Source organism: Ochotona curzoniae, unplaced genomic scaffold, assembly GCF_017591425.1.
Source record: "Ochotona curzoniae isolate NIBS_2020 unplaced genomic scaffold, NIBS_Ocur_1.0 scaffold_2476, whole genome shotgun sequence".
In the NCBI taxonomy this organism is placed as follows: domain Eukaryota; kingdom Metazoa; phylum Chordata; class Mammalia; order Lagomorpha; family Ochotonidae; genus Ochotona; species Ochotona curzoniae.
In genome coordinates, this window is record NW_024467095.1 from 3,558,275 (window position 1) to 3,630,363 (window position 72,089).

Consider the following 72,089-nt stretch of genomic DNA (forward strand, 5'->3'; position numbering starts at 1 on the left):
CAGTGAGCATATAATACACTGTGTGTGAGCAGTGAACATACAATACACTGTGTGTGAGCAGTGAGCATATAATACACTGTGTGTGAGCAGTGAACATACAATACACTGTGTGTGAGCAGTGAGCATACAATACACTGTGTGTGAGCAGTGAACATATAATACACTGTGTGTGAGCAGTGAGCATATAATACACTGTGTGTGAGCAGTGAGCACCAACGCTGTGTGTGAGCAGTGAGCATATAATACACTGTGTGTGAGCAGTGAGCATATAATACACTGTGTGTGAGCAGTGAACATACAATACACTGTGTGTGAGCAGTGAGCATATAATACACTGTGTGTGAGCAGTGAACATATAATACACTGTGTGTGAGCAGTGAACATACAATACACTGTGTGTGAGCAGTGAACATACAATACACTGTGTGTGAGCAGTGAGCATATAATACACTGTGTGTGAGCAGTGAGCATACAATACACTGTGAGCAGTGAGCATATAATACACTGTGTGTGAGCAGTGAGCATATAATACACTGTGTGTGAGCAGTGAACATACAATACACTGTGTGTGAGCAGTGAGCATATAATACACTGTGTGTGAGCAGTGAGCATACAATACACTGTGTGAGCAGTGAGCATATAATACACTGTGTGTGAGCAGTGAACATACAATACACTGTGTGTGAGCAGTGAACATACAATACACTGTGTGTGAGCAGTGAGCATATAATACACTGTGTGTGAGCAGTGAGCATACAATACACTGTGTGTGAGCAGTGAACATACAATACACTGTGTGTGTGAGCAGTGAGCATATATAATACACTGTGTGTGAGCAGTGAACACCAACGCTGTGTGTGAGTGCCATTGCGGCCATGTGGAGCATGAACAAGCAGATGGAAGATTTCAGATAAAAGTGTGTGTGTGTGTGTGTGTGTGTGTGTGTATTTTAAAATGTTGGCCCGAGTCAGACCTCTTGGATTTCTTCCCAGATCCCCTACTAGACCTCTGTGTGTTCTAGTTTCCTCCTTAGAAAAACGAAGCTAATAGTTGCTCTGCAAAAAAATCGTGATGATTAAATTAGACATTGTTAAGTGTTTACTAACAGTGGTGGTTGAGAAAGCCAAAGGAAGCTTGTTGTATTTGCAGAGGAATTTACTCTCTTCCCTCAATACGATTGTGCTTCTGTCCTTAAAAAATGCCATTTATATTTAATGATTAACAAAAGTTGACTTATGCGGGAATTATTTAGGATCTCCAAATTTAACACAAGTAGGCACCTGTTACTGTACACCTGTGTTTTTCATTGTGGATTTTTGTTTTCCTTTCGATAATTCTTTTCAGATTTTGATTTTGTTCATATCTGTGAGGCTTACATTGTTACGAGTGTGTCATGGGTCTTGGAGGGAGGCAGGCTAACAGCGCGCGAAGGCGCTGGCCGTGGCGGTCCTCTCGCTCCCCGGGAGCCTGGAGGGCTTCCAGGCTTCCCCGCCGGAACCGCCGCCTCTCGCGGGGTTGCTAGGATACGACCCGTAACAGAATCCCGGAGTACCAGCGCTGCGCCTCAGGAGTCGGGGCACCCCGGGAGCCCAGCAGCCGCCCTTCTCCGCGAGGTAGGACCTGGCTCCGGTCGGGGCTGGCTGGGCTCCGTCGGGGCTGGCTGGGCTCCGTCGGGGCTCGGCTCCGGTCGGGGCTGGCTGACTGAGCTCCGTCGGGCCTCGGCTCGTCCCGCCTGTGCTGCCGCGGCCTCCCAGCGCTGTCCCTGGAAGCCGTGCGAGGACTGGCCGGGCTTTCGGGGCTGCTGCTCCAGCCGGCCCGTCTGGCGGGAGGCGGCAGCGCCAGGCAGAGCCCTCGCCTCCCACGGGCGCTCCTGGCGGGAACAGCACGGGACGAGGACGAGGCTGACCCCGCGAGGGCCGCGCCTTCCCGCAGACGTAAACCGTGCGTCTCCCGCAGGCTCCCGCCGCCCAAAAGCCCAACATGCCCGTGTTTGGTTGGTCGCAGGCTGGACTGGCACCCTGCCTTCACTAACATCCTAGCTTTCTCATAAATTATGCCAGACATCGTAGGGGAAGGGGGGACCCTTGTATGCACACCTAGGAGAGTTATTAAACGTTTCAACAAGGTTGAGATGTCTGATAAGACGCATACAGTCGGAGGGGTTATCATTGGAACATTGCGTTTTACCTACCCACCCACTGCCTCCAGTCCAGTTCTTCTGGAAGCATCGTGTGCGGATACGGTATGTGATTGTCGGTGAAATACGGTACCGACTGTTCTGGGCTTTGCCTTTGCACTTAGCGCTGTGTAGGTTGGAGCTGTATTCTGCACCGTGCATGGATGAGAAGTGCTGCGGAACAAAGTTTGGAAACCGTCGTAAGCAAACTATCCACACGTGTCACTAGCTGTTACTCTAAAACTTATATGTGGTCAGCGCCATATTTGCTAATATTATTAAAAGATTTATTTATTCTTAAAGGAAAGTCGCATTTACAGAGAAGGCGAGACAGACAGTTCTTCATCTGCAAGTTCACTCCCCAAGTGGCTGCAATGGCCGGAGCTGAGCCAGTCCCAAGCCAGGAGCCAGGAGCTTCTTTCGGGTCTTCCATGTGGGTGCAGGGGCCCAAGGCTTTGAGCTGTCCTCGACTGCTTTCCCAGACCACAAGCAGGGAGCTGGATGGGAAGTGGAGCAGCCAGGACAGTAACTGGTGCCTGTATGGGATCCTGGTGCATGCAAGGCAAGAACTTCAGTCACAAGACTACTGCACCAGACTCTATATTTGCAAAGATTATGATTCATTTTGCAAACATTTTCCCCTATTGACTAAAACGAATATGTGATACATCTGAGATATTTTTAATGTATACTTATCATTAGTCTTTTGGAAAATTTAAGAAATAATGTATTAGTAATAAGTAATATATATTTGGCCAGGAAAGAGAGAGAGAGATCTTCCATCCATCAGTTTGCTGCCTGTCAGTGGACTGAAGTCAGGAGCCTGGAACTCTAGTTGAGTCTTTCTCGTGGGTGACAGGGAGGACTCAGAGACGTGGACTGTCCTGCTGCTCTTGCACGCATATTGGCAGACAGATCAGAAGCTGGACAGCAGAACCCGATCTGGCACCCCGATACGGGATGCCGGAGTCATAAATGGTCAGTTAGCCCATTGGGCACCAACACTGGCTCCAACTGGCATTTATTAATGCTTGCTATGTGCCAGACAGTGTTTGCTGAGTACTTTTATGCAGTATTTAATTCTGTGGTGTTAAAACTATTGCCATGCGATGGTACTATTGGGAAAAACATTCCGGAGGTTAAGAACTCTCTATCTTAAAGTGACAGCACATACTAAGTATCAAAAACTTGGAGTATCTGGCGTTTTCATCCCAGCAGCACAGCCCCGTCTTGCAGGGTTTCATGGCTGACGGCACCAGTTCAGCAAGAGCACGCGTTGGAGGAGTAGCATTCCCAGACAGGTGGCCGGAGCGGGGGCTCTCGTGTGATAGCTTGCTCTCAGGAGAGGTTACCTAGAGGTGTTGGAGTATTGCCTTAATCCATTCTGAGGGCAGCCCTCCCAATGACCTCTTACTGGGCTCCAACTCGTCAGCATCACCCCGTGGTGCTGCCGCACCGAGGACCAGGCTCCTGACACCTGGGGACACCTTGACCGTATCCAGACCATCCCAGTGTGCCTACATCAATGCTTACACATGAGGAAACCAAACAAAGTGGGCTTCGTGACTGGATGGAGATGGCGCCTCATTTGTCAGGATTTGATACAATTGCTGCTACTGTCTCCCCACCTCCCACCCCTGCCCGGCTACTAGAGTCTTGAGAAATGGTCTGGGTAAACATTTTTTTTTTTTTAAATCTGATCTTGTATATATTTTACTAATTGGGTTGTTTCCTGCTTTCCTCGCTGCAGTGTAAATTTCGTTGCTGTGGGTATACTACTTCCCCTGTGTTGTGCAAGGACTTGGTGATAGGGTATTTTCAAGTTTGTTTTTTGTTTTCAAGAATATTTTTCTTAATTTTATTGTTTCAAGATTGTCCTTTTGTTACTCATTTCTAGTTTCTGTGGTGTTTCATTGAAATTTTATCAACCCTTTTTGCCTGATTTTTTTTTCTAGGCTAATCAGCATTTTAGAAAATTAGGAAGCTACATTGTAGTAGATCATGGGCATATACCAGTGTTGGATTTGCTATTTTGTGTAGACGCTTTTTCATACGTAGTAAGCATGTTTATCTTTCTCCCATTTAGAAAAATGTCGGATCAAGAGGAGAAAGAGTTTGACTCAGTTGACCCGGAAACAGAAAGTGAGGATGCATACGCTACAGAGAACATTCCAGCTCCCTCAGGAGAGCCTGAAAGAGCAGAACAAACTGCAAAGCAGGAGGCTGAAGCAGATGGGCCTGGCGAGGGCAGGGACGTCCCCGAGGAGCGGCCGAGTGACCGCAGCTTTTCAAGCCTCGAGTCAAGCGAGGAAGGGCAGCCGGAAGAGGGTCGCTCGCCCAGTCAGGCTCCGCCCACTGCAAGGCAGAAGCGGAAGCAGAGTCCAGGGGACAGTCTGGAACTTCTGGATAGAATAAAGGCCGCGAAGGAGGCTTTGCAAACGTCCCTGGTCGACTCTTCAGCGACAGGTATCGGTGCCCGGGAGGAATAGTACATTCCATTTCCTCACTGTACAGAACCATTCATTTTTCTTGCTTGTTTATTTTTGTTTGAAGACTTGCTTTACATTTACAATATCACTTGCCCTTTTCCTCAACCAATAAACAGCTGTGTGTATTATCTGTTCTTCCTTAACAGATGAAGAACATTAACTTTTAAATACAGGCCAGATGGGAACAGCTTCTGCTCCAGGATTCCTAGTTCTGTGCCTGCCAGGTGCTCATTCTAGACTTCATGCTGCTTTTACATACTTGTAAAGTCTGCTCAGTGTTTGTTTTTGATAGCTTCAGAAAGATTATTGTCTTTCCTTGTAGGCCTATTTTAAGTTGATACGCAAAGCAATGTTGCCACAATGTGGGGCAGAGCACAGGTGAGCAGCCGTAAGGGCGCTCCTGAGATCTGTTCTATTTGCATGTGTAACAGCTGCTTTTCCTCCATATCTTGAGCCCCGAGAGAGCTTCCATCCTTAGGGTAGAGCACAAGGGCCATCACTGAACAACACTGACAACTGCTGAGTGTGGCCGCTGAAATGCAGGCTTCGAATCCAGTGGGAGCGTTTGCCATGGTGAGGAGTGTCCACACAGCGGCCAAGGGGAGGAGGGCAGAGAAGTGACAGCAGCGGCCGCACCCGACCAGCCGAAGCAGTCTGCGCTCAGTATCGTTGTTCATTGGACATTGAGCTTCCATTTTTGGATGTTTCTGTCTTTGCCTGTTCATGTGATTTATAAGAAATGTGCTTTTCCATTCTTTTGATTTTTCAAAAATTGCTTTGAGCTTCACAAATTCTCTGAATATAGTTCCCTGTCCTGAAGCTACTACTGTGAAAGTTTTAAAATATTTTAAAAATAGGTTTTGGCACCCTTAAAATGATTAAAATAGCTGCTTGGTGGTATAACATCTCTTTAACACCTGAAAGTATTCTCTTTGTTGGTAGAGAACTGGAAAAGTAAACTTTAACAAACTCAAAGAATCTCAGAGATGCGATTGCCTAGTTACATCTTCTTAGGGCATTTTTGGTGAGTGTCTCATTCAGTTTTAAAAAACATCATCTCAAAATATATATCTCGAAATATATAAGAGTTTTTGGTCTACCATATGTAATCTCCACTTCATCTTACTTCATGTGCCCCATCAAAATATAAAGATTTAGATAGAAAAGATTTGCATTGGTATTTTTTTAAAAGATTTATTTATTTTTATTGGAAAGGTGGATATTCAGAGGGGAGGAGCGACAGAGAGGAAGATCTTTCATCCGATGGTTCACTCCCCAAGTGACCACAATGGCTGGAGCTGAGCCAGTCCTAAGCCAGGAGCCAGGAGCTCTTCTGGGTCTCCCATGTGGGTGCAGGGTCCCAAGGCTTTGGACCATCCTCGACTGCTTTCCCAGACCACAAGCAAGAAGCTGGATAGGAAGTGGAACTGCCGGGATTAGAACCGGCGCCCACATGGGATCCAGGCACATGCATGGCGAAGATTTTTACCACTATGCTATCGCACTGGGCACTGCATTCGTGTTTAAAGGCTGTATTTCCTTCTTGTAATCTATGACTGTGTACAGATTTTGTGATAACGGTTTTTTCATCATGGAAGCATGTTGCATTTCCTGTTTTGTAGAGTGGGGTATGGATTATACAATGAACTTTATAATGCCCATTTTTAAAGTTTTGGGACATCATTTCTTTCTCAAGATCTCCCTTTCCTGTTCTTACTACAGAATAGTGCTTGATTTTCTGAAACATTTACTGTGTTTATAACTGAATAATGTAAACCAGTTATTGACAACGGATGGTAATTCTTGAGATCTTGAATGAATTTCCGCAGCAGAAGCCTACAACAGGATGTTAGTCACTCACTCCGAGTAGTGAGGAGACCCGGTGTAGTCGGGCTGCCTTCTATGTGATTAAAATATTGGTTGATAATTTTGTATCTGTTTGCAGGTAATAGGTTGCTGTTCCTCTATGCTTGACTTCAATTCTTTTTTTTTTTTTCTTTTAATCTACAGTAAAAGTTATACTTATCCCTGTGGGCCAGGAGATTGTAATTTCTTACAAAGTTGACAGCATTTTTAAAAATCTCAAGGATTATTTTTCACAATTCTTAAGTGTCCCCGCTTATTTACTGCAGATAAAGTATGCAGGTAAGTTTGGAGACTTACTAAGTTAGTCGTAGCTTGGTTAGTTTTAACATGCAGCGAATCGAAACCTTTGGTTTCATATAAATATTTTGATGCTTTCTTTTTGGATACCATAGTTGTACAATTATGTTCTGAACATATTTTTCTCGAGGACATATTTTTCCAACACACTGTGCCAACTACTCAAAGAGGAGATGCATAGCGTAGTTTCCACAAGGCGTAGTGGAAACAGGTGTGAGACGCTATGGGAGCGGGGGGAAGGAATCTCGGATATTGTAATCCACCTAAATAAATGAAGAATGGTATGGTACTAGGTCAAATCCCAAAAAGACAAGAAGGTTTGAATGATTGGAGGTAGATTAAGCACGGGAGAGGCGAGCAGAAGGCAAGGACAAGGGGAACGAGCGATGCTGCCCAGGACAGGGAGGGTCCAGCAGTGCAGCGCGGCGTGAGGGCATTCCCGTGGCGTCTGGTCTCCATGGTGTATGCGCAGCGGTGAGCAGCCGGCTGACGCTGCATAGGCCTTGTGTCTAGTAGGAAGTCTTTGGAGTTAACTAGACCAATATTTTCACAGAATGTATAGAGGCAAATGCCAATATTTTACCTTAAACGTTTGGGGACTTGAGGGGCAGTTGGTGTTGTGGTTAAATGCTTCTCGGGATTTTCAGTGCAAAACTAAACTTCATATACATACCTTGAAATGCGTTCATTTATGTCAGCTTTGTATTTTGAAGAAAGGAAAAGGAGGAATTCTTTGGAGTGTACCAGGGGAGTGGGTATTGAACTAATCATGTTTTTGCTGATCTGGCTTGGGGTAATGAGTAACAGGTTGCAGTGTTTACTAGAGCCAATGTTTAGAATATTATTCTGCTCCTGCTATAGAATGCTTGTGTTTTTAGATATTAAGAATTTCTGTGTTTATTATGCATTTGCTTGCAGTGCGTTGAGACTTGGAGCTCTGTGTACAAGGCTGAATTCCTGCTCAGGAAAGCCACGCTCAGTCTTCCTGATTTGCAGTACAGCACATATGTATATATTTGGTTTGGGGGATTTTATACAAACATGTGAGCAAGAGGTGGAGCCATTAATCCTGCATGACAAAGCTAAACATGTTTAATGTTTTGCATCTTCTTAAAATGAACACACATGATTAAGCATTTCCAGAAATCTCTTGCAGATCATGGTAACTATAGTTAATGAGAAAGCTGTATACCTGAGAGGTCCTGGGAGAGTAAATTTTAAGTATTTTTTTTTCTCACAAAAACAAAACTATGTAAAGCAGTAGATATACATAGTTAGCTTGACAGGCATTCTACAATGTTCAGATATATCAAAAGATGAGATTGTGCATCATTAAAAAAGAAGAAAGCCATATTACTGTCATGAAATTTCTTAAAATTTTTATTTTTTTAGGAAAAATTGTTAAAAATAACGAGTCTCTAATTCAATATGGAGTCAAGCCACAGGATATTATACAAGTGGAAATCTTTTCTGCAAATCAAGAACTGTATCCAATCACAAATGTGGCTGTACTGAAAAAGCTCTCTCACATCATAACTGTCACCGTAGAAACTGGTTAGTTACTTGACGCTTTTTGGACAAAGTATTTTACACTTTCTTTGTACTGGAAGTTTCTTTCAATTTTGTATTTTATCTCTTCAGGCATTGATCAGTCCCAGGAGGTAGTTGTTGAGGTTATCAAATCTGACTTTCATAAACCATTTCTTGGTGGATTCAGACATAAAATAACAGGCATAGAATATCATAATGCTGGAACGCAGACTATACCTAAAAAGATTTCTGGAAGACCTGATGTATTTTGTAGGGATACACAGGTAATATTTTAAATTTGTCATGTAAGTTTCTGAAGTTATAGCATCAGCAATCACTGTAACATATGAATCTAAAAATCTTCTAAATGTATAGAAATTAAAGTAATAGAAATTGAAAATGTAGAAAAATAATTCTCCTTCTGTATTTACATAGTGGGCACTTACATTTCCCATGTTTTTATTTCAGACAGTTTCTCTGAGAAAAAAGTTCCAGCAGACTGCAAATACAACATCCACACAAATGACCAAAATTGGTGTGTATGTTTCAAATATAACTGACAAATTGGTAACACCAGGAAAATACTTCTCCTCTGAAGACCAAGGTGACCGAAGATTACAGGCGGTAAGAGAACTTGATAGATGAATATGAAAAATGTGATTTGAGTATTGAATCAGTGAATTGTTCCTGGTTGGCTCTGTGTTTGACTAAGCCACACAGGCTTGCGAAGGAATTCCTGTGTGTGTGTGCCTCGTTTGATGGGTAATAAAAGGAATCTTTATCTCTAATATGAGGAACCAGAATATTAAATATTTCTAGTCTGTCTCAGTTCCATAGTGAGACCCAGGTGCTCTTTGTGCTGTGTTTGGTCACCATCAGCCTTCTGAACAGTTCTGTGCCATGATGCTAACTCCTGTCGCAGCAGAACTGCGCGGGGAGACAGACTAGATGGGACATTGAAGTCTGCTTTCCCTGAAGATTGGACAGCTGCTCTGCTGTGTCATTTACTGTCTGCTGGTCTGTCTTCATTCTTTGCTTTCAACATATGAGCACATAGTTGGATCCACTTCCTTGCAAATGACTAAGAAATGATGATTATAATGCAGATTTTGTTTTGTTATTGGAAAGAATTCGAAAGTTAGGCTGTTTTTCTAATTCAGTTGACACAAAGTCTTGAAAGAGAAACTTGTAGTACCAAAAAAAAAAAAAAAAAACCAAACCAACAAGTCTACTGACTCACTGCCCGAAAGGGCTCACTGTGTCGCTGGGAGCCAGTTAGGACACCAATCTGATAAATTTTTACTTCATCAGTTCACACTAGTTTTTTTTTTTTTTTTAACCAAGCAAAAGAAAAGAGGGAGTTATTGAATTTTGGGAAGAGGAGAGAGTTAAACCTGATTGTACCAGGGAGGATGGCGTCAGCCATCAAATAATTCACCCCGTGGAAGTTTGGAAAGTGAACTGAAGGCTTTCGGATGGGAAATGGGGAGTAGAAAGCAGGTTGGTACCTAAATCAAAAGGATTAGTTAAGAGTGGAAGGAATACATTTATAACGAGTTCTTCCTTTATCTCCACTGTGCCTTTCTGCCAGGTCATACCTATTTTGCCTTGGAAGTTAACTGGTTAGTGTTTATTTTGAATCTTTTGCATTAAGCAAGATTATATTGTGTGACTATGGATAGTGTGTGACTGTAGATATTTTTATCCTCATTCCTGCCATCTCATTTTTATTACTAGTCACTTATTGCTTGTTTATTCTTTCATTAATCTTTTCCTCAGTTTGCTGATTTGTTCAATCTGTTGCTGTAAAGTGCAGAAGCAGATACTTAATTTCTATTTTCCTAATAGTTACTTGTAACTTTTTTTGTTTTTATTTGAAAGGCAGAGTTACACAGAAAGAAGGAGGGACAGAGAGAGGGAGAGATCTCCCATCTGTTGGTTCACTTCCCAAATGGCTGCAACAGCCAGAGCTGGGCTAGGCTGAAGCCAGGAGCCAGCAGCATCTTCCAGGTCTCCCAAATGGATGCAGGGGCTCGATGATGCTACTGTCCCGGTCCCATTAACCTCTTTTTTTTTTTTTTTAAACATTCCTAAAGCTTTTATGCAAGTAAATCTGTAATCAAGCTATCTGACTTCTGAAAAAACTTTAATAATTCCTTCTTTTTTTCATGTCTTCAATCCTCTTTTTCATCTTTACATAAGGTGAGGATTTGATCAGTAATTACAATTAAAAAATTATGCACAGTTTCTTATATATCTTATATTTTTATGTATGTATATTATATTCTCTAGTCAAATGTTTCTAAATGCACATTCTTTTTTATACGTAAGATCCTGTTGGCTTACACTTTTGGAAAGTTTTTTAACTCACCTTTGAATGTTCCTTTTGAACGTGTTTTATGCCTGCTGGCATTCAGTCTGCTGATTCTCTTAGAAGTTATGCGAGGGGCATAAATCGTCTAATTTTGTACTGAACTACATATTTGAGTTGCAGTTTGAGTGTAGAAGATTACATATCCACTTTTTTTCAGCCTTGTGATGGCCCTTTTCTACCTGAGGGCTCATATCTCACTTTGGGAAATGTACTTCCATTGTATTTTCAGTAATTTCTGTGACTGACTTTCTCCATTCTGCCTGGAACTTACACAGACATAGTTTGTTTGGCATGTGTGGATTTATCTTTTATGTCGTTTACTTTTTCTTCATTTCTTCCAATTTTTAGAACTTCTTGGTCTCCCTTCCCACCTGCAAACTCATACTCTAAAAGATTGTCTCCCTTCATTCTTAGTTTATTCATAATTCCTTCTTAGGCCGTGCACACTCTGCACATGAGCTTGATAAAGCACCACATCTCTGCCAGTGGTCATCTTCCCTTCTTCCGTTACGGCAAAGCTTTATCCAGGCACACGGCTGCCTCCCTGCAACCTTCCTCCCCCATCAGCGAGACTTTATGATCAAGATCTGGCTATTGATATATGACAGGAAATGGCAGAAGTCACTTGCAAAGTTTGCTGTTTGTTATTCGCTGGAAGACAGCAAGAAGCATAGCAGCCAGTGGGGCCGTACACATTGGAAGCTGTTTGTGAAACCCAGACGGACTTTCCAACCAGTGGTTAAGTGCTTGCCAACCTTAGGTAACCATCGGAGAGGACAGAAACTGTGTTGTTCGCACAACTGCGTTTAACAAGTTCAGTAGCACCTAAGCTAATACACATTCTATTGGTGTGAATTTGAAGATAAACATTTCGCCTTATTTTTTTGTTGGGTCTTTTATATTGATTGATTTATACTGCAGACTTTATTTTCTCACTGAAAATGTAAACAGTGTCTGATCTGTTTTTCTCTAGTAAAATGGCTCTTAAAACGTTAGAATTGACATCCCTGCAACAGTTTTGTGTTTTTAAATAAGTAAGAATGTTATGCTCTATGCCAGATTTCTGGTTCAGTCGGTACCTCCAGAGCGAATGAAGTCTGGAATCTGTGCAGTCTGTTGCGGGTCAAGCCAGAGCCATCGGTCTTCAGGGGCGTGGCCTATGGGCGATGCTCCGGGCAGGTGCTCTCTGTTAAGTTAGGGTCTTTGACTTTTTGGCTCTTCAATGTTGGGCTAGGTTTGGACCTGCGCTCATGGGGTGTTTGAGGTTCTCAGGGTGCCGTACGCCAGCAGCACATGTATTTACAGTAATCTCACCCTAGTGCCCTGAAAGGCATCCCGGAGGCCTGGTTTTAGGAGAGAGCAGCTTTCTGTTCAGGGTACTTCTGTTTGTCATGCGGAAGACTCCCGCCTCGGTGCGAGCATGCGTGCAGCTCGGGTTGAGAGTGTGCTGTCCTACCTAGTAAGGTATATTGGAGTCCAAGCTGATTTTTTCTTGTCTGCACTAAGCTTTCCTTATTGGTCTCTGTCTATCTGGGCTAATTTTGGGGGGTTCTGGAGCAACCCTGATGGTCATTGTGAGAGAGGATGGGGAGCCAAAGTTGGAGCTAAGTAAGGACCAGAGAAAGCTCCTCTTCTCCCGAGTCCCGAAGGAAGTTGACTGTTCTGTTTCTGAGGAACATATTCGTATGTTTAGAGACTACAATTTTACTCAAGTCTGATCCTAAAGTAATGAAAATTAACATAACCTAGAGACGATTCAGGTTGACCACAATAGTAGTATTATTTATTGAGGATGTGATGCACAGGGTTGGCTAGGCAATACTATGTCACCATTTTACACACGAGGGCCTTAAGTAGAGGTGGCAAATAGCTTACCCCAAATCAGTGAGTGAGTGGCAATGGAAGATTCAGGCTGATCCGTGCTCCTCAGCATCGTGCTCACAGCCAACGATCAAAGTGTAGTAACTGGACTAGGGAGCCAACAGCAGCCACAAGCCATGTCTGTGATTTTACGTTCATTTTTTGAGAAGATCTTGCAGGGAACGAGCCACAACTAGATTCCAAGGTTTTGTTGTTGCTGCTGGATTGGAAATTATCTTTGTTCCCTTTTTTATTATTTGATGAAAAAGTTACCAATAGGTTTTTAAAAAATTGCCTTTAATGTGACCGTAGGTGATAAAGATTCAGACGTACTACAGGCGATGGCATGCTAGAATCTTTGTAGAGAATTTAAAAATACAGAAGAAGCGGAGGCTGGAATGGGAAGCAGAGGAAGAATTAAGGAAGCAAAGAGAAAAGGAAGAATGGATGCAATTGGACTATCACCGGAGGCATAATCCTAAGACAAATGATGACTTTGAGCTTCTTTATAATGCATTGGAACGTAAGTCTGACACCGACTTTGCATAAAATATTACCTTTTAATTTTGCTCCCATAGAAAAAAATTTTAGGGACACAAAGGAAGACTGTTACTTTTATGTCGATTTGCTGGGAACGAGGACTAGAGAATTCAGAAAGACAAACAATATCTTACATTTGGGACAGGAATTAAAGCTGGGATAAAATTTGATATGCTTTCCTATTAGTTGTTAGTTGGCACAGTATGTACGCTGCCCTGTGAATTTAAAGTTTTGCTATGTGATTCAATGAGATATTCTCGCATGTGACAATGAGGTTTTCTGACGGTTTGGGCAACTGGTGTACTCAGAACTGAGCTGTCTTTCATCCATCAGTCTGGCCTCTGGGGCGATTTTGCTGAGAAAGGGTTTTCAACAACCTCCTAATCCCAACCTATTTATAATAATATGTAAATGTTATTATGAACAATATGTTGTCTGAACGATACCTGTACTTTCCCTCTCACCCCCCAGAACTTGTGTCAAATCACCAATAAATTAAAACTTGAAAAGCCAGGCACGTCCTCTGCTCCGTTGCCTTTCTTAGGGTCCTTTCCCTGTTGCCCACTTTTCAATCTCAAGTTACACATCACCTAGTTGAAGTCTTATGGGACTGGCAGAGTTATAGCAGGAGAGGAGGGCTTGCGGCAGAGAAATAAGGAAGAGACAGGAGAGAGAGAGAGAAAGCATGCCATTCACTTTCCAGATGGCCACAGTGTTTGGGGCAGCTGCATCTGGGTCTCCCACTGTGTAACGGTAATCTCTAAGTTTTATTTTGTTGTAGTTAATATTCTAATTTCATAGACTTAGTAATTTATACTGCTCTTTCATGTGCGTTTCGCTCATGCCGTATTTGGAACTCCAGGCTTTGGAAGTGCTGCCCTCTTGTGGCTGACGTTGACAATTGTACTTGAGCTCTGATTCATAGCAGTTAGATGGAACCTTCCAAAGTACTCTCATTCAGTAGTAACAGTAAAAAGATGTCTGGTTAAGACAAATAATTTCACTATGTGGGATAATTTATTTAGATGCACACGAATACACATACAGGAAATATTTTTTTTCTTGTGGCAATATGTTGGCGGTGACTCATTGAATTGATAGTAGGACTGAAAACTGAAAAAACAAAAACAAAAACAAAACAACAAACCATGCTACAAGTGCTACGTGTTCCTTGTTCTAAAGAAAACCTGGCATCACTGAGTTTATTTGTCAGATTTTAACATTTTGTATAAATGGACCTATGCAGAATGGTTTTTTAGAGCTAGCTTTTAGAATTTGATCCCTGCTAGCCACACGCTGTGATGCTCTTTCTCCCTGTTGGACGCGCCATTGCCCAAGTGTACCACAATCTGTACATTCATTTCCCTGTCCACTTGTTTTTCTTTCAGTTATTGTTAAATATAACTGCTACAACTATGTCTTTTTTGTTTTTTGTTTGTGTTTGTTTTACTAAATACAGACACACACGCACCTCTCTCTGTATGTATATATATCTTGAGTAGAAACATCTTCTGGGTCTCCCGTGTGGGTGCAGGGTCTCAAGGCTTTGGGCTACCCTCTACTGCTTTCCCAGGCCACAAGCAGGGAGCTGGATTAGAAGTGGATCAGCCAGAACTTGAACCTGCACCCTTGTGGGATGTTAGCACTTGCAGGTGGAAGATTGGTCTGTTGAGCCATGGTGGTGGCCCTGACTTCTTCATCTTCGGCTTGAATCCCACCAGCTCCTTCTTTCCATCTCTTTATAGAGTTTGTAATTGTGAAATACAGTTGCCCCAGCCTGCTGAGGACAATCAGAAAGTGTAACTCTGTGTTTCAGTGTTCTGGTCCACCCTCTTTCTGTCCGCTCTCCGCCTGCTTTTCCCAGCCTCTAGTAATTAGTATTTGAAGTTCAAATCAGTTTTCTGAACTACTGCATATGAGAGAGAACCCGTGATATTCATTTTTCATGTGTTTGACTTATTTCACTTAATGTAGTCATCTCTAGCCACATCCATTTGGTTGTGAATGTTGGGATTTCATTTATTTTTTAATGGCTCAGTAATGGAATATTGTGTATCTAGACCACATTTTCTTTCTCTTTCATCTGTCAAGATCACCTAGGTTGATTCCACGTCTTGCGAATAATGCTGCAATGAATGGAGTTATTAATACAGACTCTCTGATAGGCTGCTTTCATTCTCTTAAAATACATTCCTGGAACTGGGGTTGCTGGTCGTTGCGTAGAACTGTCTAAGCTTCTGAGGCGCACTGTTCGTCATCGCGGCTGTCTTTATTTGCATTCCCACCATGAGTACATGGATAATGACTCCTTTTTCTGTGTGCTCAGCAACAGTTTTTGTTTTATGACTTTTGGCTGTCATTCTAACTGGGATAAGGTTGTTCCTCATTGTGATTCTGATCTTGATTTCTCTGATGCGTAACAAATACTGGAATACCGAAAATTTCTTCATTCATTCATTCATTTTGCTTTGAATTTCATTCATTCTTTTTGCTTTGAAATGCCATTCCTTTGCCCTTTTCTTGCCTGGATCGTTGGCTTTGTTGTTGTTGCTGTTTAGTTCCTGATTTGTGAATAAATCAGATGAATAGTTTGAACATGTTTCCTCCGAATCTGTATGTTCTCTTGTCAGTCTGGTGATTCTGTGCGAACTTCTTAGTTTGGCATAGTCCCAGTGATGTAGTGTGGCTTTTGTTGTCTTACAGAAGTTGCTTGTATTAATAACTTCAAGTGTTTTCCTTATAATTTTTCTGGTAAATTTACAGTTTCAGATCTTATATTTAGATTTTTTTTGGACAATTTTGGGTAAATTTTTATACAGGGTGAAAGGTGGGGACACAATTCAATCTGCATATTTATATTCAGTTTTCTCAGAACCATCCATTAAAGAGGCTATCCTTCCATGCTGGTTTCCTTAAATAAGAGAGAACATATGATATTTGTTCTTTTCCAGTATGGAAAGTGTAACCTCAGTAATCCGATCCATACTGTTTTTTGTTTGTTTGTTTGCCTTTTTGGCTGTATCCCATGTGTTTTGATGTTTTTTTATTTCAGTTTTGTTTATTCCAAATAATTTCTTTTCTCTTGTTGAATTCATCACTGGCTCATGGATTACACGGTGGCACCATTTTTCCCAAGAGACTTTTGTGTTTCTTTTTTGTCACTCGTGTGTTGGTTACTCAGTGGTGCATTTTCTCATGGTGCTGTAATTTGTCATGTTTCTTAAAGTTCTTTTGGCTGGGAAAGCTATTCTTAAATAATAAATTCATCAATTACAGTTTTCCTCCCACATTCACCATATAATTTACCTTTCAAATTTACAATCCTTTTGCTGGACATGATTCAGTTTTTTAGATTTACAAATCCTCTCGCCTGACAGACCAAGCTGTGCAGTGTTCGAATAATGTGTTCTTGCTGAAGGCCAGGATGGAGTCCAACTGAACGTGACTGGCAAGTGCTTAACCTGATCTAGATGATTTGCAGTTGATTTTGGAGAGGAGAAGTTCTCTGATAATTCTGTGAAATAAGAGATCATGAAAGTCAGTGGTTATCAGGAGAGAAGCAGAATACACATGGCTTCAGATAATTCTGATTCAGAGACTAACGTTAAAGTAAACCAGAAGTTTAAATAGAAGGCAAATACTGTTTCTAATAATATGAATTACATATAGATGTAAAGCATTGTGAGGTATTCCTGCAACTTTACAAAGAAGTAAACATGCCTGGAATATAATAATGTGTTGTCCATTTCACTTGATTGAATCACATCTAATTGAATTAAAGGGAAAACAATCTTCTATCAAGCAGATGTATATTCACAGGGAATATTGGACTCTAGGATGAAGACAGCTAGAAAGCAAAGCAGTTCATTCAAGAGACTAAGTCTTTCTCACTTTAGTGTACATCCTGGAGCTAACTAGGATTCCTTTCAAGAAATGCAGCAACAATAAACAATCCAGTTGAGAAACGAGCTAAGGATCTTCCTTCCTTCCTTCCTTCCTTCCTTCCTTCCTTCCTTCCTTCCTTCCTTCCTTCCTTCCTTCCTTCCTTCCTTCCATTCCTGTACCCTCCTTCCTTCCTCTCTTCCTTTCTTTTTCTTTTACAAAGCATTTACTTATTTGAAAGGCAGATTGACAGAAAGGTAGAAGATCTTCCCATTTACTACTTTACTTACCAAATGGTCACAGTGGTCAGGGTTGTGCCGAGCTGAAGCCAGGAGCCCAGAACTCCATCTTGGTCTTCCACATGCATGTTAGAGGCCTGAGTATTTAGGATACCTGCTGCTTTTCCTGCATTAGTATAGAGCTGGATACGAAGGGGAGCATCTGGTATCATGAATGGCGTCTGTAGGTTTGTGGGTAACAACACCTACTTTACTAATTTCTCAGAGAATTAAATGAGTTCATAAGCACCAAGTTCTTGGAACAGAGCCTAGCTGAGCACTACGTGGTGACTGCTGTTGTTTTTACTGTATTGTTTAGTAACAAAGAGGTTAGTGGGAATTAAAAAAAAAAAAACAAGAGATGGAGGTAAGTTGCATAGTTGTTAAAAAGATTTTTTTGGTTTAGTTTAAAATTTTTTTTAACAGTGCTACTGTACTAGTAAAAGGGAAGTTAAGTCTAAATAAAGCTACAGGAAAGAAGAGGGTGAAGCCTCTGGGGGCAAGGAAAGATGACATGATGAAACCAGTATGTCTTTCTGGAGTGAGAGTATCCTGAAAGAAGCTAAATCCTTCTATAATCCTCAGCAGATGGCAGGCAAGACAACTGGCCACGAAGAAGTATGAAATAGAAGATGTACATGTTTTAGACATAATTACTACACTTAGCTTTTCTCCATCTTGTTCTATGCTAAAATACGTTTTCTGACTTTTCCTGCATGATTTACTATGATAGTCATTGTCTTCTGTATTAGTTTGAAATACTAGGCATCCTTCAGGTGTTCCAAAATTCTGTCATTTTGAAAAACAGTAAGTTGGAGTTAGAAGTGAAAGATGAGGGGAAGAGGTAAAATTAGAAGGCCAGAACATTGCAAACTGGGGAGAAATTTAGCAACTACACAAGTTGAGAGAGGTGAGGAAAAAGAATGTGTCTGGTGAATCTTAAACTGGTGTAGCCTGATGAAGTCCAAGGATCAGTCGGTGCTTACGTGACTGACTGGGGAGAGCTGCGTTGCTGGGCAGGCACAGGTAGGCCCTGACACACGCCTTGTTTTCTCTAACTGATACATACAAGGGCAGTGTGGTCTTGGCACCAACAGTGTGGGAGATTCAAAGTTTTGGGGCTGTCAGCTACAAGCACTGCTTGTGGGGATTCTGAGAAACACATAGACAAGGCTATGGACAAAACCCAAGCTCTGTGTGTGTGTGTCTGTGTGTGTGAGTGTGCGCGCGCACACACATGCATGCTGGGGAGTGTGTTGACCGGGCAGCATCATTTGATGCTATCTGCACAGCTTTCTTTTTGTTTGTTTGACTCAGTAGCTTCAAGTTGGTTAGCTCCCGTCATCCTATTTTGCCTCCACACAACAGGTGTACACTATCAGTCATTCTGTTCACATATATTGTCTAAATTGATATACAAATAAACTGTCATGGTAAAAAGAATGATCTGTGAAGAATCAGGTTTTGAAAACTCATGAGTCTTTTTGTGTTATTCTTCTAGTCTGGAAGCAAAAGGAACTTGACCGCATTAACCAATCTTTGACTGGAGCTGAAAGGAAAGCTGCTTTGTGCGAACTGCTGGAGAAAGAAACCCAGTTAATTGCTTCCATTGGGAGACGTAGACATGATGCTTATATGACGAGCCAGGAAGAAGCAGTACAAGCCTTTTTGGATAAGGTCAGTGAAGATACTGCTGTTTAAATATAGTGCAGAGTAAGTTTAAAAAGACGGAATCATGAACGAAAGGCGACTTGTAGTAAGAGTTTCCATGAATTTTGTTGAGCATTTTGACTAACCATTTCCTTCAATTCTCTGTATGAATTTTCCACCTGATACAGTGTGCCTAGGACTTTAACTGCAGCCTAGCATACAGATGGACAACCAACACAAAATTGGCATGTTTTTGACAAAATAGGGAAAGAAAGAAATGCCTTGTTTGTGACTCAGTTCATATGATTTAGGCTGGCTAGATAAATGAGTCACATATTCTGATAAAAAAAATCTAGAATATTAAAGTCACCGATTCCTGGTGCTAAGCGAGCGGGACATCAGCTGGGGACTGGATCTCTGACTTTGCTTCTCTATACCTTCAACTGGCTAGAAACTTCTGAACAAAAGGATGAACGATTATTGAAGGTAATCCTTACATGAAACATGTAATTAAGGCAAAAAATAAAGTAATTACCCTTTTGTGGTCAAAATGCTTGTGTTTGATATTGAATAGTCTGTTTCCATAGTGACCAATTTCCTTCTATAAACCTGATCTTTCCCAGCAATTAGTCAGTCCAGCCAGAAGAAAGCAAAAGCGTGCAGTTCTTCACAATGTTAGCCATGATCCTGGTTATTGGAGAACATTTGTTCCTCACCACTATTTATTTTTAATTTCCTAAAGTGCCCCCTCATCTAACTTGTGCCGTCTCCTGTCTGATGTCAGTTAACCAGTGACGTGAACCTCAACTCCTGACAGTTTCAAAGACTCTAATAGGAGCTTTCAAATCACATATCCAATTGTCTGCTGTCATTGCCCTCCAGATCCCTTCACAGTACCCATGGCAACCTATCCTGTCCTCCTTCACCCCACTCCCCTGCAGGTGGATCCAATCCTGCAGTATTCACACGGCCTGTCTCCCAGTGTGTCAACATTTCAAGAGAAATAATTACCTTACCACAACTTGAAAATAACTTTGGAGAATAAATGTTTATGTTTTGCCTTTACTATCAGTGAGTCCAAAATTATATGATTTATTAAATCACTATTTTATTTCCATTTACATATTTTAATATTTATTTTAAAGAACACGAGAGACAGTGTGCAGACACACACACACACACACACACACACTTAATCTTCCATCCACTGTTTCTATTCCCAAATGATTACAGCAGTCAGGGTTGGGCCAGGCTGAAGTTGGCAGCCAGGAACACCATCTGCGTCTCCCACGTGGGGCCAGAGCATTTGGGCTTCCCAGATGGTATAGGAGCTGGACTGGAAGCAAATCCATTGGGACTGGACTGGCTTTCCAATATGGGAAGCAGGATCACAAGTAGCGGGTTAACCTACTGTATGATGGCAGTAGCTCCCACTATTTTATTATTTGTTTTACTATCCTGATCATAGAATTGATCTGAATCATCAATATGATTTTAAATTAATCCAAAGAATTAAACTAATAAATTGTAATAGTTTTTTTCGAGCTCTCATCTTCATAAAAGGCTAACTCTAAAGATTTTTTGAAGCTTAAAACAATTTATAATTTCAACACACTAAACACTGGCTTCCACAGGTTATGACATGTTTAAAACTGTGTACAGAAGTCATCACCTTATTTCTAATACATCTTTTAGGAGCTCTTTACCCAAAGAGATAATTTGATTGTTTACAAGAGATTTTTCCTAGAGTTGGGACCAGTTATTTCTTTGATTTTTTTTTTTTTAATTTGAGTAGTACTTGTCACAGTTAACAAGTTTACAGAGAGCGGAATTCATATCAGCTGTGTTGTCTAAATGCTTTTTTTCCACACTCAGGTGACCAACTGCTAATGAGATGGAAAAATGCAACCATCTCTTTTTGAGCATGCATTAAACAGGACTGCTACTCTGACTCTGAATGGACGGAACCTCTTTGCTGGGAAAAACAAAGTAGTTACTACCCAGTGGCCTTGGAAGGCTTAGTGTTTTCTCAATGTGTGCTTTTAGGGGCTAGAGGATTGATTGGACAGGAAGGAACAGGTTCTCTCGGTGTGGTCATGTCTTGTCTTCGTTGAAGCCCCCTACTCTAAGGGGTTTCCCCGCCACCCTGCCTTTCACTGAGCTGTGTCTTGCTGCTCCGGTTCCCCCCTCCAGAGCCTGTGCCATCCCATTTGTTATCAGCTAAACGGAATTGATTGTGTTCCTATGTTTCTAAAGTAATTTAGAAACGTGATTGTAGTACATCTCTTATTACAAGCCAGAGCATTCATAGCAAAAAGGAAACGAAGCAATAAGCAAAGTTGACATTTTCCTGTCAGAAAGGGAAAAAAACCAAAAAACACCTGAAGGCCTACAATCAAAGCAGCCTAGATTTGAAGACTTAGTTCTCAGTGTTGGTAAAATATATCTAACATAAAACCAACTTGCCAACCAGATTTTTATGTGTCTTCTTGGTGTCAGCTCCAGGGAGCTTGATTCTTTGATTATATCTCAGATCCTTTTCATCTGCCTAACTTGTCATTGCTCCTTCAATGGTTTTTTCCCTCCTCTTCACTAGTTAAGTGCTTCATAACAATGTCTGTTCTCTAGTTACCTGCAGTGATCGCTCATATTCACCCTTTGTCTTCCTTGGATCCATCTTCATGGACAACGAAGGGTTTTGATCTACAGTTGAAGGACTGGAGGAATTTGGTTATAGAATATATTTGGGACAGCTTAAGCTATTCCCACAGCCGATTATGTTCCACAGGGTAGAAGCTTGAAAGGGAGATAAGGTTAGGTCAATCCACCAACTCGAAAAAATACAATGAAGGGATTTCATTAAGTGGTTATTAAATTTCAATTACTACTAATGAAGTGACTTACTAATATGTAGAACATAAGATACTGTTGACGTTTCTGATGAAAAGGAAATTCCATATACAAGTATATATTACACATATATAAACAATAAATATTTGAATGACTTATTTATTTGAAAGGCAGTTTTTATTAAGACCGAGAGAGCCAGAGAGAGAGAGAGGTCCTCTGTCTGCTGGCTCGTTCTCCAAATGGCTGCAGTTGCCAGGACTTGGCTGGCTGAAATTGGGTGCCAGGAGTTTTCTCTCTGTCTCCTGTATGCATGGAAGGGGCCGCAGCACTTGGGCCATCTTGTGCTGTTTGCTCAGCTACACCACCAGGCAGCTGAATCACATGTAGAGTGGCTGGGACACGAACAAAGGCTCATATGGGATGCTGGAGCTGCAGGCAGTGGCTTAACCCACTGCACCTCAGTGCTGGCCCTCAAAGAAAATGATTTTAATAGATGAACCTGGAGGAAAATCACATGCAAAAAGATAAAGGCATTAGATAGGCTTTAGAATAGTGCAATATGAGCGTAGCCTAAGATTGCTCATTCCTTTACATTTTCTAAAGGAGCTTTGAAGCAAGTTTTAAAATTCACTCTTAGATCTGTCCAAAGTACTCATAATTAAGTAATAAACTACTTTATTATTAATATTTTATTTAATACATTTACAGTATCACCATGCATTAATTATGGGACTGTGGATTCTCCTTTACTGTGTGGCGATCAGAACGGAGAATTGGGAATTTCTGGTGAAGTTTTCCTAGCTTTAAACAACATCGCTTTTGCCTTGCATCAGAACATGCCATTACTATGAAAATGTATCAGATAAGGTTGTCTTTAAGATGTAACCTTACCCTTCCCATTGCAGGTAATATGAAATGTAATGAAAGTAAGTCGACGTAAAAAATGTTCATATTACACCATCATTTAAGTACAGCCTTATATTACATCTCTGTTTGGTTAGTCAACATTCCCACTGTATGCTCCAATATGGAGAGCTTCCATTTAAGCTTTAGGTTACATCTAAAGGTTGACTTACTCCAAGAGTGGCATGGAGTGAGCCAAGAGGACACACTGTGTAACTCTGTCAATGCTGTGGCCCTGCTCAGGACAGACCAGTGTTTCTGTGCTTTGGCGGGCTGAATTCCAAGATGTGGAATACAAGGATACAGACATCTGCTGAGTGTCTCACTGCACACATCTGCTTCGTGAAGGATTTTGAAGTGGTTGAAGTTTATTTCGATGGGACACCAACCTTAATTCACCAAGTCAGTCTGTTTTTATGTTTAAATATATTCAAGATTGTCACAGTTTTTCCATAAAAGTTGTCTTCAGTTGGAAAAGCATGATCAGCACGTACGTATATAATCAGTATAATTGAACAAAGCAGATACAATTTTTGATAACATTCTCGATAGCGTGTTCCTTCACTCCCCTATGCGGTTAATGAATAATTCTGTATGCCTAGCAAGCTATCCAACAGACCAATTAGTACAAACTAATTACAAATCCTGAATCCTACAGAAGTGTTTTCGCTTGTGAAGACTGAAAGCTCTTTCTCATGTTTAAAAGCTGTTTTACTCCTGCCCGGTCTATAAAATCCTTCAATTATTATTAATTTTTTAATTGGTGATACATTTTAGCCACAAGTGATATTAAAGTAAACTTTTAGGAGAAGGGATGAAGTGCTCAGTGTTAGCCTTTCCTTTACTGCTGGTTACAAGCATGATATTCTTTTTAAGTGTTCCGCTCCGAAGTCATGGAGAACAGCCACGGGCAACGTGATTGAGATGGATACGCAGTTCACCCTCAGAGCCAGAGAGCTGCAAGGCATCTACAGGTGCATCGTGCTGAAGAACCTCTCTCCGGACGAGCGGCTGGATGTCCTCCTCACGCTGAAGCACACTGTGAAGGTGTGTGCGCTTGCGCTCTGCTTTGGGGTGTGGTCACCATCAATAAGCAGTTGGAGACCAAAAGAAACAAATGATAACCATTATTAATATTTACATATAAATTTCATTCTGCCAACAGCTATATTGTTTCTATGTAATCTGGAGAACAACATGATTGCCACATTAATTTTTACCTAAGCGTTCTCTGAGCACATGTTATGATACATAATGAATGTACATACAGGATAAATATTCTAAAAGTAAATGCACCTTTATTCAGTGAATGAAAACATATGCAAAAATGGAGCATCACATTCATACTTAGTTCAGTTAAACAGTACCTATCTATTTTGATAGTGTCAAGGAAAATGTATCTGAACTATTTTAAAGCAGCACTAGTATACATAATATCCTTTTTTCTGATCAGTTGTTGTTTTGCTCTGTTTTTTTTTTTTAATTCCTGACTTTTAATGAAAACAGAGATGTCTGCCGCAGGTCAAGTTTTCTCAAGAAAAGCTGGATGGAGAAGTGTGTTCGAGCAGTTTGCTCACCGTGCTCTCGACATAACTGCAGTGAGGCAGCAGAGACGGAGGGCTTGGCAGCTGGGGACATTACACTGTGGTGCAGTCTTGTCGTGTTCAGCCGATCTCCTGGGAGCCCTGGAGCTGGGAAGCCCTTCCAGAGTTGTCTTGAGTTGTTGCAAAAGGACAGAATTATTTAACTCCCAGCTTGCCCGCTGACTGCCCATGGGCTGCCCTAGGGAACACGTGAGGGGAGGAGGCAACTGTCTTCGCAAGAGACAAGTTCTCAGAAAAAGACTCAGTTGAGAATTCTCAGTCAACAATTTACTGGGAGGGTGAATACTGACATTAGGACTGGATGGGGTGGACACAGCACTTCACTGCTGCTCGAATGTATTTATTTTGCTGTTATTTTGTTTTGTTTTTAATTTTACTTGTGTTATTATCATTTTATGATACAGTTCCATAGATCATGGGATTTCCCTTATCCCCTCCCCAATTCTCTCCCCCTCACTGAGTTCTATATCATTACTATAGTATAGTTCTTCACACACAATCATATGTCCATCACTGTGGGCATGGACAATGACAGAGATGTATTTGTTTTATGCTACATATCTCAGTAGTGTCTCCTGGAAATTTGGGTTGACCCCCCCCCTTTTTTTATTGGAGAAACTTACAGTAGTATTTTCAGGATTTGAACCAGTATTTTGGCGTTGCAAGAAGCAGCTTAACTTGCAGAGTAACAACACTGGCCTCACCCTTTGTCTCTTTATTAGTCATTTTAGATTTCCTTCACCCCCAGTTAGCATCCTCTGCACACTGACTACATTTAGGGTGCCTACATTTTGGAGTAACCTGCGCCCTGAAAGATCTAACTAACCAGACTTCCACTTACTGTCAAAATAAGAAAAGGATATATAAAAAATGTCAGTCTCCTTTGTCTAAACATATTCTTTCCTGTCCTCATTGGATGATAACAGCTGTACTGCCTTTTGAAGATCAGAGTCAGTGACCTTTGTAAGCATGGTGACACTTTCCTCTCATACTTGAAGAACTGGAGTAGTAGGGAGCACAATTCTGACAGCTCTAATTAGGCCATTTCTACCCAGACTCCTTCAGTTCCCAGGGTAGGACATCTGCAGGGTCTCCCATGTGGTCTTTCCCATGTCTGTACTGTTAGCCCACTGTTACTGTTAGGAAATCAGTGGTGGGTTGGCTATACTCTCTTCTATTCCACTTCAGTTTTCTTTTTTAATCAAGAAAATGAACACTGGGTGAGTCTGAGAACCCAGTAAACCCACTTAGACATAAACCTGGACCAACACCCTGGGTTTTCTCACCCACCCTTGATTCTCCTAGGTTTTGGGACTTTACACTTCCACATTGATAGTCATTTGATATTTTTGAGAAGAAAGCCTGATTTGGGGTAAGACAGTTCTTTTCAGCAAACGGTAGCTATCCTCAGCCAAGATGGCTCGTTTCCAAGCAGGGTGATTGCAGCAGGAGGTTGAGGTGAGACTTGCAAGCTGCCCCGACCTGAAGCTGCGATGCTGAATGCTCCCCTCGCAAAACGGGGGTGACCTGGCCAGTACCCCGCAGCAGTTACCACAAGGGACAGGCTTTCTGTATTCCTCATCAAAGGTAAAAACTCTAGGATCATTGCAACCACTTCACTTCTTTCACAAAAAGAATTTAATTACTTTATTTCAAAGAATTACAGAATTGCAAGCACTGGTTTACTCTTCAGACGATTGGGTGAAGCCAAAGCCAAGAGCCTAGAGCTTCTTAGAGGTCTGCCATGTAGCTGTCTGGAACCCTAGCAATTGGGCCACCTTTACCACCTTCTCCAGCACATTAGTAGGGGGATGTATCAGACGTGGAACAGCCAGACACGAACCAGTGTCAGGTGTGGCTTCACATGCTGTGCCACAACTGTGGCCCCAAAGGGTTTCCTCAATCAACCACACTCTTTTCTGTTTTTATTAATTATTGTGAAGTATTGATACATGTGCATACATGCATACATGATGTAGCTTAGCATATATTAGATGTTAAATGGGCCATCACCAGTGTTTCCAGCATCTTACTCTCCCTTCCAGTTGCAAACCTTTCCATTTCTTAGAAACAGCTGCTACAGTGTCCTTCCTGGCAGTCCTTTCCTTCGTGTCCCTTCCTAGTTTGGCCACATGTCGATGACTCTCTCACCATGCAGTTCAATCTGGCCTACTTTTGAATTTTATTAATAAAATTATACTCTATGCATTATTTTGTACTTGATTTTTCTAAAAATTAATAAGATTTGAGCTTGTTATTATCTATAATAATAGTCCATTCATTTCTGTGTATTACGTATTGTTCTGTTGTATGAATAAGCTATAATTTTATCAGTCATTTTCTTAGGGATCTGTGGCTGTTTCTAACTTTTGGCTGCTGTGATCAATAGTCCTTCATGCCTATTTCTCTGATGTACTGAAGATACAATTATGGAAGATTATACAGATCTTAAACTTTATTATTATATAATACCGATTTTTTTTCCAATTAGTAGTATCAATTCACACTTCTGTGAACAATGTTTCATTTTTTCTATAATTTAGCTGCTGGTTTGCTGGGATTTTCGAAAATAAACTCAGTGATATTGAAAAGTTGACGCTGTTTCTGTGTTTTGTTTAGGAACATGCATGTAAACTGACCCAGGAGATCCTAGAGTTGATCGACAGAGAAGTTGACCTCATGATGAGAGGAGTCAAACCTCATAATCTGGAAGGGCTCAGGAAGAGAATTGCAACACTCTTCTTCCATTACATCAAAACACCTCTATTTAACCCTGAAGTTGCAAGACACCTGAAGGTAGTCTGCATTTCCCCTGTATCCATTTTTCAGAATCCTAGGATGTAATACAGCAAATTGAAGAATGTTCAATTTTTGCCTTTCTACTTTACTTGGAGACCATACAGAAGACCATTTTACTAGTGAAATTTCCCTTGAATTATTAGCATTTTCATACTAACAAATTAGGCTTACTATTTTTAACTTCTGTGTCTGCATTTCCAGATGTGACTCATTTCCTGATTTTTGAACAAACTTTTCAACTTAATATTGCATTATGTTGGTATCATGAGCTGTCATGTCTCCTTGCTTTTTTGTTTATGCTGTGCTTCTTCCTGGAATGCCATCCTCTCATTTTGGCTGGCTGAAACTCCTACTGATTTGCGCTTGCATATTTTCTAGAATTTGTTAAATTATTGATTTGAAACTTCTTTCTGTGGTGGGTTAGAAAAGACGTGGTATACTATCAGTTTCTGAAATTGCGGAGGCTTTTTTTGTTGCCTAGCGTATGGTCTGTTCTGGTGTAAGTTCCATGTATGGATGAAAAGAACATAGACCCTGCAGCTGTGGGATGACATGTTCTATACACATCATATTAGGTCCATTTGGTCAATAGCATAGATTTACTTTGTTGTTTCTTTGCTGGTTGTCTTTCCATAAAAAGTAGGGTGTTGAAGCCCCTCTTTTGATTCTATTAGAGTCTGTGTCTCCCTTTAGATTCATTACTACTTTAATAAATGGCCAGTTGTCCTGCCATTGGGTGCTTCTACATTTGTTATAGTCATTTCTTTTAAACTTATCCCTTATCATTATGCAAACCCCTCTTCATCTCTTTTAAAGCTTTTGTGTGAAAGTCTGATTTGTCTGATCTTAGAACAACTACATCTGCTTATTTTTCCTTTCTACTGGCATAGAACATCTTTTTCCATCATTACATTTCCAGTCTGTATGTATCTTTGTTGGTGAGGTGTGTTTCTCGTAGTTAGCACATAGATGGTCTTTTCTTTTGTTTCGGTCCAGCTTTTGTGTAGTTTTTGATGGAAGAGTTTAGGTCATTTACATTCAGGGTTATTATTGAAAGGGTAACAAGTTTGTCCTACCGTTTTTCTAAAATAAATACTCTCATTGTCTTGGATTCTTTTTTTTTTTCCTTTTGCTAGTTTTTCTACTTTTTCTTTCATCACAGTGTTTATCATTCTTTATTTCTGTGGGTAGCACATGCTTACGCATCCTTTGTGGGGCTTGTTGGGTATCACAAATCCTTTCCATTCCTGTTTGTTTTTGAAGGGCTTTCTTTTGCCTTCGTAAATATAGGCGAGCTTTGCCGGATGCAACCATCTGGGTTGGAAGTTTACTTCTCAGAACCTGGGCCACGTCTCTGTTCTCTCCTGGCCTGTAGGATTTCTAACGAGAAATCAGCTGTTCGTCTAATTGATAATCCTTTAAGGTAGCCCTACTACATTTCTCTCATGTAAGTTTTAGGATCTTCTCTTTGTGTTTTACTATTGAAATTTTAACTGTGTAACGTGTCGTGGTGAAGATTATTTCTGCTCATGCTCTTTGGAGTTCTGTGCTTCCTGCACTTTCTCCACATTAGGGCAGTTGTCTGCTATTATCTTGCTGAGTAGGCCTTCTAATCCAGTCTCTCTTACCTCATCTTCAGGAGTTTAACGTATGTTTAATTGATTATTTATATGTGAATCCAACAGGTGCCTATTGCAATAATTGATGCAATGTAGCATATAAAAAAACTGAATTCTTGTAAAAATTAAATGGTAAAAGCATCTCCTCCTATTTGTTTTTTATTCAAATAATTTTCTAAGTGGCTTTAGCATGTATCATATAGGAGTTGACAGATAATAAGTGGGTTTTAATATTTCATCATGGTAAACAAATATGGTTTGAGGCTTAAATTTTGTATAAACAGAAAAACATTTAAAAGTAACCAATTTTTGAAAAACTTGCATTCTAGCATTAGTTAGCCCTCAGTGCATCTTTTGAACAGTATCTGATTTGAATTTGCATCCCTCCTTCCTGCTTTTTTTTTTTTTTTTTAATTTTAGGTCCCTCAAGATCCGTTAAAGTTTTATAGGAAGATTTATTTTTGCCACAGTTGCCAGCTCTATTTGCCTTCGACAGAATTTCCTGTGTCATCTACCACGCATCGCATCTACCGATGTCGTCATTGTATTAACCTGGAGAATGAGACACGGCAACGAGAATCGTTTTTGAAGTACAAGTGTTTACTTCAGCGGCTCTACCGCTCGGAGGCTGAGTATGAAGGTGATTCCAGAATCGCCTTTTTGATGCAGGTATGTCAACAAGTGCTGCCAGTCAGGACCTAAATTGGTTTCTGCCAGGGATGTTGTCTTCAAAACGGTTGGGAGTTTCATAAAGTGAATTGCAATTGAGCATTTTGCTGTGTGAGAAATACTGCCTTGGTTCTTCAATTTGGACAGTGATTGCACATGCGAGTGTCGACTTTGCCATGGTGTTGACTTTCTGTTATGATCCAGTCCTTGCACTCTGGAAAAGAAGACACAGTTGAAAGACATATTACAAATTCCCGAAAAAAAAAAACACAAGAGAAAAAGCAAGTAGTGGTGGCTCTCGTGGCTATGAGGTCAAGGGTTGAGCACTCTGTAAGCATTAGAAAGATTAATTAATCGATTGGAGCACCTAAGAAGGCTTCCCCGAGAATGCGACCTATCCGATGGAATCCACACAAGTGGATGCGCAAGGAAAAAGAAAATAAGTCAAGGTGTTAGACCTGAAGCCCAGTTCTGCCATGGTAACTGCAGTGCTGCACAGGGTCTCGGGGCCCCAACTCTCAGGCCAACATCTGCAAACAGAGGCTCCAGATTCTCCTTCGCCAAGCGGCTGAATCATTGCCACCACTGTCACCACCCTGAACCTGGCCAACCAGCACAGCAAGTTTTCCAGACAGCAAATACAGGATTTTCTCAGCTCTTGTATCTGCTGTCTGGAAAACTTGCTCTGCTAGTTGCACAGCATGGTGTCTGTCACTCAAGTTAACATGTTCAGTGAGAAGAGGATGTTACTGATGAAAAATGTATAAGCAACACACATATTGCTGATACACTGCCTCACGCATACACGAGGCGTGGACGAAGCTTCTGGCTCCTGGCTTTGGCCGTTGTGGCCATGTGGGGAGTAACCCAGTAGATGGAGGATCTCTCTGTCTGTCCTCTCTCTTTAACTTTGCCCTTCAAATAAATGATAAATAAATCTTTAAAAAGAAGAAATTTTAAAAATCAGCTGTAAAGGATGAAAGCAATACCGCCAAACTAGTTTTTTATATTTAATCCAGATTATATAGATATAAGATCCTTTTAAAAGGATTTTACTACTTATTTGTGATTACTCTTATATATTCTGTTTAATCCAATAGATTAATTCTAATTTCCATCCAATAAGCAGCACTGCATAGTCTGAAAGCACAGATAAAAATTATTACATGTTTTCTTCAGTGGAATTTTATCAAGTGATGTTCATTTCAAAGTATAAATTCATTTCATTTTTGAGAGAGGAGAGAAAAAAGTTGAGCTCTCATCAATTGGTTCACTCCCTAAAGTCTCATACTAGCCAGGCTTGTGCCGTGCTGAAGCGAGGAGCTGGGAATGCTCCCAGGTCCCCCACAGGCGAGGCAGATACCCAACGAGTGAAGCCATCAGCCTCTACAGGATGCTTTCTAGAAGGAAGCTGCAGTTGGCATCAGAGAATTCAACCTTGGGTTCCCCGGCATGGGTTGTGGACGTCTCAACTGCAAGGCTGAACACTCATCCTGAAAAAGTTTCAGCTAATGCTAAGTCTTTTTCCTGGTCTTTATTCAATCGCAGCTGCTTCATTATTAAGATGGCAATAAAAAAAAACCCCTCACATTATAGGGTCCATACAGTGTCCCTGAGTGTAAGATATAATCACTGATGAGTTTCTGAAAAATGTTTAATATCATATAAGTATCATGGTTATACTAATGAGTCATTGAAGTTATAATAATGTAAAATTAGTTTACTGGAAGGAACAAATATATCTCATTCTGGGTTAAAGATGGGATTGTGGCTGTGAGCCTGGAAGTGTAATTTAGGCAGAATGAACAGATTTGGTGAAAAATAAGGGGCTGTGTGTAACTGAAACCTCATGAATAGTGTCTGGCTTTCTAAAAGTTTGTTAACACACGCGCTTGTCGGGAAGAAAAGTCATTTTGTCAAACTTACTTTGACACGCAGCTACAGGACATTCAGTACCTGACAGAGAACATCTGGGCGTCACAGTCAGTACTCAGTGACTGCGACGATCTCAACGATCTGGTCATGGTCAGATGGGACAAGTCCTCGGAGTGGTCCCCTTGGAACTGCATCCTCCTCACCAAGGACGAAGCAGCTGCTCATCTCAAGCTCAAAAGTGTCGTAGAGGTAAGAAAGGCAAGCTGCGATTCAGAATTAATGGGACCGATTAGAGGTGTATGTTCTATGTATGTATGTATGTATGATTTAAACTTTTCCATCTGGTGAAGAATCAGGAGTCGCAGGTTAACAGTAACAATACACAGGAATGGTGTGTGTGTGTGTCAGAGATGGATGCTAAAAGGGAGTTCAGACAAGTGGGAGGCAGAGATCATCAGCTGAACCTGCTCGCTCCTGAGCAGCACAGTGAATTCTACAGAAGGTTCCATGAAGGCGGGATTTTGTTTATTTGATGTGTGTCTATGTATCTCATGCTACATAAATGCCTGTCAGAGGTAAGGGGCTCAACACGTAATTTTTTGAATGATTGTTTCCACCAGATAGGCTCAATAGAACCCAGCATCCTTCCTTCTTGAAGTAATCACACACTCAATTCTCAAATTAGCTTAGTTCATAATTTTGAATTCCGAATGGCAACAGTATTGATAGTATTACATTTTTTGTTTGCTTTCAACTAAGTAGAAGTGTTGGAAGGACTGCGAAGATTAAATGTGATTCATTTTCAATCATTTGCAAGATGAATGCTGTAAAAACACTTTACTGAACGGAATTGAGGCACCGCTCATGAGTTCTGAGAGCTCCATTTACACGAAGTCAGCCCAGGACTGCAGAAAGTCTTACTGATTCTCTCTGTTGAGTCAGTGGCTTCGCCTTTCGGTGTATACAGCATGTCAGCTAACTGGAAATGAAGGAACGACACCAAATGTGATCGTCATTCTGAAGTGCCCACAGTGAGCAGGAGCAGCAGGGCTCAAAGCTGCTCGTGTAAACTCAATCCAGTTGTGTGTGTCGTGAGCCCAGTTACTTCCCACATCTCCGCTGCCTCCTAGGGTTTTCACTGCTAAGAGGTCAATGAGAAGCAGAGCCAAATGATCAGGCCTGGGTACCTGGGTACAGGAGACAGGCATCTTAACAGCTTGACTAAATGCCCATAACACAGTTTATTTTAAATTACAACAAAAGCAGTACATTATTTTTTTTAAAATCTCTGAATTGAGTACACTCATATAATCTAGAAAATAATAGTCTTGGGCCTGGCGTGGTAACCTGGTGGCCTTGAACACACTGGAATCTCATATAGGTGCCAGTTCTGATCCTGGCAGCCTTGCTTCATATCCAGCTCCCTGCATGTGGCCTGGGAAAGCAGTCAAGAACAGCTCAAAGTCTTGGGATCCTGCACCTGTGTGGGAGACCTGGAAGAGGCTCCTGGCTCCTGGCTTCGGATCAGTTCCATTCTGGCCATTGCGGCTGGTTGGGGAGTGAATCAGCAGATGGAAGATCTTTCTTTCTGTCTCTCCTCTTCTCTGTTTATCTGAATTTCCAATAAAAATAAATAAATCTTAAAAAAAAAAAAGAAAAGAAAAGTCTTTACATATCCACCTATCTCTACCTATCCCAGGGATAACTACAATTTCTCACCTACAATTTATTAAAGTCTTGCCAGAAGTAGAAACACAGGTGTGTCTACTTTTTTTATAGAACTGATTTCATGCTGTTTTGCAAGTTTGTTTCTTTATTTTACTTAACAGTATATGTTCATTAATTTAACAACAGTTTACTTTTGAATGTGTTAAATTCTTGTTATATGTGAGAAAAGTGAAAATTTAAGAAATGTGAGTCCACATTGTTTTGGTTGTATTTGAGTTCAATCACAAATGTAGAATAAACAAATTTACATTGGTTAAATCAAATGTGGTTTGTGAAGCAATTCAGAGGCTGCAATTGTGGCTACCAGGGTGGCCATACAATGCCTTCCAACACTCAGGCCCTCGACCTTTAGCCTTCTGTAATGGTTGGTTTCCACGCTTACGCTGTGGGCACTGAGAGATAAGACAACCGCAGCCTGTGCTGCATCTTGTTGGCCCAGGCTCAGGGTACTTAGTGCAAAGCCGGGAGAGATCTCTTGCGTGTTTGGGCACACACACACACCCACACCCGAAACCTTGCCACATGGCCACCCTTAGCCAGTGTAAGGCCTAAGAAAACCAGGTACGTCACAGCCAAGTAAAAACAAACGGAAGAGATGTGACTGTTAGGAGGAACCAGCAATGGTTTGGACCTAGAGAGATCAGAAGGGACGTTGGGGAAGGCTTCTGGGCTGAAACACCCTGAGAGCTAGACCCTTAAAATCAGGAGACAGAATAAAGGAAAGCGCCTGCTCCGGGCAGAAAGAAACAGTAAGCAAAGATGCTGCAGCAGTGTCGGTGATTCAGACCCCTCCACCGTGCGTCTGCGATGCCCTGGACAGAATTTGACTTTTTGTTTCGTTTTGTTTCTCTTTGCAGGGGTACAGACCCTTGTTTATCCACACGATCAAACACAAGCACATCCTGGCGAAGAACTATTTTGCCCAGATTCCAGCACTTGCTTCATTTATTCTTGACGATCCTGACACAGAGGAGATCAGGAAGAAGTATCACGCAGATACTGCGCCTAAAGTTATGGAAGTCCAGAAGCCTTGCACTTAGAAGACCGGGACTGTTTGATGGTCAGCAGTTGTGTCCACTGCTAATAGAGTAACACAGAGGTCACACAGTGTGTGAATGGGATTTTAGCTTTTCGTTGATTTTAATTATTTGTCACTCGAAGAATGGCAAATACGTTGTGTAAAGAGAAAACATCCCTGTATAAATATGTTATTGTTACAAAATGAGTATTAAATTGAAATGCAACTTTGTTACTGAAATTCATATTTAAAAGTGAAGACAGCATTGTATTTTTACATCTTTTCACATTACATTTTAATAACGTCTAAGAACACTGAAGTTGAACTCCTACAGCCAAACATATACTGATTTTAATTTGTAACCCAAGCACTGTATTTTAGATGAAATGAAGTTATAGAATATTCAATAAGTGAGAGGAAACATTGCAGAATCCTCTTAAAATTTTAAAATGATCAAAGATTTAACATTTCAGTATAAGTAATTGATTCTTTACCTTTTATTGCTTATATTAGCTTCCTACGCATAACCGAACTGAAATAAGAAAAACCACCAAACAAAAATCTGTACATCAGGCTGAAAACCAGGGAAAGCTGGAAATAATGTCACGTGGGAGAGAATTCCTCATATGATGAAATTTGTTAAAACTCCACCAGCGAAATAATGTATGAAAAATAAATGAGGACAAGTAAGCTTTAATAACTGCCTCCTCCAACAAACCATGACCACGTGAGGGGACTTGAAAAATTTAATGGAAAACAGAATTAAATGCCAACTGTGAGGCCAAACCTGGGTCATTATTATCTTAAAAATTTATTTATAAATAAAGTGGACAGATTTCATGTCCGTCACATATACAGGTTTAACAGGGTTTAAGGGCATAGAGATACCGCCCAGCCTCGCCTCCCTGCTGCCCATGTCCCCACCCACCCTCCTCCTTTGTTATTTTTTCTTTTAATTTTTACAATGATATGCTTTCTATTTATTTTATAAACACAAACCACAAGGCTTTGAGCTGTCCTCCACCAGTGCCCAAATGGGGTCCTGGTGCATGCAAGGTGAGGACTTCAGCCGCTAGGCTACCTGGCTGGACCTTTGCTTTTTTTTTTCTTTAACTATTATTTCCATCTTGTAATGGTGAAACAGAATATTCAGCAGGCTGGGAAGTGGAGTTCTGGTTTTGAGAGAGGGTTTCCCAAGTTAGGGAGGGGTGCCACCTTCCTTTTTCCTTAATAGGTTTTTTTGGATGTCAGAATGATTTTGGTGTCTGGTTGTAACTGCAGCTTTAATGCTGATGATAATATAATGAACCTATAGCCAGTTTAGAGTCAAAAAGCCTGACAAAAGAGCTGCTTTTGCTGGGACATCTGCCAATGCTGCGGTTTCCTTGTCTTACAGCGTGGAAAGTTCTGTGACTCTGTGACTCCACTCAAAACTAGTTACTTGTCTACTCTGACCATGGAACTGTTCTATTTTTTTTTGAGGAATTTTCACACTTTTAACAGGCAAAGGCTGTATTATTTGCATTCCTATGAACAGTGGGAGATTTTTATTGATTCAATCTCAATGCCTATTATTGGTCTGTTTAGGTATTCTATTCTTTCATTATTTAATCTGGGAAGGGTGTATGTGCAAGAATTTTTTCATTTCTTGAAGATTATTGAATTTTTGCCATATAGTTCATGGTTACAGCTACAAATCCTTTGTATTCTTGTGGTATCACTGGTATTTTCTGTTGGTTAGTCTAGCACAGGGCTTATCAATTCTGTTCATGAAGTGTCAGCTCTTCCCCCATCGCTGTTTTCCGGTCTTGTGTGGTGATTTTATTATTTCTTTACCAATTCTGGACTTGGTTTGTTCTTATTTTTCTAGTTCTTTGAGATCTTCCCAGTTAGGATTTTCTTTTGCTTTGTTTTGTTGAGAGCAGTTAGACCTTAAACTTCCCTTTAGTGCTTTCCTGTGTGCCGCAAGTCTCGGCATCCTAGATTTCCGGTTTCTTTCTTTCAAGGGTATTTCTTACTCCCTCCTTGGTTTTTTGAGTCATTGGTGGCTCAGGAGTAATTTGTTTAATTTGTCTGTGTTTGTTAATTTACAGCAGTTTGGTTTCTAGTTTCATTGTGTTGTGATGGGCTTTCTGTTAAATTTCTTGAGACTTGTCTTGTGGTCTGCCGTGGGAGCTGTCCTGAAACATGTTCCGGCTGCTGCATTTCCATGTGATGGAAGGTTCTAAAGAGGTCTGTTAAGTCCAGTTGATCCAGGTAACAACTCAACATTGCCATTTCTTTGTTTATTGTCTGTTTAGATGGTTTGTCCATTTTAGAAAGCAGGATGTTTAAATCCCCTGCTCTTGTATTGGAGTCTACCACTGCCTTTTAATTTATTAATATTTGCTTTATGGATTTGAATGCTGTTGTATTGGGTGCATACCTAGGAGAGGTGAGAAAGGAAACTCTTCATTCACTCCTAAGGTGGATCACTCTGGGGTTTCACAGTCAGCATTTTGTGCAGTTTTGGGGGTGCACACTAGGCTGGTAAGATGCTACTGGTGACGCGTGCCTGAACAAGTCTTTCTCACCAGGGTACAGGTCTCTGCTTGATACTGGGGTAAGTCCAGAGACTGCATCCACTGCCACTGGCCTGTCTGTTCTTGTTCTTGCAGAGATGACTTGGTGTGTAGATAGCTTTTCGTATTGGAATCTCATTGGGAGATGGTGGCTGGAGCTTCTTACCTCCATCTTGGAAAACCCCATTCTCTTTTAGTTTCCTCTTTCTGTGAAGCTTGAAGAATCTTCATCAATTTAAATATACAGATATTCCTAACTCAGTTTTCTGCTGTGGTGATGCAGAAGAAAATATCTGCATAAATGTTCTGCGTTTATGTAATCAGGAAAAAAACATGGACTAAACATGAGCCTTTCAAGTGTGATCGGCTTGTGGTAATGACAGAGTTAGCGTCTGCATTTTATGTCACCCTGTGGACAGCTGTTACAGGATGTTTGGGAAACCTAAGCTGAATCTTAATGTCTTCACTCCCACACGGAATGAAAAATTGAATCACAATCTCAGTATACACACGGTAGGTGTGATTATCCTCAAATTATAGAAGAGTTGGCATTTTTACATAGTGTCAAAACAAATTAAAAGTGCATCACAACTGACTTTCAGAAAGGTTTAATCATTGCTAAGTAGAGGGCTGGATGCGAGGATGACTAGGGCAAGTGCGGAAGCAAATCAATCAGGAATAGAATATAAAAGTTTCTATGCAAGTTAGAAGTCTTATATTTATCTGGCTCTCTGACAAAATAATTTATTGGAGTTTGGTATTTTATGTCAGTACTGGATTTGAGAATTGGATTATGCTCAACTATAAGTCATGAAAGAAAGATTGGGCTGTTTTTAAATAAGAGCTCATCAAAGGTTTGCTTGCTTCTCCAGCTGTATGCCTGCCTGTCTTTGGTGATACACATGTTCAGAAGCTAGATTGTTACCCTGATCAAGTTTAATATGGACTAGTCTTCGTGCCTTGGGATATAATGTCTAGCAAAATGCTATCTATACCTTCAAGGAAATCTGACAAGTAATTGTAATCTTCCTTTGCCTCCTTATCTATAGGAAGCCAGTACTTCAACACAGGATTGTTAAAAATTAGAATGGACATGTAAATAAATATGTGGGACATAAGAAGTTTCTAATGCCTTTTTAAGTGAGTGAGTGACATGGTGGTGTTATTTTTTTTAAAGACAGCATTAAAAAATTATTTTCTACATAGTACGCTAGTGGGAGACTTGCAATATTCTATCTACCCTGAAGTGATCGGTCACTTTCTTAGTGGGACTCATGGTTATCAACTAAAGAAGGATGAGAAGACACTGGATCCAACAGCACATGTGTCCTTAGGTCATCCCAGTGCCATTCCTTGTCCTCACCGCTTCTTTTTAACGTATATGAGGACTATGGGAAAAGAGCATTCCGCTCTAGCGAGGTGGGGTCCCCACTGGCAGGATGTGAGAACAGCCACTGCTGCTAATTGTGCAAGTAAGAGGGAGGCTATGGTAATGACTCGAAAAATGACAGAGGGCCCCGGGCTTCAGGGAGACAGGTTGAGATAACAAATGAGAGAGAGAGAGAGAGAGAGAGAGAGAAGCTTCAACTTCTCAGGAGCTTGATCTGCAAATGGCTTGTGCAGTCTCTTCCGGCCCACTCAGTGTGGCTTGCGCTGGTGTTTCTCTCTGGCAGCCTTCAGTGGCCTTCAGACCTCGCACTTCTCTTCCTCCAATTAGAGGCAGCTGGGCAATTTCAGAGAACTCACTCATTTTCTTTTCTAATTTGTAACGTCAATCATTGCCTCAAATTTCAAAAGACTGATTTAGCTTTGCAAAAAGAAGTGTGGTGTGGTCCTAAACTTTTTAGACTTTATTGTTTCACAAACATTCTGCAGCACTGTGACAGCTTGAAGCGTAGGAATTATTAGAAAAAATAGTGCATACTGTGACAGCTCCAGTCTCCTTATCAGCTATAACTTAATGTTGGTTTAATTTCTACAAATAGGCTAGAAAAGGACCTGCAATTTAAAGAATAGTTTTAGAAGTACTCTGGAGTGAAGAATAAGGAATTCTTAGTTGAGAAAAACAACCTGCGGTGAGCAGGGGGGGGATGGAGCGCGCGTGAACGGAATGTACATGTGTGGATCCATTCCTCACATGACAGCACCAGCAGGACCATCCTGGGCTCCCGTGGGTGACAGGAGCGCAAGCACATGGACCATGCAGCTGTATGCCTTCCCAGGAGCATCAGCAGGAAGCTGGGTTGGAAGCCTAAGGTTAGGACTTGACCTAGCACTCCGGGATGCGACACAGGTGTTGCAAGCTATGACTCAGCCCACTGTGCCACAGACTCAGCTCCTGAAAGCAGTATTTTCTAAGACATAAAGTTGACAGCCTAGGACAAGACACTCATAAAAAGGACTGGAAATTCTCCAACAACCTCTAGTTGCAGCTTTTATTTACAGTGACTGAAGTGTATACAAGGAACTGGATTTTTATTTTCTTGTTTTACTGCTGAGGTAAAGTTTGCATGCAACACGCAGGATGGGCCATGACTAAATCCAGGAGCCTGAAGTTGAACGCTGGCCTTCCGCAGGGCAGGCAGGAATCCCGTCGCTGGAGCCATCACGGGCAGTTGCTGGAGTCCACATCCGCAGGAAGCAGACCCAGGAACTCGATACAGGATGCAGGAACCTTCACCAGCATGTTCTATTTTTTGTATTGGTGATTTTCTCTCTTTTGTTACTGATGAAAGCGTTTACCTCAGTGGGGTTTACCGTCTGCGTTCTTGGGGTTTTACAAAGAACACATTTCTGACTTAGGATTTTTTTCCGTTTCCAGTTGCCTATCTCGTTGATGCCTCCTGTTTTTATTAACTCATTGCTTCTGCCGATTTTGGGCCGATTTGTTTGTCTTTTCCTAGTGCCTTCAGTAGAAACTTAGATATTTCATTTGAAATGTTTCTTTTCCCACATATGTATTTCATGATGTAAATTTCTTTCTAAGCAGTTTTTAAAGCTATATTTAATACGCTTACCATGTTTTAATATAATTTTATTAACAGTGCAAAATGGGTGCGATTGGTTTTATAACAGCTCTATTTTCCAAGAAAATATCCAGACTCATGTTTATTTGACTCTGTTAGTCTTCAGATTCACATATAAACTGCAGACAAATTTCTGAGTAGGAAAGTTTGAGGCTGATTTTAATTCACATGCAGTTATATGTGTAATGCCTAACTTGACTTTGAGCATAAAAATTACTTCTTCTAAAATAATTTATGAATGTATAACATCAGTTGAATTTATGAAGATATTAAAAAGTGTTCAGTCTAAGAAATAGGAATGTTCACTCAAGGCAAATGTAGTCTTTTCTCATCAATAAAGTCCAAATGATGAATGTTTTTAAATTTTAATATCAAAACACTCTAAGATTTCTGTCTCCCCATGTGCCCAGCCTATTCTCTGAATTGTTCTGGCGCTGCATTGTGGGAGAGGCTAAAGTTGCCTCAGAAAGCCCCTACTTGCTGAAAAGGGGCAACCTGTAGGGGTGAGGGTGGGGGGCAGTTCCAACCAGGATTCAGATTAACACCCTCTGTGCAATGGTGCATAGTGTGAGGGGGAGGCTTTATTCTGGAAGGAAACAAAGATGCACTTAAAACTGTCCACAGAAAGAATATCTAACTCAGCATTTCTGATTTAGCATTTAGTGCCCTCCATGCGTTTGTCTTGTACAGGTGCCCGTTATCTGGGGTAGTGAGATGAGCCCTACAAGCTGCACAGGTAATCAAGCTCGTGACTCTAGCACTTTCATGCATGTTTTCTAGGCTCAAACAAAGTCCTTCCGGGGAAGCAGTTCCCTGCTCAAGGATTTCCTACGCACTACGGTACAAATACCGTGAGAATGTTAATTAACATTCATAGGATGGTTTCTGCAACTGCAGACACTCAGAGACGGAATACTTGGTAGAAGCTGTGAGGAAATAACTTAGATCTCTCCTCTGCATAGCTGCCTCTGTCCTGCCCTTGCGGACTGCGATCTTTTTTCTGGAATATTTTTTACCAAAGGCCATTTGGATACTTATAACATCATTCCTGGACTGTGTGGCGTTATTAACTTAAAAATTAGACTGCTATCAACTTATTAGACTTTGAGCCCTATCCACAGTTGCTTTATCAGCACCAGACCAAATGATTTCACAGCCCTTTGGTCTGAAATTGGATATCAGGGTTTTTTTTTAAAAAGTAATTATTCAACATATCAGTTGCTCTGATTTTAAGAAGTGTTTGTAACTTAGAATTTTTGTCTTACATTTAATTCAAGGTACAATCAAATCTGGCTACTAATGAAATACCCAGATTCACCCACTGTGAATCAAACTGTGTACCTAATCATATATATTTTCCTAATCCTGGAGAACAATTTGAAATCCTTGTTATAATACAGGAACAGCTATTGATTTATTGCAACAGAAAGTACTTAGTTCCCTAATTTACAAATATTGAATGCTTGAATTGGATCTTTCTGTTTTGTTTTGTTTTTAAGATTTATTAGTTTAGAAAGGCAGATTTTACAAAGAGGAGGAGTGCAGAGAGATCTTCCATCTGCTGGTTCACACCCCAAATGGCCATAGCAACTGGAGCTGAGCTGATCCAAAGCTGGGAGCCAGGAGCCTCTTCCTGGTCTCACATGTGGGTACAGGGTGCCAAGGACTGGAGTCTTCTTCCACTGCTTTGCCAGGACATAAGTAGGAAGCTGGATCTGAAGTGAAGCAGCCAGAACACAAATTGGCACCCATATAGAATGCCAGTGCTAGCAGGTAGGGGATTAGCCTACTAATCCATGGCTGCTGTCTTGGATTCATCTGATGGAAGACCCCTCTCTCCACTTTCCCCTCTTTGTTACTTCCATTTGGAAAAAAACAAAATACAAAAAACAAGGCAGAATCACTTCCTCATTATGGCCAGAAGGTGGAGCACTGTACCAGAGTTTATACTGGAGCCTCCCTGCTTGTAGCCTGGGAAAACAGATGACCCAAAGCTTTGGGACTCTGCATCCAAGTGGGAGACCCGGAGGAAGTTCCTGGCTCGTGGCTTTGTATCAGCTCAGCTGTGGGTGTTGCAGTCACTTGTTGATGGAAGATTTTCCTGTCTGTCTCTCCTCTCTGTATATCTGACTTTGCAATAAAAATAAATAAACCTTCTTAAAAAAAGATTTGCTATTTAGTCCGTAGAATAACAACTATTACCAACAATTTACAAGAGGTTTTAAATGATGGTCAAATGAAAGTGTCAAGTATTTCACTTGGAGACATATTTTTAACCCAGTACTACTAGAGAAGTCTTTCCACTTGCACCTTGATGTGGCCCCTGTATGTGCATCCTGGGGACTCTGCGGTGACACCGCAGGTCACACTCAGCCTCTCTGTCCCTGAAGACACTCGCCAGCTTCCACTATGATGCTTCCCATCCCATCCTAAGTCAGTGAAGTGTTCTGGGGATGGTGGCAGCACTTAGTGCCTGCGTCATGGCTTCAGCACCAGGCAAGGCGGGTGAGACAGTCACCGAGAGGAAGAAACATTGTGCTGTGTCAGAATAGCTTCCTGCTGCCATCAAAAGGAAGCTATGGAAGGCTTCAGGATATGCGTTATGCTCATTGATGTCCAGTGACCAGTAAGGAAGTCACGGAGGAGCTGGCACAGACTGCAGCTGAACCCTGAGGATGAGGATTCAAAGGAGGCTGCCTTGCTGTAGGAAGAGGCTACCATGGGTGCTGAAGCGCTGCTCTCAAACAGCCTTTCCCACAGTGCATCTGGAGCTGGGATAGGTGAGAAACAGGGTCCCAGGGCCCTGAGGAGGAAGGATTTAAGGACCCATCTACAGAAAGTCCTCCACAAGAAAAGGACGCCACAGCCAAAGCCCACATGGGTCTACCTTCCAACCCAAAATGTGGCACTGAGGCAGGTCAGGTTGGCACTCCTCCTGGTGAGGCTGGGCCTCCAAAGGTGGCCTTGAGTTGCTAAATCTGGGTTCTTTGCAGACAGGGAGGAAGAAGTGAACAGTGCAGTGAGGAAGAGGATGGCTAGAATGGTGAGGAGGCAGAGTGGAGAAAACAAGGGTGTCCCCAAGCAGCCTGAAGACGAGGAGGAGGAGGGAGACGTGATGGTGCCTGGGATGGAGGGCAAAGAGGCATCAGCCTCTGACAGTTGTGACAAAAGAGCGGTGTTGGCTCTGACAGTGGGTAAGTAGATGGTTGGAGCCAACACAGGAGACTCTCATTGTTTGGTTTCTGAGGCTGACCACGCGTTAGACACATCCTGCGACCACAAGAGGAGGAACTGGAGCTAGCTTGCATCAGCAATGCTTGTGACAAAGTTCATATGCAAGGGGGAGTCCCCAGGGTCCCCAAACTCCCCCAAACCCTTGGAATCCACATCTACAAGAGCCACCAGGACCTTCTGTGTGAAAATGAAATGATTTCAACCCTTCCAGACATCAGGGAGCTGACTCTGGCTGACTGAGAATGTCTGGGCGGCTCCGGAATGTGATGAGCAGTCAGGAAGCTGCAGACTTTGCTGCCAAAGGTCGGCCTGCTCCAGGCAGAGACTCAGCTGCTGCATCTCTCTGGGGAGGCAGCCGGATCAGCACCTGGCACCAGGCACTCCCAGGCATAGCAGAGAGTGTGACAACACAGCCCGTTACCATCTCCCACTTCAAGTCCCCAAACAGCCCGGCTCTAGCTAGAAAGCACTATATGGAAAGCAAGAGTTCTCTGCAGAGGGGGCTGAAAAAACATGGCAACAGCCAAGAAGGCCAAGTGAGGCTAGCACTCACCCAGTCCCCTTCCATCCTATACAAGTTTCTGAAACTTCTTGCCCCGGGCCCGAGCTTTGTCCATCTCTGAAGTGGGGGTGAGCTGAGTGGCTTGAAGTGGACCCATTCCCAAGAGGGCTCTCCTTGCACATGGCAGCCTGGACCGTCCTCCCCAGCTCCCTCCTCACTGATGGCCTGTGCTGTGCTGGAAGGAGGGACAGGCAGTTCTGTGTTTCCTTGGGTGACCACTTTATTTAAGGACATTCTTTCCAGTTGGTGGCTCCCAGGTTCCCAGTCAACTTGTCTTATATACTTTCAGTCAATATTTGTTTTTCAGACTAAAGGCAAAAACGACTAATCCTAAAGAAACAATTATGTGGATTTACCCATCGAAGTAAACACTAACATACAGTACTTCCTACGTTTCACCCTAAGGAAATATCAGATATTTGAGGAGATATGTCTGTCCCGTTTGGATATTACACACAATGTATATGTGTATTGCAATAAAGTACTACATATTTTAAATGCATTCTTTTCAGAATTTGAAAGTACAGAAGCATATTTTGGGACTGAAATGGAGTGTATCGCTCAGACGCTCACTGAGGGAGCATGCTTGGCTGATGGTGGTCCCCAGTGGGCTGCTTTTCAGCTTCACAGAGTTCACCCTCAGATGCCTGTTCCCTCTCCCAGGGTTGCTCTGAACCAGCGATGGGTTTAACCACACCAGCCTGTTGCTATGGCTGTGGGATCCCTGTACTGGGCAACATTCTTTCAGGGCTTGGTCTGCCTTCACCAAAACTTGCTCTGCCGCACAGAGCTCTCTGAGGCTCTCCCTGCCCTCGCCCACGCTCCCCACCCGCTTCTCTCACACATGTCAGCTCTGCTTTGTAGTCTGAAGACTCACTTGACATCAACTGTCCCCTTTATTCTCTGTAGCCTTTTTCTTTTTTCTTTCCCTTAATAACATGTGGCCTTGTCTTAGCATGTGCTGCTTGAAGAACCTGAAGTAGCAAACATCCATGCACAGGGCGTGCCATGTAATCTAATGAACTCAATCAATCCTCCCAGTTACCATAATGAGACAAATTAGTCTTCATTTATGCAAAAAAGGTACAATTCTCTCTTACAATTCTATAAACATGACAATATGACTTTTCAGAATGATCTAAGGATGCCGAGATAAATTACAGAATTCATCTCATAAAAGGCTACTGGAAACAGTAAATTCTACATTACAGTAATATAGACCCCAATGTAATTAATACTAATGCAACTATTGTAATTTATGCTTTTTGAATATTATAGCAACAAGTTAGTGTTATTATTCATTACTTAATTTTAATAATTCATTTTACAAATAGCTAAATTATAATATATTTATGAGCTGAAGAATATGCTAAAAGATAGCATCTCTGAAATAGTATATATAAATATATCAGTAAATATATCAGACTGTGATGCTCAACTATTGCAATAATTAAAAAGAGTTATGTATGAAAAGTCAGAACTAACTCCATTAATTTCATTAGATGTTAAGATTATACTTTTCCTGTTTGTTAACAAGAGAGAAAAATATGTACTGCTAAAAACTAATGAATTGAACTGCTACCATTATTTTAAATTATTATTAACAAAATATGATAAATATTTTACAACTTATACGATGAAATGAAAATGAACTTACACTCAAAAAGTCAGTGGATTTAAAGCTAAGCCCAACTTAGGACAAGGCCAGGCACGCTCCAGCCACAAGATGGCTGATTTTGTCCTCTTTTCCATCCTTACTAGTCCTTAGCTCCAGTTGTATGAGCATTCTGACTCTGTAGACATGTAAGCTGACCTATGGACGGTCACAGGAGGAACGAGAGAAAGAGGGTAAGGAATTTGACAGAAAAAGTGGGGAAAGAAGAAAATGGAAAGTAAATTTGTGATCTATGCAAAGACAAAGATCACATCAATTTGTGATCTATGCAAAGATAAAGATACGAAGAAGAAAATAAGGATGATAAGGATGAACCAACGATAAGAAAGCAGACAGAACACTCAACAGGTGTCTTAAAAATTGTATAGATAACCTACTCATTTTAATATATTAGATCAAGTCATAAGCTTCATTTGAAATGTCCATTGTTACTGGTGTTTGCAACTGTGAGTCCTGCAGAATCATCACCAAATGAAATGCTAAAAATGTAGAGTCCCGTCCCTTCGCAGGTCCACTGGATTAAAAACCTGAGGGCGTGATCACAGAGTACCTGGGTTACTTGCACAGCCTGTGTGTGTGCATGTTGTCATTATTATTTCTCTTACACTTCACAGTATGTTTTCAAGGTCCCAAACTGGAAACACAAGGTGAGGACACTGAGGGAGATGAGAGTAAAAAGAGGAAATTGAAAAAAAAAAGGTCATTAGTTTGAAAAGGAGCAAATATTGAGGAAGCCCAATTTGTAGGCATATTGACGCAGGAGACTCGTTGCAGTGCAGACGTCCCTGAGTTCATGAGTTGAGAGGGCTTCAGCAGATAGAACAGCGCCTGGGCTCTGGGAAGCTCGGAGGCACAAGGAGAGCAGAGCGGGGAGGAGGCTGTGCCGCCTTCTCAGCGCCCACGAGCTCCTGGGCATGACCATCTGCTCTCAGCTTCTCCAGGTCTCAGCCTGCAGGTGCGGGACACCCAGAGCCGGCAATCTCTGCTCCCGCCTCCTCCCCAGACACACTGCAGCTTCTATGTGCTTTCTCCTGTCCACTGCTGACCAGCTCACAGCTCTCACCTCGGGTCTAATAACCTTGGTCCTCTGTGTCTGCTGAGCTTTCTGCTTTAATGGTGGATCTTGTTTTTCTCACAACTGTTGGTGGTGCACTGTTCTCACCTGTTTCTCCATGAGGGAATAAGGCAGTTGATTGAAGATCATTACAAATAGGTGGTGGGTCCCTGGTGGTCTAGTGGCTAGGATTACAAATAGGTGGTGGGCACTAGAGCGACCAAATGTATTTTCCTATTTTGCATCAACAACCAGTCTGCAGGTATATATGAAATCCAAATTACTTTCACCAAGAGAACCTCCAAGCTTTCACTTGTTAAGCAATTCCTTGGTAATTTCTGTGACGTAACTGACCTCTCGTGTTACAGAATAGGCCTGTATTCTGTCCCACACTCAGTGAGAATGGAGAACCATTTTATCATTTTTTGGTAGAATACTCTTCATTTAACTTGTAGACATTTCACAGCTGCCCTTTACATCTAATGTTCATTCCTCATTGCTACAGATGTGACAAAAAATTTGAAATTTCGTTATGCGAGGACACATGAACAAATCTCGTTTCACTTCACTCCCTTCAGCTTTATTTCGTATGGGAGGGGCCACAGGGTAACTTTCCCCCAAGGCCATGCCTTGTCTGGGGGACAAAATGCAGACCACCAGCTCCAAGTTTTGACTCGTGCTTCTGATTCTTCCCGAGTCCAGGTCATAATCAGGTCCTCTGTAAATCTCCGTGCAAGAGCTAACTGTCCGGAAAGAAGCGCTACACTGACAAGAAGCCAAGTTCTTTTCAGCAGAAGAGATTTCTTCAACCTCTATTCCACTATTCTTCTTCCTGGCTATTAAAATTCATAGCAGCAAATTCAGTGAGCACTAGATTTGTGTGGGTTGGAGGTAAATTTAGGCCTTAATGGAAGATGTCACTCACAAGGCAAGATAATTTAAGGATGGTCTCTTTGCATTGGAATTTTAAAGCACTACAGCAGGAAGAAAGAAACGTTGCCAGTGTAAATTTATGGATGAATACGACTTTTGGAAAGTATCTTTAGAAACAACATACGGATCATAGAGCTCCTATATTAAGCTTGGATAATAAAAGATTGCCTACTTTTATTTCTGCTTATTTTTTCAAAGATTTATTTATTTTTATTGGAAAGGCAGATATACAGAGAGGAGGAGAGGAAGAGAGGAAGATCTTCCTTCTGATGATTCACTCTGCAAGTGACTGCAACGGCGAGAGCTGAGCTGCTCTGAGGCCAAGAGCCAGAAGCCTCTTCCGGGTCTTCCATGTGGGCGCAGGGTCCCAAGTGTTTGGGCTGTCCTCAACTGCTTTCCCAGGCCACAAGCAGGGAGCTGGATGGGAAGTGGGGCCACTGGACTATGAACCAGTGCCCATATGGGATCCTGGCACATGCAAGGCGAGGAACTTTAGTCGCTAGGCTATCACACTGGGCCCTCTGCTTATTTTTAAAGATGAATTTATACATTTTAATGTCCTAAAAAAACAACGTTGTGTTTCTAGGAGAGAAAGATATATATATTTCAATAGTTCGAAGTCAATTATTTGCTATCAAACTTCAAAGTTACAGGACAACCTTATTTGGCCCTATAGGGAAGCAACATTAAAACAGATAGATTTTAAGCAGAATCAGTTATCAGGAAAACAAATCATTTTGCACTAGTTATATTATTTTCCAGTGTGGCAATAGTACCACAAAAGTAATTTCATCACATATATGCAAAGAAGAATGCCAACAAACATAGCAAATGCTAAGATCAGTTTTGAGTGACACAATCCAAGATTATAAATATATTTTTCTCTTTTACATATTCAAGATTCAAACCTATCCGTCCCTTATCATTTCCTTGCACCCACCGGAAACCCATACGGGTTCCGGTTCCTATCCCAGCTGCTGCTCTTCCCATCCAGCTCCTTGTTTGTGACCTGGGAAAGTAGCCGAGAATGGCCCAAAGCCTTGGGACCCTGCACCTGCATGGGAAACCCAGAAGAAGCTTCTGGCTCCTGGGTTTGGATCAGCTCAGCTTTGGCTGTTGCGGCCAGCCACTCGAGGAGTGACCATTGGATGGAAGATCTTTCTCTGCCTCTCCTTCTCTCTGTATATCTGATGTTGCCATAAGATAAAAAAATCTTAAAAATAAAAAGTGCAGATACTCTGTTTGAAGAGGCCAACTGACTCTTAAGCCTTGGGGGGCCCAAAGTTCCAATTTGTTATTACAAGCCAGAATTGCATCTTTTTATGGGAACTTTTCTAGCTTTTAAACATTAACCAAATTCTTCACAGATGCTGCAGGTCAGATGAGGCACATCTGCTTGTCTTTTTTTCTTCCAATTTCTGTTCCCACTCAGCTCTTTCTCCCTTTCTGTAGTTCCCTTTGTAACTGATGTTGACCTGAAACTTACTCATTATCAGTATTCATGTAATAATTTTGTGTTCCTTGCTTCCAAAATCAGAAACAATAAAACAAAAACAAACAAAAGAAAACTACTAAAGTTTGGTTGAACTTTACAGAAAAATAGTTCTCACATACTCTTGTATGTTGGCTTAAAAAGTCACCATTCCTTTACTAATGATAATTAATTGTTTTCTATATATGAATCATCATCCTGTATATCACATAAACATAATCATCAAATAAGTTTCTGAAATAATTTTTTAGATAAAATAAATTCTACAAAACAATGTCTTTTAACTCATTCCACAGATGAGGAAACTGAGGTTTAATGGAGTTTACTAAGGTTATAGAGACAAGTCTTTTTTTTTTTTTTTTTTTTTAAAGATTTATTTTTATTATTTTTTATTGGAAAGGCGGATATACAGAGAGGAGATACAGAGGGAGATCATTCCGATTCCGTTGACTCACTCCATAGAGGCCGCAAGGGTATTCTATGCGATCGAAAGCCAGGAGGCCTACTTAGGGTTTCACAGGCGTCAGGGTCAAAGCTTTGGGCGTCTGCAGGCTTTCCCAGGCCACAGGCGGGCGTGGGCTGGGAAGTGGGGCTGGGGGATTATACCCGGGCATAAGGGATCGGTCGTGCATGGCGTGGACCTAAAAATTGCGCCACGGAGGGCCTAGAGACAAGTTTTTAACCATTCTGCTAAATAAAGCTAGAGCCGTTTAGGACAGATTTGCCAAAGGGAGTGGGCGAGCCACTAGAATGTTCAGTTACATCTGAATATATACTTCCTGTATTTTTGTTTTCCATACAAAACAACTTCACTATAAAGATTTTTTTTGGCATTATATGCCTGCTGAAATCTGATTGACAAGAATTGAAAAGGATTTTACTAGGACAGAACTAAAACAACCTATTAATATTATGTGTGTATTTTAATAACTGTCCCTTGCTCCTTTCTCCATGTTTTTCTAAAAGCTTCAAAGAGCAGCAGAAGCAGACTGAACAGAACACAGTGAAACTCATTAGCAGTGTTTTAATTTTGCTTTTATCTGTTCTTATCTGTATTAATCATTTCCATCATTATCAGGGTTTTAGCAAGACAAGCTGTTTGCATTTTGCTCCAACCAACTTAGAAAGCTCTGCTAAGGTAGCAGCAGAAGGCATCTGGAACCCTCATCCGGATTCTCTAATTGCTCTCTGTAAGGTGTTTTGCATTTTATGAATACATTTGGAAAATCTGTGTGTGAGTCCCGTTAATCAAGCGGCCAGGAGAGCCAGCTCCTCAGGTGCGTTCATTGTCAAGGTGAGACTCAGGAATCTGTTCCAAATTCATGTGGAATTTACATCTTATTCCAGGGAAGATTCCAGGGAGAGACAATCATGAACTGCAAGTTCAGGGAGGCCAAGGAAGGAAGCGGTGTTTGCTGGGGCATTGGGCACTCTCCTCAGCTCTCTCCAGGCCCGCGGGAGAGCTGCCACAGTGGTACAGAGCTGACCTGCCCACCATCCCCAGTTCTTTTTCCAAAGTTGGGCTCCCTGGCCATGTCATCCTTCTAGTTTTTGTCTGACGAGTTGTTCACTCCATGTATCTCCGGATTTCCCTACAGTTACTGTTGGTGACAATGACAGTGAGGGGAGGATGGGCAGGTGTTTTCACAAGTTAGTCATTCAAACAGAGTTCTGATATTTTTATCTTTAGTTTACTCAGTTCTGGCTACAGTATTTCAAAACAAATGTCTCTCCTTAAAAAAATAAGCATTCTTTTTTTAAGCTTAAGTTTGACATGAGCTTCTGTGGAATTGCCCTCTTACAAGTCTCAGTAGTGTACAGGCATCATTTCTCACTGTGTTTAAAGGCAGAATTATTTGTGCAAGTGCTAATTTCTGGCAAAGTTCAGAACTTGGCAAATGACTGAGGGAGTTTTTTCATTTTCCTGTTGTGTTCCTGCCTTCTTCTCGCACTATTTTGACACCAAATAGCAGAACCTGAGATTCCGACATTTTATTCTATTTTCCCAAGAGGTCACCCCTTTCAGTTCTTTACCTCTGGCTCCTGTGTCTCAATTCATTTCTTTTTTTTTTATTTTTTTAAAGATTTATTTTTATTATTTTGTTATTGGAAAGGCGGATGTACAGAGAGGAGAGACAGAGAGGAATATCTTCCATCTGATGATTCACTCCCCAAGTGAGCGCAACGGGTCGATACTACGCCGATCCGAAGCCAGGAGCCTCTTCTGGGTCTCCCACGCGGGTGCAGGTTCCCAAAGCTTTGGGCCGTCCTCGACTGCTTTCCCAGGCCACAAGCAGGGAGCTGGAAGGGAAGCGGGGCTGCCGGGATTAGAACCGGCGCCCATATGGGATCCCGGGCGTGCAAGGTGAGGACCTTTAACCACTTGCGCCACCGCGCCGGGCCCGTCTCAATTCATTTCTTCATCCAGCTGTTTACTGGTGGATTTTAAAAGTAATTAGTGATTGTCTACCACACACCAGATTATTCCGAGAAAAACTAAAGTCTTGTCCCGCAGGTGTTGGGAGACAGGAGATGGTCTTCAGGTATCTAATGTCACTGTGTAGGTCTGCGATGTGCTAAGTTAGTGCCATTGGATGAGTGTATGATGAATGAGCAGGTAATGTGAAAGGATGAGCACATGAGGTGCAGGTCTATTAAACAGACATGAGCGAGAAAGTAACTGCCTATATACCAGAATCCACGATGTAAACTAATTCATCACGTTAAAGAATCAACATTCAGAGTTGGGGTTATAGCGCAGTGCAAGGTGTGATCTGCAGCTGCAGCATCCCGTACCACAGTGCCAGCGAGAGTCCCAGACATTCCCCTTGCAGCCCAGCTCCCTGCTAAGGCGCCTGGGGAGGCAGAGGACAACTGCTGCCATGTGGGAGACCAGATGGAATTCAAGCTCAAGTTTGGCCCAGCTTTCACCTTTAGGAGGAAGATCTCTCCTCTCCCTCCTTCTGTTACTCTGCCTTTCAAGAAAATACCTCAATAAATCTTAACAAGGAAAAGAATAAGCATTGAAAAATGAATGGTAAGTTGAGAATAATGATAACGCATCCAGTGCTTTCTTGATGCTGGGTGGATGAGCAGACGGCCTTTTCAAAGGGCTGGTCACAGCACACTGAAAATGAACTCATTAATGATGCAATGAATTAACAATTCACCTAAGGTGATAAACTCTTACAGCACATTAGATGCTATGATTCACATACAAACATGTTCCTAGCATGCAATAGTCACACAAATAATGGTAATAAATCAAGATTGCAAATCAATGTTTACCAATTAGTAAAATCCCTAAAGCAGTTATAAATGTACTGCTGTGATTCATTTTCCGTGTAAGTTCACTTACAAGGAAGTTGTCAATGAAATCTGGAAGTAAAGATATACCTTGGTGTGTACATATGTGATATACACATAATTGTAATTGCTATTCAGATTCAAATACTTGATGTGCTTGCAATTCATCCTGGTGCATGGTGTGGACAGACTTCAATATTATCTTCTTTGATTTAACCATCCTATTTTCCCACACTCATTAAAAGTCATTTCCTCGGTGATTTCGGATGTCTCCACCTCATAATGAGATTTCGTGTCTCTTTTGATCTACACTCTGATATATCAAGTTTTCACTGGCCTGCTTATTTATATATTGAAATTACACTGCTTTATTTAATAACATTCATAACTATGTGATCTGATCATGTCTCCTCATTGCTTTTATTCTTAAGGCTTGTCTTTATTCATCCGTTTACAAACAAATTAACTAACTTGTAACTTCAGACAAATACAATGGTATTTTACTAGACTTGTTTTATGTTTTTGAATTCTCCTGGTGAGAATTGCTATTTTTATAATGTGCAATAACAATTTGGGTAAATTATTTGTTATTCTTTTACATTTATTTGAGCAATAAAAAATTTCTACTTGCTTGTTCACTCGAATGCCTACGGTGGCTGGGTCTGAATTGGAGCCAGAGCTGAGAGCTGGGAGCCAAATCCAGGTCTCTTATATGAAGACAGGCACCCAGTTAGTTGAGCCAGTATCAATGCTCCCTGGGTTTGTACTAGTCGGCACGTAGAATCTGAAACCAGAGTCAGCCCAGACCAGCTGTTCCACTGCGAGACTTGCACATCTTAACTCCCAGACCCCCGTGGGAGACCTGGGAAAGGCTCTTGGCTCCTGACTTCTGGCTTCAGATCGGCACAGCTCTGGCTGTTGCAGCCACTTGGGGAATGAATCAGCAGACGGAGGATCTTCCTCTCTGTCTCTCCTCCCTGTATGTCTGACTTTGCAATAAAAAGAAATAAATCTTAAAAAACAAAAAAAGAAGAAAGTGCACCACTTGATCTTGACCTGCTGCCTCCCTTGGCACACGTGATCAGAAACGAGAACCAAAGCTAGACCCAGCTGAGGCGCTGGGACACAAACCTGGGCACTATGGTACAGGTGCCAGCATCCCAAGCAGTGCCTTAACCCTTGGCCCAAACACTGCCCCAATTCCCGCATTATTGAATTTTTGATTTGTTTTTAAATGCAAGTAGAATTTAGTCAAAATTTTCTTAACAATGTACGCTACTCCTTCCTCGGGACTTTTAATTCAATGAATACATTAATGAAGTTCTTGACGCTAAATCACTTCAGCATCCCAGAATTAAGCTGCAGTTCCTCACCACAATGTTGTTAAAGGTGCTTTTGACCTTTCCTTGCTAATCATTTATTTAATATTTTTATGTAAATTTTCGCAGAGGAGATGTCTATAATTCCGAGGAGTTTGGAAACATTTGGGCATACTGTAACATGGTTCATGAAAAGACTGTGAGATTCTATCTGGGGACTTAGAACTGTTTCTGTAGCATTAGTTTCCTGTATCTTGAAAAATCCAGTAAAATTGCCTTGTGAAGATATGTGGGCCTGGAGCTCTTTTCCCTGGTTGTGTTATGGAAAACGATCTATTTTGCAACTTTTTATTTTGGTTGAAAGCAATTTTGCAATATTCTCCTTTTTTTCCCCTAGAATATTACTTCTATCTAGTAGAATGTTAAATCTGGTGACATAAGATCATGCACATTTATCCAGCCAGTGCGATGGCCTTTTATTTCTGGATCATACTTTCAATGTATCTTTACAGATTAACATCTTATATTTAGTATGGAAGCCTTGTGGGATATATGCACCTCACTATTTTTTCTTTCTGAGTCTTCTGCTGGCTCATCCGCTTCCATGTTAGAGAATTTGCTATTTTGAATTCCTTTGGTTGAACTTCATCAAGTAGGCAGAGTTCTTTTTGCAAATTCCTCCCTCCTTCTGCTTCCAAAATATCTTTCGCTGTTGGGACCCAGAATGTACCACACATCTGAGACCATGTGGTAGGTGTGGAAATGTACTGTGCGGATCCTGCTTGAAGACAGAACTTGCTCCTCCAGTATGTACTAAAAAGATAAGATCCAGCCCTTTGCCATTTGGGATCTACTTCAGCTGCAAAATGAGACCTTGAAGCAGATATGAGACCTATAAATTGTAATCCAATATAGGCATGCTGACAGGTAATATTTGCTTCTTATCTTGGGGCTGGTGCTTTGGCATAGCAGGTTCAGTCACCACCTGTAATGCCAGTAGCCCATATGGACACCAGTTTGAGTTCCTGATGCTCCATTTCTGATTTAGTTCCCTGTTGAGGTGCCCAGGAAAGCAGTGGAAGATGGCCCAAGTGCTTGGGCTCGTCGCATCCATGTGGGAAAACTGGAAGAAGTTCTTGGCTCCTGGGTTCAATCTGGCTCAGCTCCAACTGCAGTTGTCATCTGGGGGAGGAGCCAGTGAATGGTAGACTTGTCTCTCTCTGTCTCTCTGTTTCTCTGCTTTTTGAATAAATAAAATACAGTAAATCTTTTAAAAGAGTATTTGCTCCATTTCTACCTTGTTGATTAGTTTAAAGTTTTGTCCAGCTTACAACCTTCTGCCTCATCTTACTTCCTCTTCCTTCCCCTTTCAGGCTTTGATAAATCCATACTTAAACCTTTTGCTTCAATCTTGTCTCTCGACAATACAACCAGAAATGAACTACTTGCATTCAACTTTTGAAAAGTATATAATTATTTTTATTTGAAAAGCAGATTTAGAGAAAGAAGGACAGACAGAAAGAGAGAGAGAGAGAGAGATATTGAGAGAGATCTTCCATCCTCTGGTTTACTCCCCAAGTGGCCACAGCAGGCAGAGCTGAACCAGTCTAAAGCCAGAACAAGATTCCTCCAGGTCTCCAATGCAGGTTCCAGAAACTCAAGGCCTTGGTTTCTCCTGCACTGTTATCCCAGGCCAAAAGCAGGAACTGGTTTGGAAGTGGAGCAGCTGGGAGTTGAACCGGTGGTCATATGAGATGAAAGATTTTCCCTGCAGATAAGTTAAGCTGAGGAAGGCTGGCCTATAGCTACATATTCTAGAAGGAGACTATTATTGGATCCTCTACTTCAATCTGGAACAACAGTGAACACAAATGACAGATTTTTTTAAAATTTTCTTCTCATTTTCTCTGATTTAGGTAGAACTTGAAGTCCCTGTGTTCACCAGAAGTGTGTCCTACCATCAGGGGTTTTTTCCTTTTCTTTCCTTTTCTTTCCACCCAAGGCCCAGATCCCTAGATTTCACATAGACTAACTCTGGAACATTGATTAAACTTCATTTGCCTGAATTTAATCTCCAGTGGCCTAGAGTGAAAACCCAACTTTGCTTTAGGGACCTTTTTATTTTTTTTTTTTCCCCCAAATGCCTAGAGGAACTGCCAAGCAGAAGTGCTTGGTTGGTCTTTTCAGCTGCACTGTTCGGGCTTGTGGGTTCCAGTCCCAGGTGCACAGCAAAGGTCAAAGTCCCCAGCGGCTTGTGTCTGTGAACTCGTAGAGGCGGTTCCTCTCAGCCCACACGACAGTCCCAGGCTGAGACAAGGCCCTGCCTACCTTTGCCCTCTGGTGTTTGTGTTTGCTTGATTTTTAACTCCACATCCAGGGCGCTGTTAGAGCCACTGCCTTTGAGCTCTTATTCCAGCTCTCCACATGCTGAGCCATCTTGGGTTCGCCTTCTCACTTCCTTATGGTTCAGTGAGCTACAGACTTCTAGGCTGATTGACCCAAGTCCACAGTTGCCAAATGCATTTAGCGCATGCTCAGTTTTCTATAGCTGTGCTATTTTGTATGTGGCTTTTAAACCTCTGACTTTTCTTAGCTTTCTCCTAATCCAAATTTTGCATTTAAAAGAAAGTATTTTTCCCCATCATGTTCACTAGTTTGAGCTGGAAGTGTCTCCCTCCCTCATTTTCAGATCTTGCTTGCTATAGAAAACAGAAGTAAATCATCTTCATTTCAATCTGATTTGGACTGGGTCATGAGCTCTGAAAAAAGGTATTATATAAATTAAGAAAGATGCTGATAGTAGTTGAATGTGGACTGACATTACTGCTCTTTCTTTGATTCGACCAGCCAGTGGCTGGCCAGGTATGCCAACGGGCATTCAAGAAGAAAAGCACTGGCTCTAAGCCAAAAGAATAGCTACGCAAATGTAGTTCTAAGGAGAAAAATCAGAATTTTTTTTTTTAAGGAAAAAGGGAGAACAACTACTTGCAGCTCTGACATGTAGTGTATCCAGGGGGCTCCTGTGAGCAAAGGTAAATGCCAACTAAAGGGCAGCCGATTAATAGAAAAAAACATCCTTTCTATTAATGTTTAACAGGGAGGAGTGGGAGAGAGATTAAGCTTCCATTTATTAGTCCATTACCCACTTGGCATTCAACAGCCAGGGCAAGGCCAGATCAAATCCAGAAGCCTGGAACTTAATGTAGGTCTCCCTTGTGAGCAGTAGGGACGGAAGCAAGATTCTGCCCGGCCTCCAAGATGCACATTAGGAGGAAACTGGCTCAGAAACAGAGCCATGATGCAAATCTAGCACTCTGACATGCGATTTGGGTATCCCAAGTGGCATTAAAAAAAGATTTATTTATTTTTATTTGAAAGGCAGCATTAGAGAAATAAAGCTCTTCATCCACTGGTTCACTCTCTGATGCAATGACAGAGCTGATCTGATCTGAAGCCAAACGCCAGGAGCTGCTTCCAAGTCTCCTATATGGATTCAGGAGCCCAAGATCTTGGATTATCCTCTGCTGCCTTCCCAGACCACAAGCAGGGAGCTAAGTTGTGTGTGGAGCAGCTAGAACTTGAATGGACACCCCTATAGGAGGCCAGTACTGCAGGCATAGGCTTGTAATGCTTCCTCCTTCCTTCCCTCTCCCCGACAAAGTGGCACTTTAAGCACCAAACAATAATATCTGCTTGAGAAATTTGTTTGAGAAAAATAACTTCTGAATTTTATTTATTTGAAAGTCAGAGTGATATAGAGACAGGTACATAGAATAGATAGAGAATATCTACCTATTGGTGGTTCCCTTCCTAAGTGCCCTCACAACAGCCAGATAAGAGCCAGACTGAAGGCAGGAACCAGGAACTCCAGTTGGAGCTCCCAAGTACTTGGACCACTTTGCATTGTCCCCAGGATGCTTCAGAAGGGAGCTGGATCGGATGCACAGAGCAGCTGGGATTGCGAACAAATATGGGTTGTGGGTATCTTTAGGGGAAGCCTCATCTTCTGTGTCACACCTGTCCCCAAGCCATTCTTTCAGGTGACTCATCTGCATCTCAGAGTGGCATGGTGGTTGACAAATGATCATGACATATATTGAGGCTACTTTGTGGTTATTTTCCTCAAATGAATAATATCTGGAAATGAGACAAGTTAAACTAAACCAGTTTTATTCTTTTGGTACCCATTTATAAATAAAAAAATTAATAAGACCAGTTGTATTTCAAACAGAAATGATTAACATGAAAGTTTTAACAGTAAAATCATACAAATGCTACACAGTGCTCAGAGTGGAGCTGCTGGTGTACACAAAATGGTGAGTATTTTGTGCATGTTGTACTGACTTATCTTCAAACATAGGTATAGCAGCAATTGGACTGGGTCTATTTCAAGAGGTTTATGTTAGAAGAAGAACTAGCATTTCTTATGTTTTGCAAATACTTTTGCTCCTAGGACTCCATTCTGGGTGAGTTCTGGGTTAATTATGAGAACTCATCTTGGCTCTGCTCTTTTCCCAATGATATTCTGCTCCTCACTTCTGTTCCCATATGTCTCAGCAAACGCTGTGAGCAGGTTGATGGGTGATGTGTGTGTGATATCTTGCCTAACATGAACGTCTAAAATATATTCTGAAAAAAGCAACTGGAATCACACTTTGGGCACATGCAAAGGAGACAGATGTTGCCAGGAGGGGGACCATGCTCTTCATGGCTGCAGAGCATCTCTGGGCCCAACATTATGTTCCCTCCTCACATGCCTTTTGTCAACGGCTGCAGATGCTCCTTCTGTGACAGCACAGCAGTCACTGATCCTTGAGGCTAGAATCACTCCCCTTATGATTGGCAATGGTATGCCCAGCACTGTTGACAGCGTTTTCCTTCCTGGGAGGGACAAGCTTCCACGGTCACATAGAGATTCTACTCTGTGTTGCTTCCACAATCTCCTGCTTGCATGCCAAGTCCCTTGTCTGCTGTAAAATCTCCAACCTGAACAGGGAACAGCACTGTATGCAGTGTCTTCCTGTCTTGGTCCTGATGCAAAACTCAAGGTCAGTTATTACTGTTTTTCTCTGAAGAGGAAAGGGCATCACTCATTAACTTAAACTCACTTTTCTACCTACATTGATTTTCTTGGGACAACCTGAAGTCTTCCTTTTTTTTTTGTTTCTATTTATTTTCTGCATACATTTATTCTTTTTAAAGATTTATTTATTTTTATTTGAAAGACAGATTTTACAGAGAGAAAGGAGATATATGGAGAGAAGGACAGACAGAGAGAGGAGAGCCTGAGAGGGAGTTACTTCATTTGTTGGTTCACTCCCCAAATGGCTGCAATAGGCAGAGCTGGGCTGATCCAAAGCCAGGAGCTGGGTCTCCAACGTGGGTTCAGGGTCCCAAGGACTTGAACCATCTTACTCATTGTTCCAGGCCATAAGCAGAGAGTTAGATGGGAAGTGGGACAGCCAGGACTTGAACTAGCTCCCATATAGAAATGCCAGCACTGTTTGTGAAGGCTATGTCACTATGCCAGATCCATACATGTCTTTTCTTTTTGAAATAAAAACTATACTCATTTTGAACTCTGTCCACCTGTCCACAGACATGAGGTCTGTCTTTATAATGCAACCTAGAGAAATCTACTTTCCATGCAAGGCTGGCTGGCCTCTCTTCTGGCTACTGACCATGAATCCAGTACACAAGGCAGAGGAGAATCCTCTTGGCCCTCCCAGAAACAGTCAGTTTTGAGTCCTGGTTAGTTATATAACTGATCCATTCTCAGAAGCATGCTCTCCAGAGCCGTTAGTGGCTTTCTACACTCTGATAATGCAGTCATAATGTTACCATTTTTTAAAGTCAGTTAACATGCCCCACGTTACTTGTGAGCGTCCCAGCATGGCATCGGGTTTTTGCTAGGACACACAGTTTTGTCTCCCTGGAGTGTGCCCACATTAATCATCTCTTCCATACCCAGGTCTTCATTCTGCTACCCTGCCACAGCACCTGGAAGCACTCTCAGACACCAGAACTAGATGCATGGTTCCAGCCAGCACAGCTGGGACCAGTATCCACTTTAAGTAGGAACTGAGTGAGAGAAACTGTCGAGAAGATGGAGAACAAGGTTTCAGAAACAGTTTAGTGTCAGTGTGACGCAATGGGGAATGCCATCATACACAGTCAAACCTTTAGGAAAGGTAATATCATCCAACACTTAGTAACCATTTGCAATAAGGCTGATGGAGGCAGATACTTTCAATTGCCAATATGCACCATGGAAGTCTGTATTTAGCTGTTACTGGAAATAGCCCACAGCAGGGAGAGCTTGGACATATGAACCAAACTGATGCAGCAACAGCAGAGGCTCAACTCAGTCACCAAAACAGTTGCTGGCATCATTTATCCAAACATGCCTCCTGGCATGTTAACGCTCAGCTGAAATTAAATTCCTGAATCCGCACTAATATTTCACTTAGAACGTATTATTCCCCTCTCTCTATGCATTTATAATATCACCTGTTTCGTCTCTTGTTTTACACTGGCTTAAAATTTTTGAGTTGCTCTTCATTGTTTATGTGGCTGCCACCCTAACTGTAAATTCCCTGGGAGTAATCATCGTTTTCCACGGAAACTTGTAGGTCGAGTTATACATGCACAGTATTAAATACATTTTAAGACATGTTTCATGATGTGTAGCAGAGTTGACAGGAGAAATCCTATAGGGAGTCTTTGTTTTCCCTCAGTAAAAAAAAAAGTTTTCAATAAATCTTTTTGTTAAATCTGAAATTTCTTATGCTGTGTTTTCATGTCAGTGTAAGCTGGCTATATGTGTGCATGACATGAAATGAAATCAGGGTATGCGTTATGGCTGAGAGACAGCAGTCAGTAGTAATATCCCTGGGGACACTGTGGCCACATTCCAGAGGAAATCCTTGGAAAAGGATTCATTGCAGTTATTGGAGATAAACTTTGTTTTTGGTAACATTTACAGCTACTCAGAAATGACATGCACAGAGTGAATTTTCATTTCTAGTTTGGTAAAAAAAGAAACATTTGTCACTCAGTAATAGAAAACAAATAAGCAGAAGAGTGCTTAGGAAAGAAAAACATCAGAAGTGGGAAGGAGCCTTTGCAGTTGTTCTCAGGCACATGGTGGGTGTGGTGAGTCTGGAGAGACTGGCTGAGACAAACGCAGCGCTTCCTGGAATGCCTGGGTTCAATTCCTGGCTCCAGCTCTGGATTCCAGCCTACTGCCACTGCGGACCCTGGGAGGGGCAGTGATTACTCAACTACTTGATCTCGCCACCCATATAATAGACACCTGGACTGAGTTTCTGGTTATTCCTCTGTGTGGCCCAACCCCCAACTCTAAGCCATTGTGGGCATTTGGGAAGTGGCCCAATGGATGAGAACTCGCTTCCTCTCTCTCTCAAAATTAAAAGGGAGCCTAATCCTCCACCTGCAAGCATCAGGTGAATTCGCCTTTCTTATTTCCTTATGCATATATACGGCATTTTCTTTTTCCAATCATGTGATAGTGGATACCTTAGTTGAGTCTATACCTTGCCTTTTGCAAAGATCGTGCAATAAATCTGATCGAATATAGACATAGCTTTAAGATAAATTCCTAGTAGTAGCAGTATAGGATCATATTGTAGCTCTATTTCTAGTCTTTTAATAAAAGATTTAATTTTCATATGAAAGCAAAGAGAGAGGGAGGCACACACGTACACGGGTGAGGGGAGAAGAGAGTGAGAGAGTGAGAGAGTGAGAGAGAGAAGAAAGAGATAGGGATCTTCCATCCATTGCTTCACTCGCCAAACAGTCGTAATGGCTGGGCTGGGCAAGGCCACACCTCCCTCTGGTTATCTCACATGGGTAGCAGGGTCCTGGTATTTGGGACAGTTTCTGCTTTTTTTTCCCCCCATAGGCACATCAGCAGGGAACTGGATGGAAAGCAGAGCCACAGGGACTGCCACTCTGATATCTCATGCAGGTGTCACAGGTGGCAGCTTTCACTCTGTGCCACAAAGCCAGAACTGTTTCTTTCTAAAAAACTGATTTCCACTGTGGCTGAACCGATCTACATTCTCACCCATGGCGTCTAAGAGTTTTCAGCATTGGTTACTAGCTATCATTTTGGCTATAGCCATTCTAACAGAGGTGAGCTGATATCTCATTCTGGTTTTAATTTACATTTCCTGCTGTTTAGTGATAGTGAGTGTTTTTTTTTTTTTTCATACATTTCTTTGTGTTGCTTGTGCTTGAAGTAGTGCTTGCTGTAACTGCAGTTCAGAGCACCCCTTTGCACTGTTGACGAGACCAACAGACTCTCTTGAGACTTTGGCTTCTTGACCGACAAGGACCAGTGGTGTGGCAGAGAAGGTGCTCCTGTGGGCGCCAACTCCCAGCCAACTCACAGGCGTGAGGGCTCACACTTCCTACGGCTCAGGTTCTGTTGTCCTCACAGGCTCCTCTGCGCCGCTGACACACAGGGGCAGTGCAGGCGTCTGTGTGCTTCTCCCTGCTTAATGAAAATTGGAAGCAAAATCTAAAGCTGTCCCAGTAGCTGAGACCACAGGTCTTTTTTTTTTATGAGGGGCAATTCACCTCATAACTGCAGCTTTAGCTGTTTAAACACAAGAGCTGTGAGAATAAAAAAAAAAAGTCAGGAGATGCGGAGGGAGATGAATATATGAACCTCCTTGTAGTGGAGAGATTCAAAAGGAAGATTTAAACTTTGTTGTTGTTCTTTTCAAATCCTGCACCATATGAACACATAGTTTCTCTGTGTTTGTCCAGTTCCTTCCCGCTACGGGCATTCTTTCATGCCCCTTTGCAACCTTATGGAATAGTCAGTATGATTATCTTGTCCAGTGGATAAGGAGCCAAGGCCCCTGGGAGGTGAAGTAACTTGCCAACACGACATGGGAAGTAAGTAATGAAGCCATGCTGGCCGCCCAGCTGGCTGCAGAGGCCGCCTCGGAGCCGCTTTGCAGACAGGCTGCAGAAAGGTTGACCCGTGGGAAGAGGGCTCCTCGGGCTGGGCAAAGGGCAGCCCCTCCACTCTGCTCTACTGCACTGGGCAAAGGGAAGGGTAGACTTGAACATACAGCTCCTTTTGGTCTCAGCTGAATGACCTTGAGCTGTGGTCCCTGTTAGTCATGCTCTAAGGCCTTTGAAGGAAAACCAAAGGTGGGAAAGATAAGATCATTTCACAGTTTTGTTGCTCCTGTTGTGTGGAGACAGTTTATTGCAAGTCTGGTTCTTATAGGGCAAGGCCAGATTGATTTATATTCTTTCCTACAAAGGAAAGAAAGAAAATTTTTATCTACAATGGAAAGATTCTTAAAGTCTGTAGGAAGTGAATAGGATTTTTACAAAGGTTAAAATTTTTCTCTTTTGACATATTCTGCTATGCTGACATTTTCTGTGGCGTTTGTTCAGGGGTGAGACCTTTTCTGTTTCGCTTTGTTTATGTTTGTCTTAAGCAAATCAAGCCCTTTTGTTTTAAACTATTTCTCTTACTTTCTTTTTACATTTTGTAAGAGCATGTTTTTCAAGAAAATACTCAAGTGCTTTTATTTAGTTCAAGCTAAAACTGCAGCTGTAGAACTAATCAACTAAACTTTCCTTTGTTTAAAAAATTTATGTTAGAAAGATGTGTAACCCCGAAGAAAATTGAGTACTTCTCTGTTTTAGTGATCTTAAATATTTAGCCTCTAGAAAAATATAAAATTACATGAACACTGGAGCCATTTTTATGCAAAACAGACAACTTTGTTGAAATGGATTTTCATGAACATGATGGATAATGCAGGTCAGGGCTTTTCCTTGGTGGTTAAGAAATTTCAACATAACATTTCACCAACATATACAATTGAAATGTTCCCAGCTGATACTCCGAGTTTAGCTTTCCACATGGCAATGAATTATGGCGTAACAGTCATGAGGATCCAATTGTGTAGATAATTGCTGTGCTTTGTAACTTTTCTGGTTTTGAATAAGAGAAATTTCAAGACTTGAAGGGACTATTAGTTGGTTTTAGTCTTTCCATGAAATAAAAACACACCTATCCTGTGGAATTTTGTATTTACTCCAAAGGGAGTGACAGTCCCCTTTGTCAAAACAGAAAACATCTGGTACAATTTCTCCCTTGCAAATAAACCCCATTGGCACCTGATTCATTTTTCACTGGCTGCCTACTACCCTGGACAGGACAGTTTCCAAAATAAAAAATGTATTTTCCCATATTTTAAGAGGTGTCAGTCCAAAAAGGAATATTTTTTAAAAAGCCATTCTTTGCTTGTATTTAAATGAAAGACAGAACAAAAGAGAGAGAGAGAGAGAGCGAATTTTCCAACCACTGATTCCTCCTCAAATGCAGCAGTTAGAGCTGGGCCAGACTGAGGCCAGGAGCCTGAAGTATCAAGTGTTCCACTTGGGTGGTGGGCCTCAAGGACTTGAGCCATCACTTGCTGAGTACAAGGATGAGCTGCAGCAGGAAGCCTGATGGGAAGCGGAGAAGCCTTGGCCCAAAGCCAACGCTCCATCAGGGGAGGCAGGCTTCCTCAGTAGGGGCTTAACCCACTGTGCCACAACTCCATGCCTGGCTTGGTTGAGGTTTTACAGAAAAATTTGTTCCACACATTGCTCTGTTTCTGGTGGTTTCAGTAATCCTTAGTATTCTTTGGTTTGTAGCTGCATCCCTGCCTGTATCTTTCTATTATTTGGTCTTCTGTGTGTATCTTTGAATTTTCCTCTTAGAAGTACCTTCTAGAGTCTGCAGTCACTCAAGATAGAATTTGTGAATCTGCATCTTTGTTCTTACCTGACTTCCTTTTTCTTCTTGTTTAGCAGTCCTTGTCAAGAGAGCATTAGCCATGAAGGATTTATCCATTCATTCAGGACAATTCTTAAATTTGGGACAGTTGTCACTGATGTAATGGCGTTTCAATTGAAGCTTGCTTTCTGTGGATTATCTGTCTATCAAATAAAACATCCCCTAAATGCACATCACAGAGCACTGAGTTACAGCTTGACTACACAAGAAATATTTCACAGAAAAGGTATTCTCCAACATTGTTTCAAGAAATGTTCTAATTTTGCAGTCAGAAACCTTAACTAGCTGCACAGTTGGCTTGTCTTATTACTATAGCAGTAGACTTTCAGTTCAATAAGACATTACTTTACAAACTACTTTGGTATGTGTTTACTCATAAACTAATTTTCTATGGGCAGTAATAGGAACTGCATTTACACTTTTTAAATATCTTTAATTTGTTTATTTCGTAAGTGATTGGATTGTTAAAATTGCTATGATCATTTTCCACTGTATAATTTGTCAGTCCAGGGCTTGCTCCCTTCTCCCATCCTCCCTCCTCATTTTCTACCTCCCCCTTTGTTTCCCCCCATATCATTACGATAGTATAGTCTTTTAGCTGCACTCACAGTTCCAACATTCTGCTATTTACATGTATCATTACATTATAGGTATAGGTGATGAAATAAAATCTAGTATCAAATTATCAAGGTACATTTATTTATTTATTTATTTATATTTTTTTTCAGGGTACATGTAACAGTTTCATTGTGGGCCCTTCTTCTGTTTGGGAGTAGAGATAGTTGCTGGAGCCCTTCTTTGTTTCTCAGTAATCTAGTCTCCATTATACAGCTCGTTTGTAGGAACATTTGTATGTACTTCTTTGTGTATATACTTGTTTACCTATATATCTGTTTTGTATTTTGCATGAAGGTTGTTTTGACAAAGCAGATAAACCTGCAGTTGCACAGCCAGTATCTCCTATGGATGCTGAATCTTCAAGAAGAATATTGTCATTAAGTATAGTCATTTTACTGCCCAGTGGATTTCTTTAAATGAGTCTTCTTGTCTAATTGATACTTTATTTTTTTGGCTACCAGCTCCTCACTTCAAGTCTCTGGTAACCACTATTCTACCCTTTCTCTGAGCTCAGTTATTACTTTTATTATTTTTAAAAAATTGTTTATTTAATTGAAAGTCATTGTTTCAGAAAGAAGGAAATACAGACAGATCCTCCATTATCTGGATCAATTCCCAAAAGGCTGCCATGAGAGAAAATCAGGAATCATCAGTATTGTGCCTCTCTCTGTTTATTGTTTTAATAGTTCACCAAAGTATGCACATGGCTGACCCACACAAATGAGAGCTGAGTCACAAATTAATTGTGACATTTATTAGCTGTAGATATTAAACATTGATATCTATAGTATATACATGGGTTAGTAGGACATAATACTTAAAACAAAAGCAGAAAGAAGCCTACAGGAACTCCTTATCTGTAACACCCTGCCTGGACTTGACCGCTGTGCACTTTAAGTTATTTTGCCAATTTAACAACATTCTCATTGGGTTTGTCTATCTAATAACCTCTGAACTTGCTTTTGTTTCAGTTTAGGTTGGAAAGAGAGGAGTTTCCGAAATATTTTATCTGTACTCCACTTGAAATGAATTAACAATTCAAAATCTGCCATTTCAGAATCTGTTGAAGTCAACACTAGCCTGAATATTTGGTTAGAAATTTTTACACCTTTTTACATCTTTTGTCTTGTCCAGAAATGTGCCTACGTCTCCGGGCACCTGATGCCTCTCTTCAATGCTGCTCGCCCAGCAAGAGGAGGCAGAGCAAAACAAGCAAAAAGAAGGCAGCAGCCAAGTGTTCCCACACTCTGAAGATTGGCACATGTGGTTGTTTCCATCTTTTCTTTGATGTAAATAGTGCACAAAGTTTTAAATTGTATTTGAGCAATGATCTCCAGTTCAATAAAACTGCTACAAAATCAGCCAATTTAACCACAAGAGGTTACCATCCATTTGTGGTTTAATCACTGCATTAGAACTTGGGGGATCTTGATTACTGAGCTTTTTGGGGTCCCTTAAATATTGCACATCTTGGCCTGAACATTCTCCTACTAGACAATGAAGAAGACTTTAAAATGATATGTGGCTTCTCTTATAACTGTGGGTTCACTTTATTTATTTATTTATTTTACAAAATTTGTTTTTCCATCAACATGCAGCGCACCAAAAACCAGTTAATAAAGAGAATGACTGACCCTACTTCTTTATTTCTTCCAAACTGCCAATAACCCATGGGCTAAATCACATATTGATTGCTTAAGAAACTTAGTATTTTATTTTTGAGAAAGTTGAATTTTGCTTTCTCTCAGGGAAAAATCATGATAGAATGATATCCTTATTTAAGGTCCAATATCATTCTAGGTGAATTAAGCCCAGAGCAACCTGTGCTCTTTAATGGGAGTCTGGTTTTTCAAGTTTGTGCACTGACAAAAGAGGATCTGTAATAACAAACTATATTCACACAATTATGATCCCGATTAGTGAGTATTTTATTCCTTAGAGCTAATTACTGCTGTAGTGGAATTGAAGAAATACAACCTAGAACCAGCATCATGGACCTATAAGTTAAGCTGCCACTCTAGCATCCTGCACCAGAATGCCAGTTGGAAGTCCACTTGTTAATGTGCCTGGGAAGGCGGTGGAGGATGGCCTAACTACTGGGACGGAACACTTAGTTTCTGGCTTCAGAAGCTTTGGCCATTGTGACCATTTCAGGAGTGCACCAGCTGAAAGAAGATTTATTATTATTTTTAAAGTTTTATTTATTTATTTATGTTGTTGGAAAGTCAGATTTACAGAGAGAGGGAGATACAGAGAGAAAGATCTGTCCACTGATTCACTCGCCAAGTGGCCACAATAGCCAGAGCTGAGACAATCTAAAGCCAGGAGCCAAGAGCTTCCTCTGGGTCTCCAACTTTGGCACAGGGTCTCATCCTCTACTGCTTTCCCAGACCACAGGCAGGGAGCCAGATCGCAAGTGGTGCAGCTGGGACACGAAGCAGCACCCATATGAGGTCCCAGCACCTGCAAGGCAAGGATTTTGCTACTGAAAGAAGATTGTCTTTTTCTCTTTCTGTCTCCTTTCTTTTCATTCGGTTTTTCTCCTTAATCCTCCCTCTCTCTCTGTCATTTCGTTTTCCAAATAAATAAATAAACGCTTTAAAAGCAAATATAGCCCAAACGGGAACACGACATGTAGATGGTAGAATATGCTACAACCATGGTGTCTCGATAGGCTAAAGTTGAAAAGCAATAGTTGAAAACAACATTTTTGAAAACATGCTGTTTCATAGGGGAGGCCAAGCATTTCTACTGTGCAAATACAGTGGAAAGAAGACAGATTAGCAGTCAGTTTTTATTTAAGTTTTGGAATGTTTATGACACACTGCAAAATCTGAACCTTCACTTTAGATTTCTCTTTTCCATCTCCTTATTTGTTTTAACTGTGGAGAAATTTAACTATAAAACTCACTATGTTAGAAACATAATCATTGGTATATCTATTTGATGTTTAGGAAGGAAACCAGACAATTAAATATGGGTCCTAAATTTCTTTTCCCACAAAATGAGAACATTACTATGTGTGTATTTATGAGTCTCAAGGGTGTTATAATGAATAACGGACTTTGACTATGCAAACAGAACACTATAATAAACTATACAATAATATTGTAAATGGAGTTATAGTAATTAATATTTTTTTAAAAAAAGATTTATTTAGTTTGATTTGAAAAGTAGAGATCTACAGAGAGAGAAGGAGAGACAGAAAGATCTTCCATTCGCTGGTTCACTCCCCAAATGATCACAAAGGCCAGAGTTGAGCTAGTCTGAAGCCAGGAACCAGGAGCTTTTTTGCATCTCCCATGTAAGCATAGGGTGCCGTGGGTTTGGGCCTTCATTTGCTTCTTTCCTAGGCATAGGAGCAGAGAGCTGGATCAGAAGTAGAACAACTGCAGCTCAAACTGGCACCCATATGGGATGCTGGCACCAAGGCAGAGACTTAACTTGTTATGCTCTGGTGCCAGCCCCCCAAATGCTTTTTTGAACCAATTACAAATATATAATCTAACTAGTGCAAATCTGTCTTGCCATCCTCACATATTCCTTGAAAAAAAAATAGTTGAACTAAAAGAAAACCATTCCTCAAGCTCTTGGATCCTAACATCATGCTTTATGTTGCACCTTTAAATGAAATTTTGAAAAATGTTCCTTCCCATTTTTGGCAGAGAGAATGACTGGCTACAGTTCCTCATTACCTTTGGATAATGTCATGTAATAACATACTTTGCATGGCTCTGTGTTGGGTAGAGCATATGCTTGCAAGCCTTGACATCGGGCTTATGTGTGTGACTTTCTTGACTTGTGGAATGTGAGTAGATCTGATATGAGCAAAGCCTTGAAAAATACTTTCCATGTCAAGTTTGCCTTTTTGTGCTGTTGACTGTGACTTGGATAGTTTCTGTTCCAAGGACGATGAGACACATGTGAACAAAACCCGGAAATGAATTTAGTATTAGAGTTCCATCTATGGGAGCTCCAAGATGGCTGAACAGAGGTCTCATCAATTCTTTTCCTGTTCTGCAGAGGTGAACAAAATTAATAAGGAAATAATTGCAGTTTGAAGTGAGTTCAGTACCCAAGGGTAAACACTGGAATTGAGCAAGATAGACACAGGAGCCCTACAGAATGTAAGCCTGAAATAGCAACATGAAAAGAGGAACAAGGTGCACTTGTAATTGCAACCCTGAGCCTATGGTGGCGACAGAGTGGCACTGCAGGTAAAGTGCAAACAGTACAGCCTTGACATTAGAGACATCAGTAATATTGGTTAGAGAGGGAGCCACAGTTATCCTAGGCTTAAAGTCCAACAAGGGAAACTACTGGAGCAAACATGGCAGCATTGCTTCAGAGGAGCTCACACTGTTTCCCCTTCACTTAACCTCCACATGACAAACTGCAGTAGCATGATGCCATCTTGAGAAAGGCGTTATTGTTAGCCTCCATGCTGACCTAGGAGATAGAAGTCCCCATATGTCTCCATTCCTGGGACCCAACAGACACTCCAACACATTGTTTTAAGAGACTGCAGCTTCATAAACCCAATTGGACTTTAACAGAGACCCCATCACCTTAGCCCAGGCAAGGTTCTGTGTTATACAGGATAGGTCATCTGGCACAGCAGGCCCTTTCCAGAAAGGACAGCATGTACCTGCTCCAGACTTGAACCTGATCCCATCACAGACTGTTTCCTGCATCTTCTCCAACTTTGGGGGTGGAGTATGGATAATCATATGTAGCCAATGCAGACTTGGGTCTGTCTTGGTCAAGACCCTTGCCACTGCCTCTAAGCTCACACACCCATGCTGGGACTGAGAGGAGCACCTCCCACATGCTCATGCTGTTGATGCTATCTATAACGATAGAAAATGTAGGAAGATCACACTTCAGCATCCAGTGGGAACTAAAGCCAGAATAGCTCACCAAACCAGCACCTTAACACTCAAATTCAAGAAAAAACCCTTTGATCCAAGAAAGCCAGCCTTCAAAAGTGATAGAAACAACTGACCCTTCATATGGGCCAATATTAACATAGGGACACAAGAAGTATAATCAAGTGAAGCAGCATCATGACCCAAGAGGAACACAATGAGGATTAAATGTCAGGTTCTAACGAAAGGAAGATTGATAAATTGCCCGATGAATTCAGAAGCTTTATTATAAGGATACTTCCAGAGATACAAGAGAATGCAAATAAGTGAAATAGAGAGGTGAGTGAAAATAGGAAATCAATGCAGGAACTGAATTAGATAGATAGAGAGAGAGAAAGAGAGAGAGAGAGAGAGAGAGAGAGAGAGAGAGAGAGAGAGAGAGAGAGAGAGAAGAGAGAGAAGAGAGCTTCAAAATAGCCACATAGAAATTTTAGGAATACAGAAGTCAACAAGCCAAAAAGAAATGTAGTTGAAAGCCTGAACAACAGAGTGAATCAAACAGTAGAAAGACTGAAGACCAGTGTTTTGAGATATATCCCAATCAGATCAACAAAGAAAAGATAGAAAATGAAAAGGAAGGAAGCTAGGCTATGAACTATTTGGGACACCATTAAATGAACTAATACTGGAATTTGGGAAATTCTCCAGGGAAAGAAGCAAAGGCAAGGAAACCTAATCAAAGGCATCATAGTTGAACACATTTCCATGTTGAAAAAGTGGGGAAATTTGAACATAGGAAGTCCATAGGACCCCAATTTGTCATGACTAGACAAGACTCTCACTGTGACACACTGTAAACTCTTACAACTATGAGTGTACAAAAGAAGAGGACTTTAAGGAGAAGGAAGAAAGGCAGCTGTAGTGGCAGAGAAACCATAGGAGCAATTGGGGTTATCCGAATAAACGATTTATAAGGTCTTGGCACCTGCTGAAGCAAGTGAGAGCCAGATCTGGGAGTGGGCCAAGCAGAACTGGGCTGTAGCACCCAACAGAAGAACTGGATTGGGTGTGGACCAGTTGAGCAAGGCTGCTGTACCTGCTGGGACAGGAGGTTGGCCAAGTCAGGCTAGGCCAAGAATGCACTGGCCACTGGTAGGTGACCTGATAGATGAACTTGGGGGTCTCTGTCAAGATGAAGTCCTTGATGGTGAGTGCAGGAACCAAGGCTTGGAGTAGCCAGACCAAGCCAGATTACAGGATCCACTGGTATATGTGTGGCTCAGGTCTGGGGAAAGGCTGGACTGGGTCAATTTATAGCACTCACTGGAAGATGTGAGAAGCAAGATGGGGTGAAGGAGAGGCAGGTTTGGGCCGCAACACCAGCTGGGAATGGTTCACATTAAGGCTGGGACTGGGGGCTGACTGGGCTATGCTAGGCTGTAGCATCTGACAGCATCAGCTGGAACTGTGTTAAACATTCACATGCCCTCTGATACTATCATTCCATGTTCTCATACACTGTAAGTCAAATGCACTGAAAACCAGAATGTGCAATAAATAAGATAGCCTAGATCAGGGCTCCCGTTATGTACCCATACACCATTGCATCCAGAAGTGACTAAGCAAACCAGAATTATTTATTTCCATGAAGTAGAGGCAGTGTTTTCTTTTCCTCTTTTTTCCTCCATGATATAGTTCCATGGACTCAGGGATTTCCCCTGCTTCCTTCAAAATGGAGTGCTTTCTGGAGACAATGTGAGCTGGACAGTGGATTTTCTGTCTACTTAGGCATTGAGAATTCTTTCCTTCCAGTTGAAAATCATAAGCAAGTGAAAGCCATTATGAAAATAGCGTCCTGGGCATAAGAAGCAACAAAAATAAATATGGTGGCATTCAAAAGGCTTGTGGAAATTCAATTAAAGTATGTGTATTTTGCTGCAAAATATTTTTGAAAGTAATGTGTATAAGAAGACTTCTAAAGTTTACAGAAAAAATATTATCGGAAAACCATGCATAGACTAATTTTTTGCAAAGACATCTACAAAGGCTATCTACAGGTTTTTGTGTAAACAACACAAAGGCGTATATCTCTGAGAAAGGTTTTCAAAGTACAGGATATTTTATGAAAAAAAGATAAGGAATATTATCCATTACAATGTTTATGACAAGTCCACTTCAGTTTTTTTTTCTAGCCTCCTGCCCCTAAATATATTCACATGATAAGTTCCTTGAATAAACACTTAGTCCAGAGGCTGAACTGGAAAGTAGGGATCCTGATATATGGTTGGTAACTATAGTCTTTTCCCTTGTTATTGTAAATAATACAGCATCATCGTGGAAGTCATTCTGAAAGGCTTTACAAGATAAGCACTCATTTTTTTCTAGGCAGTGTTCCTATTGCTGAGTGCTCGTCATAATTTCCTTCTCTTAGTATAAAGAATGATATTGAGCTGTTGAGTACAAGCAAGATGTGAATGCTAATGTCTTACAACCTAGAGAACAAATCTGTTAATTAAAAACATTTCCTTTGGAAAATTTTTTTCTTCTCTTCATGCAAATGGAATAACTAATTTATTTAATTAATGGTTTTTCCAAAA

General features: G+C 41.3%; 1 protein-coding gene across 1 annotated transcript; it reads left to right on the top strand.

Moving 5' to 3' along the window:
- Window positions 1-2,131: 2,131 nt before the first annotated feature.
- On the top strand, window positions 2,132-34,111 carry IQUB (IQ motif and ubiquitin domain containing). The gene is made up of 13 exons (XM_041001918.1): window positions 2,132-2,242; window positions 4,132-4,642; window positions 6,676-6,810; window positions 8,221-8,382; window positions 8,470-8,642; window positions 8,827-8,982; window positions 12,905-13,115; window positions 18,794-18,969; window positions 23,572-23,742; window positions 26,919-27,095; window positions 29,138-29,386; window positions 31,325-31,510; window positions 33,847-34,111. Exons 1-13 carry the CDS (start codon window positions 2,132-2,134, stop codon window positions 34,027-34,029), a joined length of 2,601 nt encoding a protein of 866 aa, XP_040857852.1. The 3' UTR covers window positions 34,030-34,111.
- The last annotated feature ends 37,978 nt before the right edge of the window (window positions 34,112-72,089 follow it).

Bases quoted from the DNA above. Each gene is read 5' to 3' on its own strand.
- IQUB (XM_041001918.1), top strand. From the start codon at position 2,132: ATGTCTGATAAGACGCATACAGTCGGAGGGGTTATCATTGGAACATTG. The intron at 2,243-4,131 runs GTATGTGATTGT...TTTTTTTTCTAG, and splicing joins AAGCATCGTGTGCGGATACG to GCTAATCAGCATTTTAGAAA. The intron at 8,983-12,904 runs GTAAGAGAACTT...ATGTGACCGTAG, and splicing joins GTGACCGAAGATTACAGGCG to GTGATAAAGATTCAGACGTA.